The sequence below is a fragment of the Macaca nemestrina genome, chromosome 2 (assembly GCF_043159975.1).
Source record: "Macaca nemestrina isolate mMacNem1 chromosome 2, mMacNem.hap1, whole genome shotgun sequence".
Classification (NCBI taxonomy): domain Eukaryota; kingdom Metazoa; phylum Chordata; class Mammalia; order Primates; family Cercopithecidae; genus Macaca; species Macaca nemestrina.
In genome coordinates, this window is record NC_092126.1 from 201026638 (window position 1) to 201097825 (window position 71188).

Genomic DNA, 71188 nt, shown 5'->3' on the forward strand with positions numbered 1-71188 from the left:
TGTTACCACATCTTTTTGAGAGTTACCCATTTCTGTGTGATATCATTTACATATTTCATACATATTACCATCAGAAACGCTCTAAAATTCTTTATGCTTTTGATTTACATGTTGTCCAAGAGAACTTTCTCCCTCACAGAAATGCACTCACAATACAGTAGCCACTAGGCACATGTGGCTATTGAATATTTAAAATGTGGTTAGTGTAAATGAGGAATTGAAGTTTTAATTCTCTTTAATTTAAATTTGTTTAAATGTTAATTTAAGGAGCCACCTGTGGTTATTTAAATGTGGCTACTACATTGAACAATGCAGTGGCACAGGTTGAAGCTTCTCTCAAATTATTGAACCTTTACCGCTGGAAAAAAACTAAGTCAACGTGAAAAAAAAATCATATGTAGAAATAAGAAAAAGTAAAATACGACTAAGCATAAAGTCTTTGCCATTCACAACTCATATAATGAGAAAAAAAGTCACTTTTGTAATTTCCAATATACACCTAGAATAAACAATTAGGGCATTTAAATTGCAATGAAGTATCTCTGAGCAACGGGTTGCCTCTCACATTCTTCATGAGTGCTGCTGCACTTACATTTGTATTAGAGCAATAAAATCATCCTGAAATATAGGGGATGAGTGGTCAATTCCGTTTATGTGCATTATAAGGTCTACAACTTAGAAAAAGCACAAATTACAGTGTGTCACGGCCCTTCAAGTTCTTTACAATTAGTCCAAACAGACGAGGTTCAATTCATCAAGTAAAATTTCCTTATTAAAAGAACTGCAGTGTAGATCTTTTTTGAGAACAAAATGAGGAATTATCACCCTCTGCTCCTGACTATGTTTGCTGAGTTATCTAATTTTAGTTTCTATTCCCCTGATAGCAGCTACCTTTTTCGTAGTGTGGCCACAAAACCCAATGTTAAACATTATAGTCTCAAAATCCCTCCCCAGTTCCCGTTAGAATGGCTCCTTGTGGGTAGTTCATGATGCATGTTGTCATTTTCTAGGTTGTTAGGGGCACTTCGGGTAGGTAGGAAGAACCATAGCATCCATGTGAAGCCCTAAAGCTTGGCTGGTCACCCTTCGAGCCATAATCAGGCTACTTGCTGGGATGAGGCATGAGCTGGGGAAATTAATGTACTCCAGGAAGTTTATGATGGCACACATCCATAGATTCTGGAAGACAGACAAGGAAAAACCTGAAATGCAAACATGCAAACAAGGAGCTGGTTCTTGGTGAGGGTTACTGTGAAGTAATGGAGATGGCATAAGAGAGAAGGATTTCAGAGGAATCATGTCTGTGCAGACATGGTGACAAGTATTTGGCATCTGGGGGGCCTATCATTTAAAAATAGGTGACAGTGCAAGAGGAAGGAAGCACTGTAGTGCTAAAAGGACAGAAGAACTAAAATGGTAACCTAGAGAAGTTTGGTAGAACAAGGCAGACACTTTCCTCCTGGAACTAGGGTACAAGATCAGGACTGAACTAGCAATACCATTCACACGTGGCTGAAACTGATTGTGCCGATTAGAGTTCTGTACCACCTTCTTGTCTAAAATAAGATTTGGTTCTAAAGACATGGTCTGTGGGGATCTTGTAGAGGATGAATTGGTCTCAGCTGTGTTAGGGAGAATCAGCAAAACCGGGGAGTAGGCAGGGCATGGGATGCTCCAGGTGAATAAGATAGCTCCTTTCTCTAAATTCCTGTCTAGGTTTTACGTATGGTGTTCCTGTGGCGCTCTGGATTAACCTAATTAAAAATTTACAAAATCTTTCACAAGTCGTTTTAAGTATTTTATTTTCAATTTGCAGTTGACTAAAAAAAAGTTGCAGCAAGAGTACAGTGAATTCCTGTGTACCTATGATATTATGATATGTATATTGGTTTTCATCCACGATTCCTAGCTAACAACTCCCATGGGGCAATTTAGACCTGAGAAAGCAGAATCTCTCTCTATTCTTCTCCTTCTCTCCTTTCACCTGCTATTTTTTCTTCCCAAGGCAAGACTCCTCCCCTTCTTTTCTGTCTTGGAGCTGGCCATAAGGACGTTCTCTGACCTATCTTGTCTGATTGCAGGTCATAAGGCTTTCATTTCAAAAGGGGTCCTGCTTCATATCCTGGAGGAAGGAATGTTGCACACAAGCCAACAAGAATCTGAACAGATAGGCCTTGCTGGGTTTCCCCATTCAGTCTACTAGTATTAGATTATTCCTTGTTTGTCCAATCACAGTTCTACACAGTTCACACTTCAATCCTGCTTATCCAATGAAGTCTCCATAAAGGCCCAAGAGGATTGGGTATGGAGAGCTTAGGAACAGGACGCATGGAGGTTCCTGGAAGGTGGTATGAGAGGAGCAAGCATGGAAGCTCTCCCGTGTGTGTGTGTGAAGTCTGTGGTCTTTCTCCCATACTTCGCCCTATCCATCTCTTCACTTGTGTCCTTTGTAATATTCTTTATAATAAACCGGAACACCTAATTAAGTGTTTCCCTGAGTTCTGTGAGCCACTCTAGCAGATTAATCAAACAAAAGAAAGAGTCATGAAATCCATAATTAATATCCAGTTAATCCAAAGCACAGGTAAAACAACCAGGGTATTGCAATTGGTATTGGAAGTGCAGGACTAAGCCCTCCGCTGGTGGGATCTGATGCTATACCCAGGTAGAGGGTATCAAAATGGAATTGAATTAGAGGACATCTGCCTGATGTCTATTGCAAAATCGATTAATTGCTTGTTTGTTGGGAGAAATCCCCACACATTTGGTCATAGAAGTATTTTATGTTGATTATTGTTCAATGAGAGAATAGAAAAATCGCACTGTGAGTGTGTTTTCCACTGGCAGTACCCTTACCCAGCATCTCCAGATGTTAACATCTTATGTCACTACACTACAGCTATCAAACCAAGCAATTAATATTGATATGATACTATTAACTAATCTACAAACTTTCTTCAAATGTTGCCAATTGTGCAAAAAATGTCCGATTTCTGGTTCAGAGTCTAGTCTAGGTCACATATTGCATGTAACTGTCATCACCTTAGTTCCCTCTCATCTATGACATTTCTTCAATCTGTCTTTGAGACTCTTTCATATTTGAAGAGTACTGAAAAAGATATTTAGTTTAACATCCCTCAATTTTCACTTGTGTGAGGTTTCCTTATGATGAAAATCACAGTGGGCATTTTTTGGCAATAATATAATGGAAGTGATGTTTAGTCCTTGTTGTTTCATATCTCAGTGGTTCTTAATATTAGCACGTTCCATTACTTGTAGTTAAACTTGACTCCTTGGTAAAGGTGGTGTCTGCCAGATTTCTCTACTATAAAGTTATTTTTCCTGTTGCAATAAATCAGTGTTTTGTGAAGAGATACTTTGGGACTATGCAAATACTTGTTCCTCATTTTGCTTTTACTCAGTAATTTTTGCATTTATTGGGAATTCTAAATATTCTAAATCATAAATTCAAAATCATCACTATTTGGTAACAAGTGTTTTCCAAATAGTGATTTTCTGTTTATATCATTTTTTTCTACATCTGTTAATCAAAATTCTTCTGTAACGAAGCACCATCCCTTATTTATTTATTTTATTTACTTATTTCAGCTGGATTCAAGGATATTTATATTATCCTAAGGATTGCAATCCATTACAATCAGCATTTTATTTTCAGTTGTTATCATGCTCTAATTGTTCCAAATTTGGCTAATGGGAGCATCTTCAGTCTATCTCTTCTGACATACCTCATTATATATATATTTTTGAGTACTTATTTATCTTCTTGCACTACAAAGTGTCAAAAATAAATTTTAAAATGCACTTTTTAATTTGTATTGTAAAAGCACCAAACATTACAAATACAATGTATGTAAGTTATGTCTACTTAAATCAAACGTATCTGGCTAAGAAAAAAATTGATTTATTTTATTTTTTCTTATACATGTTTAGATATCATCTATATAGAATGTTTTGGATTGTCACTATTGGTTTTGATAATTAAAAGCAAAATTATATTTTATCTTAAAGTGTATTTAATATATTTTTATGTTCACTTTTCAAATTCTCAAATCATTCTTATAAATATTTGTAAATCAAATACCAGTATATGTAGTAACAAGATAATATTTATAAAAAGAGAGCTTTCAACATGGCCTATACATTTATGCCAAAAGTAGTATACAGAGAAGTTGCTTCTTACCAACTGGATTAACTCGATATACATCATTTTTTTCACAACTTTATGTACATCATTTTTTCAATGAGTTATTGATGAGCTTATAACTGAGGAGTGGTAGAGCAAAACAAAGTTAGAAAATCGTGATGAAAGGTTATCAATAACTTTCTGAATGGATTCACAACCTGCCAATTTAATATATTGTTTATGCAACATCAGTTTCAATATACATTATGTCATGATGTGGGGATTGGGGCAGATTTATTTCACTTGATTTGGAGAAATCTGTTTCAAACAATTGTTTCTGACCTTCTAGGTGACTGTCAATTGTACTTCAAAATATTATCAATAACTTCATGTAGAATAATTCAAATCCCTAATTTTGAACCTTTTTTCCCCTTTGATACCATTGAGTTCTCCTGAATATATTTGGATTTTGCTTTGTATATAGTTGTGTTGTGTTGTATGTGTGTAAAAGTTGGAAATCAGTACAGTGTAATCAGCTTTTATTTTACAGAGAAAAAACTATTATGGCAACAACTACAATTTTTATCACTATTATTACACAAAAGAAAATAACTTTTAACACTGAAATGTAGGAATAACATAATCTCAGAATCCTGCACTCTCTTTTAAATTCAATACACAGTTTTTTGACAGCCTGGTTGCTATTACTTTTCTTCATTTCACCATGGACTGCTGAACAGATGACATGAATGAAGTATTTCTGATAGCAATCACAACATTAGCAAATGAAGAATATATAGTAGCAATGGGGATGCTACTGTTAAATATTAACCTTCAGAAACTAGCTGAGTGGCTCGTTTTGTAAGAGCACATCTCATACGCTTCTTTTCTATGAGTATACTTATTAAAAATATATAGCGAAGCTGTGAATTAAAATAATTACGTGATTTTAATTCTAACCAAAGAAGAGTGATCTAGAGATCAGGGTAGTTGCATAAGCTTACTGTTTGTTTCCAGAACATGGATGCAGTTACAGATTCTCCTTCAAATATTATTTGCATCCATATTTAAGAACCTTAAGGATCTGTCTTTCACTAGCCCGCACCAGCTTTCCACATCTTAGTGGTTTGAATTGGTTTTTCTTTTGTATGGTTTTGTTCTTGAAATTGACTTTTACCAAATTCTATCTTTCAGTAACACCTGGCTTCAAGACGTAAAATCTGTAAGTTAGTCCCCGCTCCTCCTTCATATCCCATTTCGTTTATCACAACGTACCTATCAGACTGTGCCTGGCAGTCTCTGCCACTGGCTGAAATGTACTGCTGTGTAACTGGACTGCTCACTGACTGTCTCCAATTTTTATCCCTGGCCTCAAAAAAAAAAAAAAAAAAAAAAAAAAAAAAGGAAAAAAGAAAAGAAAAAAAAAGGTATTTCTGAGTGGAACTCTCTGTATGGGGCAGGAGGTAGGGATTTGATTTTCAGCTGATGAATGGATAAACTTGCGGATTTCTGGAAGCACTGAGGACAAAGTTTGAATTTGGCATGTCTTGCATCACCACTTGACCTAACAATGGATATGAATCAATGTTCCCTGTTTAGTTTACACATGATCTATGGTCATGGGGCGTTCTGTTAAGAGGCGATGTTGACTGTCACTTTCTCTAGATCTTCTCCTGTGAATTTTGTCTCCCCTGGCGGAATGATCTTGAGGTTTCTCTTTTGGAAATCCTAAAACCTTCAGCCAGCTTTTGTTTGGGACCACCACCAATTCACTCACTGCTTACTAACCTTGCTAAATATAATAGACTGATTTGTCACCTGTGGAGGAGTGTTATTAACATTGAAGCAAGGGAGCTGTTTCTCATCTAGATCTAACTTGTGGCAGATAGCAAAAGTTACATGCAGCCTCCTTGTCTTGAGACTCTGTCTGCAAGGGGAATGATGGTACTTGATTCTGGGAGACCCTTCACTCGGAAAACTATGGTCATCCAGCCATATGTGGAGATGACATAGGTTGTTGGCATTGGTTAGAAACAGACAACTACATGCCATGTTGTCTTCGAGCAAGACAGTGTCAGGACAATTTCAGGTGCAATTGATAGAAAATCCAACGCAGCTTTGACTGAGAAATAAAAGAAAATTTGTGGTTCATAAAACTGGAAAAGGTTAGAGTAGCTCAAATTTCAGGCCCAGTTGGAATCAGCGTTCAAATGATGTTATCAGAACTTTGTTTTTCTTGGTTGTGAGTTGTCTAGTGTCAGCAGTATTGGTTGACTGTGGGTTCAGCCTGTGATTATTTCAAACTATTTCCAAAACCATGTTCCAGTGGCTTGGATTTGATTACATCCTTGACCCAAAAATTGAAGACTTTGGAATGCAATGGGCTGACTGGCCAGGCTTGACTCGCATTCTCTACTTTTTGAGCTAGGAGCAAAGTCCCATCTAAACTCACTGGTTAAAAGTGAGAAGAGTTATTAATTCAAGGAATGGGAATTAATCTAAGTGGGAATTAGTCTAAATCATAAGACTTTAATAAGAGTCTTTTTTTCTGAAGAGAGTCAGGTAATTTTCAGGGAACAAACTTGCTGACATTGAACTTCAGTTCTTTATGACATACACCATTTCATAGCATCTACCCATGCTTGTGGTATAAACAGCAGATTATAATAGAATGAGCAAAAACAAATAGAATAATCAGATAGTCTGAAAAATGAGAGTCACTGGTTATTAGCTATGAAATGATGTATGCCATAAATAACTGAAGTTCAATGTCAGCAAATTTGTTCCCTGAAAATTACCTGACTCTCACTAGAAAAAAGACTTACCAACATGTCACTACTTCCCTGCCTTTTTGGTTGTTGTTTTTCAGTATGTATTATTTCTAGAGAAAAATTACATTTGACATCCTATGTTCTTATTCGTTTGCATCAGTGGAAAATGATTCTTATGGAAGCATAAATAGTTTTATGGATGTAATAGTAACTGTCCTTGGCAAATTAAAATAAATAAAACAAACTTATTTTGAAATTATTTAAACTCTATTTTCTAAAGTCCATGCTCAGATATCCTCACTCTATCCTTTCTTAAATCTTCTTCCAAAAACTCCATGATCTTACTTGTTACTCATTATTATATTCATTGTAAAGCTATTATTGGTGAAACACAAAGCTAGATGCTATCTGAGGTACAGTATATACAATATGATCCTTGCTCTCCAGATATTTACAATTTAATTAAATTTTCAGTGCTATCAAAGGACCAACCAAGAAGAAAGTCAGCAGATGCTTGGAAGTGTTCTTTGTCACTTAGGGCTTCTTCATATGAGCTAATTTGATGCCTACAAAAGATTGGTATAAAATTAACTGACTTGTGGGTGCTATTTAGAATTTCCAGTCTATGTGAGTAGCCATCCACACAACCTCAATACCAGAGAAAATTGCACAGTCCATGAAAATATACAAAGAACTTAGGCATGAAATAGAATAAAATTGTAGGGGTATGAATAATTAGCCTTCCAAGTCACAAATGCTTTCAACACAGGATATGCCTTTAGTCTCCATAGTAAAGAGGCTAATGATTAAATTATGTTCTTCCATTTCAAACGTACTTTTTAGATCTTTATTCTCTTTCAAAATTTCCATAATGATCATGTTGTGCCTGTCAGAAGTTGACTTCATCACTAAAACTTTCATGTTCATATCGTTCACTTTTATCCCCAAAGTCTTAAACTTCCCGTCACTCCCCGTAATTACTTCTCCCAGTCACACCTGTCATTAATCATCTCAGGAAAGCCCATGCAAAGTCACAACATTTGAAGGGCAGAAAAAGAATTGAGGCTTCTGATGGCGCTGGTTTTCTAACTTACTTGACTTCAAATGGGAAAATATTGAGCATTCCTCAAAACGACCATTATTGACCCAGCTGGGAACTCAAATAACAAGAAGGCAATAATCTGAGCTAAAAGAATTCTGTTTTCTGTGTGGAATAATTCTTATATGTTGGTATCTGCTTTTTAAAATTCTTGGCTAATGCCCGAGGAAAAGAAATAAACAGGAAAAGAGGCTTAAAATTTTAAAATTTCTCAAAATACCATGTATTATTCTCCAGCCGCTGACCACTTTTGATGAGTACAATAGAATTTGGGATGTATTTATAAAACAAAAAACCCAACATTTTCACGCAAATGGTTTACAGTAATCAAATAGTAAACTATCAGTTTACTGATCAAATAGTTTACAGTAATTTCCACCTCAATGACATAACTATAATTCCAATTGACTAAGCAACTTACTAAATACAAAAACTTGCTGGAAATGAAGTTGGCAGTAGTTGCCAGGTTGAGTGGTACTTGGTGAAGATTCTCTGCCTTTGTGAAATTATGGGACTTAGAGGGGGAGTAGCTGTGACATGACTATCAACTGATTTTCATACATTTACCAGATCTACAGACTACTTCCCAGGATAATACAGTACTTTCAGTCAGTATCCAGACTTTCAAGCTAGACTGGACCCCTGATAAGATGTTAATTAGATGGTCAAGTTTGTGTTGAAACCTTAGAAATCAGATAAAATGTGGAATTAAAAAAATATATTTAGAGATTGATTAACTCTTTCAAGTCTCTTTAGAACATGCTTTTTCACTACTCTCCTATACTATTATCTTAGTTGTATTTATGTAACTATTAATTGTTATGACACAAAAAATCACTGGTTATATGTGGAAGTTACAAAATCTAGACCATTTTGGATAATAATGTCCAAAAAGTTAGGGTGATAGAATTGTTTTAATGAACACTGAGTCAGACAAAAAAAAACTGGCGTAGTTAGATTAAGATACCTTTCTCTATGAGGTTTCTGATTAAATCACATAACACTTTACAATAAGGAATTTTAGTAATTATGTTCCTATCCCTTGGGAGGTAAAGCAAATGTTTCTAGAAGTTCTTAGACCATTCTCCTGAATGTAGTTAAATGTTAGTAAATGTTTTAGCTTGAAATACTAAGACCCTATCTCTATTTGTTATTATTTTGGAGATGTGCAGGATTCATTAGATTCCTATTGAACTAAATTTCTTCTGAGAAAAGATGCATCTATTCTTCTCATTTTTTGTGTTCGGCAATCATTTTACACTTCCCCTTAAGTCATGTGCTACAATTATTTTTACATAATTGAAATTAAAAATTTGTTTGTGTTTTCTTTTGATTTGTTTTATTAAATGCTTAATTCATGTGTTTTCTAATATCTTTTGGATCATGTGATATACTAATGCAGAAAAGTACACATATGTATTAGTTGCTGCAGTACTGAAAAAAAAAACTCATATCATGATTCTTCTAAAACTTAACATAATTCAGAGTGCTACAGTCCTCAGCTATCAGTCTCTTGGCCTCATGTGACTATTCATCTGGCACATATTAGGAGTATGTATACTGTTATATGACGGTATATTGGTTTCACAAGTGAACCATCTCTTTCCCAGCCTTCTTCACTGCATTCAGTGCAACCCCTGTGCACCCAATTGCTTCTGCCTGAAATGTGAAAGTTGACCTTGACGCTTCACTTTTCGTCACTTTTCCACATCTGCCACATCAGCAAGCATTGGCTCTTCATTTATTCAGAGTCACTGGAGAAAAAAAATTCAACAGAAACGGTTCAAATAAAAATACTGCAATGAAAGGACTACTCATAGTGATGTGAGCAGAATTATGGATCAAATAAGGAGTGGTGAGGCAACAAGACTAGCAATAGTAGAAAGCCGTGAATGTCCCAGGGACTGAAGAGATAATGAGTATCTGAGTCAGTCTTCGTTGGGCTGCTATAACAAATTAACATAGACTTGTGGCTTATAAACAACAGAAATTTATTTTTCATAGTTCTGGAGGCTGGAGGTCTGAGATCAGGGCGTCAGCATGGTTGGGGTCTGGTGAAGGCCCTCTTCCAGGTTTCTGACTGCCATCTTTTCATATCCTAACAAGGTGGAAAGGGCAAAGAGGTCTCTAGAGTCCGTTGTATAAGGGCACTAGTCCTATTCATGAGAATACCTCATGACTTAATCACCTCCCAGTGGCCCCATCTCCTAATACTATCACATTGGTTTAAGATTTCACCATAAGAATTTTGTGAGGATAGAAACATTCATACCATTGCAAAGGGAAAAAGGAGTGTTGCAAGAGTCAGAAATACCCAAGGAAGTGAAGAAGAGCCCATGTAAGAGGAATTATACTCATGAAAAGATGCAGAAACTCTGAGAAGTTCTGGCCTGAAGTAGGAAGTGTGTGGAAAAAGAAATACGTTTGAACCTTCCAATTTACTGCTAGCATGTCCTGTTGGCCAAATCCAACTAGAAGTCACCTGGAAAGGGAGCATACATGACAGTCTGGATGATCAACCTCCTAACTGCTGAGTGCTGTGGAGAAGGATGAACAAGTTTGGAGGATAAAGAGGACAAATTGAGAATAAACCTAATGTTGTACCTTAAATATTTATCCAAAATTCGTCCTTTTTTTTTCATCTCACGGAAACTACCCTACTCTAAGCCTACTCTTCACCCTACTTTTCACCTCGCTGCTCATTCTTTAACCAGGCATGGCTACCTTCCAACATCAGGGTGACTTTTAAAACCAACTAAATTATAAACTTCTCCTACTTATAACTTCAATGGTATTCTACCACACTTGAATAAAACCAAATTTTTTTACCAAGTGGTGGGCAGAAGAAGTAAGGTTGAAATGAACAAAGTGACAGAGGATATGAAATTCTTTGCCCCGAGTTGTCTATGGCATTGATTGTAGCTGTACTACATTTTCCCTTCCAGGCCCATCAATCACAGCCACAAGTTCTTGACTAGGCTATCTGTTTATTCACACTGAAATAAAATCAGTGCAGATCAACTCTTCCCATAATCCAATGTGGGGATGCAAAAGACCTTTGATTATTTAAATGCTTTATCAAACAGGTTAATAATGACAGTCTACCTTTTCTTTATCTCTCCATCTATATTTCCCTAATTCCCATGTGGAGAAAATATTACGGAGTCCAGTGAGAAGGCAGTAAGCAACTTTTTACAGGTTTTTCTTGAAATTTATGGAATGTGGTACTTGAAATACAATTGGGAAAGCCATTGGTTCAACTATTTATGTACAAGGAAAAAAAATGAGGCTCAGAAATATAAATGGATTTGTTCCATGTCAATAGAGTTAAATAATGGTAGATTCTGTTTTAGAATATGGTTCCTCCAGCTCCCAAGTTAGTTTTCCAGTAATCAGTTTGGATTTCTTTACAGTTAATAACTGATTTCTGTCTCTAACACCATTTAGAGCATATAATGTGGTACCTTTTCAACACTAGATCCTTACCTATTTGTTTGGATCCTTTAGTACTTGCTCAAAAAGCAACACAATAAATAAAATGCTGCTTCTTCTCTGCTGTTATCAAATACATCCCAGATTAAAATAAATTGTTTGTCCATCAGAAATACAGTCCTCACCGTCACTGGCGACTCTTTGCAGAAGTTAAGGAAAATCAGTGCCTTGCTATTGTTTGTCAGTGTTGTGGCAGCTAACAACGCACGTCTAGGTTTCAAAATCCTTGCCGCCGTGTGCACGGAAGCTTCGCACGGCAACCAGCTTGTAAGAGTCTACTGTCGCCACAATGAGCTTTTATCAAGGTTCGTGCAAATTTGGTCTTCAGCTTTATTATTGTTTGTCATGGTGGATGCATATGTGTTGATGGTAGTGAACAGATTTGGTTTAGACATTATAGAAGTTGCTAGGGTTGTCTTAAAGAAAACCAAACATGTAACGGGCATCAATCTATCTAAAAATAATCCCCTAAAAGAACAACTTTATAATTAGGTTTTGTTTTGAGTGAAGATTTCCTCATGCTCTATTTAAGCTCTCTTTAGTATAATCAGGACAATAGAGTTGTTTTTAGAATATAATATTGGCTTCTTATTTTATTTTACTTATTTATTTTCTTTTGGAGAGACAGGGTTTCACCAGATTGTCCAGGCTGTTGCCAAACTTCTGGGCTCGAGCAATTCACCAGCCTCAACCTCCCAAAGTGTGGGAATTACAGGCGTGAGCTACCACCCCCAGCCTAAAATGCTGACTTCTAACAATTAATATCAGGTAAAATGATTTGCTTTTGTCAACATTTTTCTTTAAGACTTCATTTATTACAGAAGTTTCAAGTTCACAGAAAAATTGTTCACGGGGTAGAGAGATTTCCCACACAGCCCCTGCCCCACCATGTGCATAGCCTCTTTGTTATATGATCCATGTTGCCCGGCAGGTTGGTATACTTGTTAACAATTTTTTATTGATTTTTTTTTCTTTTTTTTTCACAGGTAACACTTCTTTTCCATTGTATATCATGTCATATCCCGAGTTACCATGCATTGCCTTCAATTCTAATCCACAACTTTTCACAGAATGAACATTTCCTTAGAATCTATTATGTGCCAAGCACTTGTTAAGAAGTAGAAGTATTAAGATAAATAGGCTATAGTTCATGCACTCAAGGAACTAAGATAACCGAGAATCAAGATAATATTATAAAAGGTGAGTGGCATTCATTTACTCCTCTCTCTAACCATTATTAAACACTATCTGCTAAACACTGTCAGCTTCTAGGGATAAAAAGCTGAACAGAACATAGTCTCTGTCCTCAATCACCTCAACGCCTGTTGTGGAGACAGACATACACAAAGATCAATATAATATATTATGTTTATGTATAAGTATGGAGATAAGCAAAGAATATTATGTGAACACAAAGAAAGAGGAGCGAGTTTCAGGCTTGATGGGTCAGGAAGGTTTTTCCGGAGGAGCTGTTAGCTGTGCAGAAGAACACAGGTTATAAAGATACAAAAGTGAGAAAAAATAGTTTGCACATGGGGATATACTGGCAGTTGTGGTTGACACAGTGTAAAATTCAGTGCAGAAAGGGGTGAGATATATGGTCAGAGAATCAAACAGGATCAGATTTTCAAGGATTTTGACTGACATATCAGATTGACATTTGCCCTTTGGTCCAAAAAGAATAGTAAAAATGGTTTCGGATAGAAGAGCAGCATAACTGTGTTTGTATTTTGACACACCATTTTATCGGGTGGAATTTGCTTGGTACAAGATATAAAGCAGGGAGCTGAATTACAGGGTGGGTGTATTAGAGCAGCCCTGTAATGATCAGAGATGAAAGAGGAGAGTGGTAGGCAGTATGAACAAAAGGTTAGGAAATCATTAAGCAGTCATGCAGATGTGCAAGAATTTGTGATTGATTACATGGGAAGAGGTGAATAAGAGAAAGGAAGCAGTTTCATACCTCAATCTTTAGGGAAAAGAAAATTTTAAAGCAATAGATGTTGATTTAAAATTTTGGATGGAGACTGTAACTTCCAGGAGGGCAGTGCAAAGTCAGTTTTGTTAATAACCATATGCCTGATGGCTAGCACAATTCATGTTGCATTGTAGGCAATCATGTACAGTGGAATCAAAGTGGAAGCCAGATTAAATAATAAGTGCCAAACAGTAAATAGAGGGTCAGGAAGTAGAGTCAATGAGTTTATATAGCTCTTTGTAGAGAAAAAAATGGAGTGAGCTAGGTGGTAATTTCATGTCAAGGGAAGTAATTTTTTGAAATGATAGTTTTAAGGATGCAAATAGGATGAAAAAAATGCATATGGAAAGAGATTAAGAAAGGGGGAAGGAAAAAAGACAGAGAGAAGAACACATAAAAAATATAATTCTCATAAAAAATCAAGGCATTGCAGAAAGCTGAAGATAAAACAGATTTGTATTAAAATGTTAGAGGGAAATCTCATTCTCAAAAACCAGAAGCGAGATGAGGAGGGGTGAAAATATCAATAAATGTGTAAATAATAGAGTGGAGATTGAGTGTGGTGGAATCCTGACATAAGGGGCACATTTGCCTGCTGAGAGTTCTGAGATCAGGGACTGAAGAAAGAGGTTGGGAAGAAATGTGAACATTTGTTATTGGAGAATATCTGAAAGAGAGATAAGTGAGGATAAATGAAAGGACTGACAGTACTATGCAAAATAACTGTGGTTGAAGGCTAGACATTTGGAGTGATGTCTATGTAAATTTTCTGTGGATAGGACTCAGCCCTTTAGGCTTTGAACCAGTGAAAATGAGTAGTAATTTTTGCCAATGTGATCATTTTACTGGGTGAATACCTTTAAGGATAAAAGGGAAAGAAATTTAGGATGTGGTGAAAAAGTAGTTTAATATTCATAGAATTTAGGCTAAATCAGAAAAGAACAGATGTTTTGAGGAAAGAAAATTGAGAGATTAAGGAATTATAAGTATAAAGTTAAGGAGCAGATGAAATGTGATTATAAAATAAAGCTTACAAAGTGCAGGAGGTTTTGATCAGTGCACAGTTCAGTTCAGAATTTCAGAAGTCACACAGTTACAGGCAAAATATTTTTACATGTTATGGCCCTGGGAGTGGATGGCTCGAATATGGGTGAGAACCTCACTAAACCATGGGGCAAAAGTTTGGGATAAAATTATCTCCATGGATTTTGCAGACACCTAGCTGATAGCTGGACTTGAGGTATGAAAGAAGACTGGTATAGAGATTAAAGAATTCAGTTAATATGGTGATGTGAATAGATCTTGAGTAAATGACAAAGACAAGTACAGATAGAGCAGAAAAGAAGGAATTTTTTTTTTTGCATAGATATGGGGAAGCAGTCCTGGAAAGCTGAAAGCATGTTCATATATCTCCCACCTAAAGGCATACGGTATGTGAGATAATGAATAGACTACCTTTGGAAGCATGAATGAAGCTATGTGATATGGGGAACAGCTACAGTTCAGTAAAACTCTAGTGTATAAACCATTTAAAAGTAGATTAAGAATAGACATTATTTTGTTTGCTATTTCATGGGAGTAGTGGAAACATTTGAAAGGCAACAGTAAGAGATTTCGTGAAAAGAAAGGAAGTACAGAAAATAATAAACATGAGAATATAGTATTGTAAGATAAATAATTGAGGAAGCAAGTAAAGAAGCTAAGGGAGAGAGGAAATACTTCTCCCACTATTATTTAAAGGAGAAGTAGCAATTATTCAAAAGGTTGTTATAATTCTGCAAGAAGGAGCACGTACAAAGAAGACAGAAGAGACGAGAGTAAGAATAGTAAGGTGGCTGTCATAGCTTGTGAGGGTGCGGAGTACAGTACAAAGTGGGTGGATATGTGTGTGTGCATATGCTTGTGGATGCATGTGCACCAGTTGGCATGGTAATAATGTCAAAGCGATTTGAAATGAAATTGGGAAAGTATAATGAGGAGTGTTGTGAAGCATCTGGGCTGTCATTCCATGACCATTTCTATTTGACCTAAAAGCAAAAGAGAGATTTACAGTAATGTATTCAAATCTGTGTTTAAGAAACAAACTTGAGCTTGGAGTGTCAAATATATAGGAGAGTGAAGAAATGAGGAAGCTTGATCAGGGGTTAATATTATCACACATCATGTCAGGTGAGAGAGGAATGGCTGTGAAAGAAAATATGAAGCTTAAGACATTCAGCTATGTGATTGATAAAATATTCAGGGAGGTTGAAGATGACTACAATATTTTCCACTGAAGAACATGAGTTAATCGAGGTTACATTAAATGAAATTAAGTTTGATAGGTCTAGAGCATATTATACTAAAAGTATATATTAAGAAGTTGAAAAAAGTCTGAAGCTCAAGAAAGAGATTAATTTGCTGGAATATATGCTTAAAAACATTTGGGTACTAATATTAGAATAGAAATGATAGATAAAAGGAAGATTGTCAAAGTGAGCATATTAAACGAAAGTAAAGCAGGACCATGGACAGAGCCCTGAGTAGCATCAAATTTTTAGAGATGGCTGAGGAGATGATTAGATGAAAGAAGGAGGGGGGAGGAGCAGTCAGAGAGATAAATTAAAACTAAGAGTATATTTCCACAAAAATATATTGAAAGAGTGGCAAGAATTGCGAAGGGCCTGACATTTTTACCTTCCTTGGAAGGTAACAAGTTAGCCTTTCGCTGTTCTCTGGAGGCTGACAGAAGCCACAAGCCTCCTAGGTCAGAGATGAAAGACTTTATCACTCACATCAAAGCAGTAGCCCGATTGTCTGCATGGTCCTGTTGGTTCTCTGATCTTCAGTTCCCACCGGGGTGATGCAAGGGAGCATAGACTGATGTCTGCATACACAGCAGGCTGCATTACAGGAGAGGGACACTAGCCCTGGGAAACTTACCAGTTCATTGCACCCTATAAATAATCCTGGTTTTTGTCCCAGAGGGAGACATTACCTCATCCCCTTGAGGTTGCAAACAGAACCCTGAGGAATGGCACTGGTAGAGTGGTCAGGTCGTTGCATTTTTGGGCAAACTGTACCGAAAGAATAACGAGCCAATGGAAGGCTCTTCCAATAGAAACTTTCAGGGAAGATATGGCCAGCATATCACCTGATGCAAGAAGGTAGGGTGGCTCTGGAAAGCAGCTCGTGGACTTGGGCATTAGAGAGAGGCTCCTGGTAATCCTTCAAAGTGAACATTTTTCCTGTTTGGTGTCATTTAAGTAAATGTTCCACAAACTGGGGTTCACTGACTTCTCATGTTTTGGGATATGTCCTAGGAATGTCATGAGTATCTATAAAATTTTAATATTGTAGTTCAATTTGATGTATTCTGGAAAAGATAAGGTAAGCATATGCTGAATTACTTGTATGACCATCTTATATAGTCATTTGATTTCTGTATTTGCATGTTTGATTATCATGGATGTCTCAGATGCTATTACTTTAGTTGCTCCATGTCAAAGAGAAAAGAACAGAGCCAATGTGGATATGAAAACAAATGTCTACCCCAAATTAAAGACAAATAGTATTATCGTAGGTTCTAAGAAAAAAAGTTTTGTCAGAGTTTAAATATGGAAAAGTTGAAGATCTGTGCCATAACACATAATATTGATTAATAAATGATACCAAACTTGAAAGACACTGAGCTATGTCTCTCAGTATCATATCCATGTTGCCAGTGTGAACTTGTAATCAGCAAAATGAAATGTTTTAAATATGATTTTATTAGTTTCGGGATGCTTTAAAAAAATCTAATATGTTTGATTACGTTGCTACATGGTTCAACTATGATTTTAAAAATTAAACTTCTTTTCTAGCCTTTCATTTGCATATTATCCCCTTCTCTTTACTACTATACACATATACACCCAGGTAGCCAGTATTATTATATTCTCACATATTTTTTCAGAATTTTCTTTCTCACAATAAAGCACATAAGAATATATTTGGTGTGGGTTGAATTCTGAAGGTGTCCTACCAAGATTCTTCTTCCCTAATTATTCAATCCAATACTTATCTAGATGCTACTGTGGGTACTTTGCACATGTAATTAAAGTAACTAATCAGCTAACCTGAAAATAAGGAGATTATTTTAATTATCCTGGACTCAAGGTCAAAAATCCCTTTAAAGATTAAAAAGAAAGGCAGAAAAGTCTAATAAGAGAAAAAGAGGCAGGAATATGAGGCAGAAGAGGAAACCAGAGAGATGTGGAAAGTACGAAGGATGCAACTTGCCATTTCTGGTTAGAAGAAAGAGGGTCCCATAGGCTAAAAACAATCTGTGTAGCCTCTACAGTTTAGAACAATGTCCAGCCAAAAGACAGCAAGGAAACGGAGGCCTCGGTGCTGTAAGCACATGGAACTGAATTCTGCCAACCACCTAAATGACCTTGGAAGTATATTTTTCCTCTGGAATCTCCAGGTAAGAGACCAGGTCAGCCAACCCTTTGATTTCATTCTTGAGGGACCTTAACAAGAATAACCAGCCATGGCAACACAGATTTCTGACCTACAGAAGCCATGGGATAATAAATTTATGTTCTTAGGTGGGCAGTGCACTTGAAGTCAGAAGTCGAGACCAGCCTAGTCAACATGATGAAACCCCATCTCTACTAAAAGTACAGTAATTAGCTGTGCTAGATGACATGCGCCTGTAGTCCCAACTACTTGGGAGGCTGAGGCAGGAGAATAGTTTGAACCTGGTAGGCGGAGGTTGCAGTGAGCGAAGATCGTACCATTGCACTCCAGCCTGGGTGACAGAACAAGATTCTGTCTCAAAAAATAAACATTAATTAATTAATGTTTTACATTACTCACATTACATTACATTAATTAATGTTTATTTTTACAAATTAATTAATTTATGTTTATTTTTACATTGCTGAGTTAGTGGTAACTTGTATGGCAGAAATGGAAAATAAATGCAATCTTATTTTGCTTTCAGCACAAAGAGAATCATGCTATTACACTGTTTGCATTAACTTGTTGCCACTCAAACTCAGGGCTTGGAGAGTTTTACATACCAGTACACAGAGACTTTTGTATTCTTATTTACAGCTGCATAATACTTCACTGAATGACATATCTGAATTTATTTGACCAGGCCCCTATTGACAGATATTAAGTTGTTTATCATCATTTGCTAATATACTGCAATAAATAACCTCATTCACACATAATTGACACACGTGCTAGTATATCTTAGAGATAGATATTGCTAGAACAAAACTTATATAAATGTATTTTGATTAACATTGCTACAGTGGTTATTTCCCCTTTCCCTACCCAGCTTTCAGACTGTGTAATTCCTCTGAACCTCTTACTATTGACTACAAGGACTGTGTAGTCTCTGTCTTCTTATCACATAAGAAGTCTTATGCTTCTACTGCACTTGCTTGGCTTCTGTTTTTCAAACATGCTAACTCTGTCCTGCCTTAAGGCTCTGGCACCAGATGTTTGCTTTGCCTACTATAGTCTCCACCTCACTTCAAGTCTCAACATAGCTGAATCCCGTTGCTCTTCAGGTCTCAGTTCATGTATTACCTCCTCAGAGAACAACGTGAAGCATATAGTGCTTGGCCCATGCCTTATTGGCTGGATGAATAAATTATTAAATAACGCAGGAGATCAGAGAGCAATATGGTCATAAACTCTGCTTTGGAGTTGAGTATCTTGCACTGGGCTAGGACTTGCCAAGAATGAGGGCAGTGTAGACTCAGATTACGGACAGCCCTGATTACAACATTATGTAACTTGAAGTTCACCCTGTAAACAAGGAGAATTATTGACAGTTTTTTAAACATGGCAATAATGTAATGAAATAATCTTTAAGATTTCTACCTTTAAAGTGAGGGGGTAGGGGGAATAAATGACTATAGCATCAGGTATCACATATATCAAGAATGTAATTACCTATTATAGAAAAGTAAGAAATTATCTCATTGTTTATCACCAGGTCTTTTGTGTTAGATTGTGGTATCATTATATGAAGACATTATATCAATTCCTGATGTGTTATGTATTAGTGTATTGATGGTATCTGTCTGTTAATCATTGTAATTTTTATAGCATAAATTTTGTTTTATTGGCAGAGTCTGAAAACGTATTCTAAAGGTAATATTCATGCCATATTTCTTTCAATTAACTCATATTAAAAAAGAAAGGCAAGTCTGAAAAGAGGTTTATGCAGCACAAGAGAGCTCATTGCCATATTTATTTTTCAGCTGCAGAAAAAAATTCTTTTGGATTATCTCAATTTAGGATTTAAAAAGATTGATAATACATAGTAGAGTAAGATAATATGGCATAAAATTTTTGAAAAGAAAGATGGAATACACTGGATATTAGATGGTTTTTTAAAGGAAGTCTAAGTTTTTCTAAAAATGGTATGAACACTTTCAGTGGTGGCACTTGCTTATTGAGGTCATTTGATGTTTTCAGAAAATCCAGTGGAAGGTTTTTCTGGAAGGGTCATTGATGACATGACACATAACTACTTTCAGCCTCCACAGAAATGACAGCAGCTGAGGACAATTTCCAATGTCTCAAGTTCAGGATGGATTTGACAAAGGAACTGCTCTGGAGAAATATAAGTTTTAAAGTACTGACCTTATACTAAAAAGAAAATACTTGAGAGACAAGTGGAAGAGAATAAAATATTAGGGTTTGGCACTTCTGTAAGTGAGGCTATGTGTGTGGAAAGTGAAGAGATTAAATATAAGACGTGAATTCTCCGTATTTCGACTTGGAGTTGTTTAAATGTTTTCAAACATGATTTTACATTTAAAACAAAAACACCATAATAATTAGAGATAATGAGAGAGAGTTTTTCAGTTGGTGTGATCCTGCCCAACAAGCGTCAGTCTTCACAATCAATTTGACCAGCAAAGTGCTCCACTCCATTTCCAAATGCCTCTCTGGGCCAGTGCCACCCTCAGTTGAGAAATGCTAGACTAGAAGAACCAAATTTATTCCCCTTCTTCAATTCCAAGTGAAAAGCAGAGTAACAGGATAGGAACTTGGCAGAGGCAGATAATGATGAAGAGGAGAAATAATAAATGAGGTTTATTTATGCACACAGAAATAAATACCATTATAGCAAAAGGCATAGTGTATCAGACTTGCAGAATTAAAATTAAATTGACAAACACAAAATATTGTATTTTCAAAAAAATGTTAAATCTTACAGGTCATGTTTTTCTTAAAGTTAAGTAGTATGTGGCTAATCTGATGAAAGGACTAAAGGATTAAGCACATTTTGGGGTGTTATATTTGATTATGACTTAGTAAAGCTATGTTTTGGGCAAATAGCCAATTGAGAAGCAATTATTAGACATGCATTAGAAGCCTAAAATAATGCTGGTGTGATAAAGTTAAGCTAATGCCTATGTTGCAAAGAGCTTTAAAGTGGAGTTTAACATTCCCTAGAATTTGTGGGAATCAAAAATTTCTAGTAATATAGCATTGAACTATATACAAAGCCAAGTGGGAAATAGAGGCAGTCATTCATCTAATTTAAACCAGAACATCGGTTGTCTCGATTGCCTGTGTTTTTAGCTGACATGCTTTTGACTTGAGTTATTCATATTAATTGCAGCAATTCTCCATGTCTCTGCATTTATATACAGTTTTGGATTCATAGAAATAGTTTTGCTTGCTTCTTGACGTTCTGTCAGAGAGCTATACTCTGAGCACCCTAAAACTTTAAAACTCTAGAGTATAATGGTATTAGCAAGTTGTATATCAACTGCACTCAGGGGAGAGCAAAAGGATTAGGAGACAGTATGGAAAATTGCTTAACTGGTGCTTTCGATTATTGATGAGAAGGCAGAATAATCCAGAAAGGGACTATCTACCTCCCACAGCAATGTATTCTCTGATTAACTCAAGGATGCTGATATTAGAATGTACTTGGGTTCAATGGATTGTACCAGAAAAATCTGCAAAGGGATTACTTTATTAGCAGAGGGAGAACACATAAAACAAATTGATATACATGATAGCTAAGAGTGCATGACAAGTCCTCAAACAGTGTAGACTTAATGAAAATATTAAAATAAAATGTATGTATATCTATGATAAAAGGAGGAATATTGAAGTTGTTAAGACAGGTACTTTAAAAAAATGGGAGTATATGAAATAGAGAAACATAAGGTGGGAAAAACTGGAAACTGATAGGATGTATTTTCCAAGCAGAAATTTGTTGACATATATTTGGAAACAAGAACTATAAAGAGCATAAGCAGATTTTTGGATATTGCTTTAGTGTAAGTCACCAGGGCCTTAACAAAGGAGGTGGGGAAATGTTTTTATAGATTGGCAAATGCACGTTCTTTGATCCTGGCAGGATTTTAATTGCTTTGCCGTTGATTGGCATGCAACTATGTTGAAACGAAGGAAGGGAACATATTTCGAAAGCTATTTCAAGGATTGCTTTCCGATATACTTCAGTGAACAACTTAGGTGGTTAGAGGCTATTTTGGATGATAGCCTAGAAATGGCTCTGAGTAAGATAAATAAGGCTGAAATAGAAGAAAGTTGCTGTCTCACACTGTAATCACAATAACCTTCACTTAAAAATACTCTTGAGAGGTCAGGAAAGAAACAAGATCATTACAGAAAGAAATACACAAAATCTTAATTGGAAGAATGTCTGAAATGCTTGGGTAAATTTTGACTGTGCTCTTAATAGAAATGAATAGCAACAGTAGAGGTGTATTCCCCTTTGAGGTTTGAAGTGCCTCTGTGAGTGTGTGTGTGGGTGTGTTGTGTGTACCTGCTCACACAAAGCTCTCAACAAATGAAATGAACAAAGAGCTTCTGTGGGTTGCTCTGTCTTTCTGAACTTGCTTCCTGAAAGATAAGCTAAAATGTGATATGACAAGACAGGACAGGAGCAATGACCAGACCATGAAGAGTTCTTGACAAAGCATCTTGTGTGCTGTTATTCTGCCTGGGGATTCATGATCTTACGCTATGGGTCTGGAAGAGGGGAGTGTTTAAGACCCAAAATCCTCCACAAAAATGCTGTTTTCTTTCTATGATTATCTCCCAGCTGAGGGTACATTGAGAAACCAAATCAGGTGAAGCTATTCTGAGTACCCAACTATGGGATTATTTGTGTGTGCACACAGTTTTGTTGTTGTTGTTGTTTTTTTTGTTTTTCTTGAGACAGAGTCTTGCTCTGTAGCCCAGGCTGGAGTGCAGTGGTGTGATCACAGCTCACTGCAACATTGACCTCCTGGGCACAAGCAATCCTCCCACCTCAGGCTCCCAATTAGCTAGGACTGTAGATGTGCGTCATCACATTCAGCTAATTTTTAAATCTTTTGTAGAGATGGGATTTCGCTATGCTGCCCAGACTGGTCTTTAACTCCTAGGTTCAAGCAGTCCTCCCAAAGTGCTGGGATTCCAGGCATGAGCCACCATGCCTAGCCTAAAGTGTGGCTCTATGTAGGTTTGCTTCATAACATCTGCTTCTATTTGTGTTCAAATTAACCATGGTGTGCCCTGTGTTTTGAAGTACAGGATTGTGGATTAATTTTTGAAAATTATCCACTGGAGTAGCACTTTTAATGTCCTTTGAGAGCTTTACCTTTGCAAGCTATAGCTTGGCTATTTGGTGCAAGATGCCCAACTTTCAGACTATCTTGGCTTTTGGCATGTCTTTCTCACTAAGATAAATCATTTCTAGCTTTTGATTTAAGTGAGAAACATGGGACTCTTCCTTTTACTTGAATGCCACAGGTCACCATAGGGCTATTCATTGACCTAATTTCCATACTGTAAGAGGGAGAGAGAGTGGGTATGACTAGTGGGTGGAGCAGTCAGAACACACATAACATTTACAGATTAAGTCTAACCTTTAATATGGGTGCAGTTAGTGGTGCTCCCAGAAAATTACAATGGTAGCATCAAGGATCACAAATCACAAATTTCTATAACAGGTAAAATAATGATGAAAAGTGTGAAATATGGCAACACTTACCATAATGTGACACAGAGACACAAAGTGAGCACAGGCTGTTGGAAAAATGGTACGAATAGACTTGTTCAATGCAGGCTTGCCACAACCATTCAATTTGTGAAAAACAAGAAAGCAATGCACAACAAAGGAGGGATGCCTGTAAACAAATCTAGTATAAGTGTAGTGTAAGTGTCAATAACTAATCAGCACCCACATTTCTTCTATGCAGCTCTTCACTCTCTCTAGATTGGGTTAGCTTTATAATTTCCAGGTTATTACCTAGGGCAATTTGTAAATTAGCCACAAATAGAAAGGAAAATCTTTTTCTCCTTTCACACATATCAGTGGAAGCAGTGTCCCCAAACCTAAAGCAAGCCCTCTACCTGGGCTTTGGGTCCAATCCCCTCCTGCCTACTTTTGGTCCCTTTCTCCGTCAAATACTACCTCTCTTTTCTGGATCTTCATTCTTCTCATTTTTAACAGTTCTATTTGAATCACCAAAGCTCTCTTTAATATTAAATCTAAAGAAAATTTGTTTTGATTGCAAATCTTACTTTTCTAATTTGCTTCCTTGCCTTCTATTTTTTCTTGCTATTTCCTCTAAAATTTCTTTCACAAGATCTTTATCTCCACCAATACTTTATTAGTTAATGTTCCCTTAATGTTGATCTTGTTTTTGTTTTTCCTTCTAAGTGTTCTCTTCTTGCTCATGTCCTTAGCTACTGTTTATATTCTTATGGCTCATAGATCTGGGTCTCAAATGCATAGATTTGCCTAAGGAACATCTATGTGGAAGTTTTACAAGCACTTCAAATGTATTTCCAAATCTGGACTCATATTTCCCCTCAAACATAGTCGTGTATTCTCTGCTTAACTTCTCAGAGGGCCAGCTAGATATATGGCAATCATTCTAGATACCCACTTTCTTTCACTGAACCCACCAAACCACTCAATCCTCCAGCACTGTAGATTCAGCATCTTAATTCCCTCCCTTAACCAATCTTGTCCTCGATAGGCACCCCACAGTCTTAGCACTGATTTGAGGATAATGTACTTTTCTTAATGGTCTACCACCTCCATGACAGTCCTTCTGCTTAATTCATTTTTCATATTGCAGCTAAAATGTCAATTTAATCATACAATTCTCTTTTTTAAAACTGCTAAATTCCTGCTGAAAACTTTCAGGATAAAGGTAAACATCTTAGCCTAGAGTGTTAAGTCCTTTCTTTTCCTAGTGCCTGTCTACCTGCTTTATTTCTTCTCCTCCCCTAGTATCTCATAAACTTATAAAAATGGTTCCCTTAAATTCACCTCTACTCTCTTTCTGGAATGTTCTATGTCATCACTGCCCATGCAATATAGCTACTGCCGCTGTTTTCCCCCAGAGAGTTATCTATTTCCTATTTGCTTTCAAATATCACCTCCAGGAATCCATTTCTGATCTCACAGTCTGAATTAGGCATCATCCACTCTTCTGACTTGTTCATTCATTAACTTGATATTCTATAATCAGTGATCTCCTTGTCTATATCACATATCAGACTATGGGCTTCTTGAGGACAGAGACTGTGGCTTGATAAACTTCATATCCTTATGAAGTTTTGAGTAAAAGTTGGTGTGACGTGGATTTGTCCCATCACTCCTCATTCCTAGGGTGAAGTGTGTAACCCCATTCTCGGTCCCTATTCCACATTTAACCAGGCTAATAGAAGAGGGCCTTTGCAAAAAAGTAAAAATGATACTGTTATTATAATAATGAAAGCAGGTGCCTTATATGATGTAATAAAGGACTTAAAGGTCAAAGTAAACAATTCTTTGGTATGCTGTCTTGTGTAAGCATTTATATTTGATGGTCTGATGGTAAAATCTCGCTATCAGATGGTCAAACATAAACATAAATCATTATTTATGGTAATCTTGTCTTCCTATTGACAAGAGGTTAAAAATAATGATGAAAAAGTGCAACATGATAGTCATGAGAGTTCTGAGAATGTGGTTTAACTGTTACTTTATGTTTTCATAGATCTGATTTGAGAAAGAGATTACAGAGAAAAGGGTTGAGAGTTTGTATTGATGCAATGAAAGTTTGTCAATCGTAGTTGTTTGTTGTCAAAGTAAAATGGCAAGTGATGCATTTTACCAGTAAAAAGAAGAGATACCAAAAATGTTAACTGTGACTATGTCATTTTAACTAGATGAACTATTTGTGAGAATTGTAAGATAAACTTAGTTCTTTTATTTATTTATTTATTTATTTATTTATTTATTTATTTTGAGACAGAGTCTCGCTCTGTGGCCCAGGCTGGAGTGAGCGGCGCCATCTTGGCTCACTGCAAGCTCCGCCCCCCGGGTTCCCGCCATTCTCCTGCCTCAGCCTCCCGAGGAGCTGGGACCACAGGCGCCGCCACCGCGCCCGGCTGGTTTTTGTATTTTTAGTAGAGACGGGGTTTCACCGTGTTAGCCAGGATGGTCTCGATCTCCTGACCTTGTGATCCGCCCGCCTCGGCCTCCCAAAGTGCTGGGATTACAGGCGTGAGCCACCGCGCCTGGCAAACTTAGTTCTAAATTATATATTGGCTGTGCTTTTAAGTAATACATCCAAATTATTTTTCTTTAGCCTCCAGACACTTTTCAGATGACGCATCTCCAAATTTTAAGTGGTATGTACAAGTGTTAATATGAAGAGAGTGCAATAAATACACCCTATTTTTTCTATGTAGACACTTTTGACATTCTGTGTTATATTTATTATACTCCTTTCACATTACCAATTGGTTCCATTGCGGTAAATTTAGAGGCACTTCACCTGAAAACATGTTGAGCATTATTTGAAAATGTAACTTACGCGGCCGGGCGCGGTGGCTCACGCCTGTAATCCCAGCACTTTGGGAGGCCGAGGCGGGCGGATCACGAGGTCAGGAGATCGAGACCATCCTGGCTAACACGGTGAAACCCCGTCTCTACTAAGAAATACAAAAAATAGCCGGGCGAGGTGGCAGCGCCTGTAGTCCCAGCTACTCGGGAGGCTGAGGCAGGAGAATGGCGGGAACCCGGGGGCAGAGCTTGCAGTGAGCTGAGATCCGGCCACTGCACTCCAGCCTGGGCTACAGAGCGAGACTCCGTCTCAAAAAAAAAAAAAGAAAATGTAACTTACATATTGTTTTAAAGTAAGTTTATTCTATGTTTCTCAACTTTGTGGATATCCTTCATTATAAACATATTATGTATTACACATTTTTAAGGATATAAAAAAGCTCATGGAATATAATGTTAAGAAAAAATAATCAGGATATAAACATACAATTTTATGTCTCAAATTTATGAATATATTTGGAAGGAAATATGATATGTTAATAGTGGTTATTGCTACCAGTGTGATTTCTTGAATTTTATAAAGTTTTTAAAAGCACTATTTCTTATTCTTTATAGTTACAAATATATTTGTAAATTCTTTACTATTTTCTTGATGCTTTCCACAGAAATATTCTTCATAAAATGAATCCTTCAGAACACATTAGCAAGTTTGAGAGGGTGGTTTGGATGTTTGGGTGTTGGGTGATTTTTAGAACTCCTCTGGCTATCAGACTGAATTAATGATATTTACTTAATCCTGACTTTGAATGGTTACTTTTAATCATAGTCAAGAGCATCTATTTCACAGTGACAATGCCAAACCTGTTTGATAATGTTTACTGACAATTACAGGCTTAGCTAAGAAGCAACAACAGGGAGTAAAGCAGTCTTTGAATAAAGTCAGCTTCAAAATGAACAACGGTAGGGGACTGATTGGCTCAGTTTTATTTAACATTTTTAAAGCTGATCTTTGACATTTTCATTAGTGAGCAGAAATAGCACATTGATGCAATTCTCAGGTGGCTCAAAGAGGAAAGTGCTAAACATACTGGAAACAACTAAATAATTCAGAAGAATCTGCTATGTATAAAAATGGAGCTATATGTGGAGAAATTTTAGGATGCAGCAATAGAGAAAGCTAGGGAACATTTCCTTCACTTTTTTCCTATTATTTGGGAGACAACAATGTATGTATGGAAATCAACCATTCTGTTGGCAAAATTTTGGAGATTTATTAGAATTATAGCTGTATTGTACAAAGAACAGTGGAAGTTTGGTAATGTATTGGGACAAATTTATTATTGTTTTCTTACAAATGTTTATGGAGGTAATAAGAAATTCTTATAAGATCTTCCCCATCAACTACAAAAAATAAAAGGGAAAACTAGAAGTAACTGGATAAGCCATGTTCAAGCAACTACATAATGCTAATACATATTACCACGTAAAGATTGGAGAGGCCTGGCTTGGTGGCTCATGCCTGTAATCCCAGCATTTTGGGAGGCTGAGGGGGGCGGGTTGCCGGAGATAGGGAGTTCACAACCAGCCTGGGCAACACGGTGAAACCCCGTCTCTGCTAAAATACAAAAAATTTTGCCGGGTTTGGCAGTGTGTGCCTGTAGTCCCAGCTACTTGGGAGGCTGAGGCAGGAGATTTGCTTGAACCTGGGAGGTGGAGGTTGCAGTGAGCTGAGATGCGTCACTGCACTGCAGCCTGGGCATGACAGAGCAAGACTCCGTCTCAAAAAAAAAAAGAAAAGAAAAAAAAGAAAAAAAATAAAGATTGGAGAAAGAAGGGACTTTACTGAGATTTCGTCATGTTACATTCTTGCTTCTTTGGCTGCCCATTGCCTAGCCTTTGATTGTCAAATGAAAATAAGTATATCACCAAGATTATGTGAGGTATGCAGGGAGTACATAATATAAGGTCAAAGGGTGAATACAGAACATTCTAAAATATGAATTATTAAGTTAAGTAGAGAACTCTCTCTCAATGTCGTTGAAGTCAATGTTTAAATGACACATTGAGAACTATCTCCCAATGTCACTGAAACCATACTCCAGCCCCCCTCACCCACAGATAAAGCCTCTAAATGCAAATTAATTTGAAGTTCAAATAACAGTGTTATTACTGAACAGTAGAATTGACTGTGTTCCTAAAATGGGAATTGCTTGGGCAGATCTTGTTTCTTTCTTCAATTATTTATTGCTTCAACAAATTGTATTTAGCCAAGCTATTTGCAAGTTACTGTAGAAACTAAGAATGGTGACTTACTGGAGGTCTTAAAGACAGGGTGTCATGTCATTCTTTTTTACAGCTTTTTCTTCAGCTCTGTATTGGGCAGAGAATGTCCTTGTTAAATAACTAACACATGGTAGCATAATGAAAGATTGTGGAATCAAACTTCCCCAATTTAGATCCTGGACTGAAAACTTATTCTCCCAGGAGACCCTGGCAACTTCTTCAACATCTCTGAGCCTTAGCTCTTCCTCTTTAAATTAAAAGATTACATTTAAACTTTTAACACAGTGTCCCGATGTGATAAAGATACCGGAATATTAGCTATTGTTTTCAAGGAGTTTCGTGTCTCTTTTTATTTTTCTTTCATTTAACATTTTTTAGGATAATATGAAAAAAAAAAACCTACAGTGCAAGTAAGCTCAGTCTCTGCCTGTAATTTTTATAAATCTCATATTGTGTGTGCATGTGTGTGTGTGTGTCTGTGTGCATATATGTGGAGGAAGAAAAATTAAATGTGTTTATGGAAAATGGGACAATCATGTTACAATGACAAGAAAACAGATTTAAAGGTTAGAGAGCAAAAGTCCCTGAAGCCATCAGTCCTCTATATTGCAGGATAGAAAAGACAGACAGATTAGAGACTTCATCAACTGAGAAATTGAAATACAATATAAATCTGGTGAAATGCTCTGTCACTAAACTCCAGAAACACCTCGACTAGAACACTCTATTCAATATCAGAGAAATTTTGCATGCTTGTTCATTGTTATAGATTGGGAATGTATTCTGATAGACATCTAAACAGCAGAAAGAGATAATACTGGTAATGCAGTGTGGAGTAATTATTTAAAACAAATCCAATATTTTCTTGTGTTAATGTTTATAAATTAAGATAATGATGCTGCTGCATGACTAAAATTTTTTTCAATTTATTTGAAAACTCAATAATGTGTGCTCAGCATTTCAGACCAAAGGATAATTGGTTTTAGGGTCAATCCTATCAACTTTTAATTAATTCTTTGGAAGTCTTGAAACAGAAGAGAGAGCATAAAGTAATGCTATAAATGGGTTTGATGACCCTCCTTTCACTCAAAGCCATGCTTCAAAAGAAAATCCATACTTGCAACATTTTTAAACTTAAACTAAAAATAATATTAATGATCAAAAATTCTGAAAGTTGGGTTTTTAAAATGCTTATTTCTTGCCATTGAACTAGAAGAAAATGTAAAAAATCAAAGTGAATTAATCAAGCCCCTATTATATATACCAAGATAATTCAGGAAGGAAAGAAAATATGATCTCAAATTCTCTTGAGAATGAATAATGAAGAAAGATTTAACTCAAGTTCATAATTGCACCTAATGCATTCATCTTCTTCACAAAGATGAGAGACTTTCCCTCACAAAAAGGTGCTCATATATTCACACGACCATGCCCACCTGGGTTAATGCCACTCGTTATACAATAAGAAGTAGTGAAACTAATTTATGACATCTCAATTTGAAATACTGAATTTGGGAGATGATATTGACTTGACCCACATAAGCTGAAAGGACAAATTACATATTCAGTGTTTGCTTTAAGCTTAAGAAAGTCACACACCCACAAACACATGCACTCCTCCAACTTTTCTCTTTTTCTTATTATATTTTAGCATAGAATCATGAAACATGAAGAGGCACAGAGTCTCTGTATCCCAGACTGGAGTGCAGTGGTGCAATCTCTGCTCACTGCAAACTCTTCCTCCTGGGTTCAGGTGATTCTCTTGCTTCAGCCTCCCGAGTAGCTGGAATTACAGGCACCCACCACCACGTCCAGCTAATTTTTGTATTTTTAGTAGAGACAGGGTTTCACCATGTTGGCCAGGCTGGTCTCGAACTCCCAACCTCAGGTGATTCACCTGCCTCGGCCTCCCAAAGTGCTGGAATTACAAGCGTGAGCCACCGTGTCCAGTGGGGCATGCTTTTTTTAAAAAAAATTACAAACAAATTTATTGGACTTTTTTCATATGAAAGACTTTACTTATATACACTAACTTCTTTGAAGAAGAAGAATTCTGGTTGTGACTTGGGAGTGTGATGTGTTTCAGCTGTATTGTTCTTGATATATTCATCTTAAATTCTCTTGAGCTCCTTGACATGGGGTAGGATTTGAGAGGAAGAAGACTATCCTTTCCTACTGATGCTGGGTTCAAGCATGCTCTACCCAGATTATAGAAAGAATTAAAATACTTTGCCATAGGCATTCATGTTACCAGAGAGAAGAGGACAGAAGGATCAGGTGGCTAATCTATATTGTTTATATTTAGTATTGGTTAAAAACAACAACAAAACTGCACTCTGTCTTGCTCCAAAAGAATATTTAGTAGCTTTTGGTCTTCATTAAGTAGTATATTAGTCAATTCTCACACTGCTAATAAAGGCATACCTGAGACTAGGTAATTTATAAAGCAAAAAGATTTTATTGACTCACAGTTCAGCATGGCTAGGAGGGGCCTCAGGAAACATACAATCATGGTGGAAGGGGAAGCAAACACACCCTTCTTCCCATTATGGCAGAAAGAAGTGCCAAGCAAACAGGGAAAAGTGCCTTATAAAACCATCAGATCTCATGAGAACTCACTCACTATCACAAAAACAGCATGGAAGTAGCTGCCCTATAATTCAGTTACCTGCTACTGGGTCCGTCCTATGACACATGGAGATTATGGGAACTACAATTCAAGATGAGATTATGGTGGCGACACAGCCAAAGCATATCATGCTGCCCCTGGCCCTTCCCAAATCTCATATCCTAACATTTCAAAATACAATCATGCCTTTCCAACAGTTCACCAAAGTCTTAGCTAATTCTATTATTAACCCCAAAGTCCAAGTCCAAAGTCTCATCTGAGACAAGTCCCTTCTGCTTATGAGCCTATAAAATTAAAAGCAAGTTAGCTACTTCCTAGATAGAATGGGGGTATGGGGATTGGATAAATACACCCATTCCAAATGGGAGAAATTTGCCAAAACAAAGTGGCTACAGGCCCCATACAAGCCAGAAATCTGGCAGAGCAGTCAAATCTTAAAACTCTGAAAATATCTCAACTTACTCCATGTTTCACATCCAGGTGATGGTGATGCAAGATGTGAACTCCCACAGCCTTGAGCAGCACTGCTCCTGTGGCTTTGCAGGATACAGCCCCACTCCCAGCTGCCTTCATGGCCTGGTGTTGAGTGTCTGTGCCTTTTCCAGGTGCACAATGCAAGCTGTCAGTTTCCATTCTGGGGTCTGGAAGATGGTGGCCCTCTCCTCACAGCTTCACTAGGCAGTGCACCAGAGGGGACTCTGTGTGGAGGTGCTGACCCCACATTTCCCTTCTGCATTGCCCTAGCAGAGGTTCACCATGAGGGCTCCACCTCTGCAGTGAACTTCTGCCTGGACATTCAGGCATGTCCATACATCCTCTGAAATGTAGGCAGAGGTTCCCAAACCTCAGTTCTTGACTTCTGCACACCCATAGACCTAACACCATGGGGAAGCTGCCAAGGCTTGGGGCTTGCACCCTCTGAAGTAACAGCCTGAGCTGTACACTATCCCTTTTTATCCATGGCTGAAGTTGAAGCAGCTAGGATGCAGGGCACCTTGTCCTGAGGCTGCATAGAGTAGGGGAGCCCTAGGCGTGGCCCACAAAACCATTTTCCCTCCTAGGTCTCTAGGCCTGTGGTGAAGGGATTGCTGTGAAGGTCTCTGACGTGACCTGGAGACATTTTCCCTATTGTCTTGTTGATTAACATTTGGCTCCTCATTGCATACACAAATTTCTGCAGCCAGGTTGAATTTCTCCCCAGAAAATGTGATGATTTTCTTTTCTATCACATCTTCAGGTTGCAAATTTTTGAAACTTTTATGCTCTGCTTCCTCTTGAACACTTTGCTTCTTAGAAATTTCTTCCACCAGATACCCTAAATCATCTCTCTCAAGTTCAAAGTTTCACAAATTTCTAGGACAAAAGCAAAATACTGCCATTCTCTTTGCATAGCAAGAGTGACCTTTATTTCAGCTCCCAACAAGTTCCTCATCTCCATCTGAGACCACCTCAGCCTGGACTTTATTGTCCATATGACTATCAGCATTTTGGTCAAAGCCATTCAACAAGCCTCTCGAAAGTTCCAAAGTTTCCCACATCTTCCCGTCTTCTGAGCTTTCCAAGTCTCTAGGAAGTTCTGAACTTTCCCATCTTTTCCTCTCTTCTTCTGAGCCCTCCAAACTGTTCCAACTTCTGCCTGTTACCCACTTCCAATGTTGCTTCCACATTTGCAGATATCTTTACAGCAGCACCCCACTACCCAGTACCAATTTACTGTATTAGTTCATTCTCATGCTGCTAATAAAGAGATACCCAAGACTGGGTAATTTATAAAGAAAAGAGGTTTAATTGACTCACAGTTCAGCATGGCTAGGGAAGTCTCAGGAAACTTACAATCATGGCAGAAGGGGAAGCAAACATGTCATTGTTCACATGAAGGCAGCAATGAGAAGTGCCAAGCAAAAGGGGAAAAGCTCCTTATAAAACCATCAGATCGCATGAGAACTCACTCATTATCATGAAAACGGCATGAGGGTAATCATTCCCATGATTCAATTACCTCCCACTGTGTCCCTCCCACTGCACATGGGAATTATAGAAACTACAATTCAAGATGAGATTTGGGTGGGGACACAGCTAAACCATATCAAGTAGCATGGCTTACTTGATCATATTAACACTTGTTACCTTTAGAAAGTGAGGAAACCTAAAGAACATGGAAACCTAAAGAACATGGAATGATTTAATTGCACTATGGGAGTCAGGAGACACTTGACTTTTTTTTCTTTCTGTATAAAATTCCAAAACATTGATGACATGGTTTGGCTGTATCTCCACCCAAATCTCATCATGAATTCCTACATGTTGTGGGAGGGATCCAAAGGGAGGTAATTCACTCACGGGGGCAGGTCTTTCCTGTGCTGTTCTTGTGATAGTGAATAAGTAGCATGAGATCTGGTGGCTTTATAAGATGAAGTTTCCCCACACAAGCACTCTTGTTGCTTGCCACCATCTACATAAGATGTAACTTGCTTCTCTTTGCCTTCTGCCATGATTGTGAGGCTTCCCCAGCCATGTGGAACTGTGAGTTCTCCATTAAACCTCATTCTTTTGTAAACTGTCCAGTCTTGGGTATGTCTTTATCAGCAGGGTGAAAATGGACTAACACAGTAAATTGGTACCAGTAGAGTGGGGCATTGGTGAAAAGATACCTGAAAATGTGGAAAAGACTTTGGAACTGGGTAACAGGCAGATGGTGGAACAATCTGGAGGGCTCAGAAAAAGACAAAAAAATATGGGAAAGTTTGGAACTTCCTAGAGACTTGTTGAATGGCTTTGCCCAAAATGCTGATAGTGATATGTATAATAAGGTCCAGGCTGAGGTGGTACCAGATGGAGATGAGGAACTTGTCGGGAACTAGAGCAAAAGTGACATTTGGTATATTTTAGCAAAGAGACTGGCAGAATTTTGCCCCTGCCCTAGAGATTTGTGGAACTTTAAATTTGAGAGAGATGATTTAGGGTATCTGGCAGAATGCATTTTTAAGCAGCAAAGGATTCAAGAGGTGACTTGGATGCTGCTAAAAGCATTCAATTTTAAAAGAGAAATCGAGCATAAAAGTTTGACAAACTTGCAGCCTGACAAAGTGATAGAAAAGAAAAATCCATTTTCTGAGGAAAAATTCAAGCCAGCTGCAGAAATTTGCATAAGTAATGAGGAGACAAATATTAATTCCTAGGACAATGGGGAAAATGTCTCCAGGGCATGTCAGAGGTCTTCATGGAAGCCCCTCCCATCACAAGCATGGAGGCCTATGAGGAAAAACTGGTTTTGTGGGCCAGGTCCAGGGTCCCATGCTGTGTGTTGCCTACGGACTTGGTGTTCTGCATCTTAGCCACTCCAATCATGGCCAAAAATGGCCAACATTGAGCTCAGGCCGTGGCTTCAGATGGTGCAAGCCCCAAACCTTGGCAGTCTCCATGTGGTGTTGAGCCTGTGGGTGCACAGAAGTCAAGAATTGAGGTTTGGGAATCTCTGCCTAGATGTATTCCATACATACAGAAGATGTATGGAAACACCTAAATGTCCAGGCAAAAGTTTGCTGCAGGGACAGAGCTCTCATGGAGAACCTCTGCTAGGGCAGTGCAGAAGGGAAATGTGGGGTCGGAGCCCCCACACAAAGTCCCTACTGGTGCAGAGCCCAGTGGAGCTGTGAGAAAAGGGCCACTGTACAGCAGACTCAGGAATTGTGGATCTACTGACAGCTTGCACCATGCACCTGGAAAAGCTGCAGACACTCAATGCCAGCCCATGAAAGCAGCTGAGAGGGAGGCTGTACCCTGCAAAGCCAGAGGGGTGGAGCTGCCCAAGATCATGGCAACACATTACTTGCATCATTGTGACCTGGATGTGAGACAAGGAGTCAAAGCAGATCACTTCGGAGTTTTAAGATTTGACTGCTCTGCTGGATTTCAGAATTGCATGAGGCCTGTAGTCCCTTTGTTTTGGCCAATTTCTCCTATTTGGAATGGTTGTACTTATCCAAAGACTGTACCCCCATTGCATCTAGGAAATAACTAGCTTGCTTTTGATTTTACAGGCTCATAGGTGGAAGGGACTTGCCTTGTCTCAGATGAGACTTTGGACTGCGGACTTTTGACTTACTGCTAGAATGAGAAAAGACTTTGGGGGACTGTGGAGGGCATGATTGATACTGAAACGTGAGGACAAGGGATTTGTCGGGGCCAGGGGTGAAATTATATGATTTGGCTGTGTCTCCACCCAAATCTCATCTTGACTTCCCACGTGCTGTGAGAGGGACCAGTGGGAGGTAATTGAATCATGGGGGCAGGTTTTTCCTGTGCTGTTCTTGTGCTAGTGAGTAAATCTCACTAGATCTGCTTTATAAGGTGGAAATTCCCTGCACAAGCTCTCCTTTTGCCTGCTGCCATCTACATAAGTTGTGACTTGCTTCTCCTTGCTTTCTGCCATGATTATGAAGCTTCCGCATGCATATGGAAATGTGAGTTCTCCATGAAACCTCATTCTTTTGTAAATTGCCTAGTCTTGTGTATGTCTATCAGCAGCATGAAAACAAACTAATATAACTGATGTACAAAACTTTTCTTCTCCATTTTTCTATTGATCATTCACCTTTTTCTTTTTTTGCTTTTGTACTTATCAATAACACTGCATTAAACACTATATTTATCGATATAGAGTGTGTATATATACACATATATAATATATATATGTATGTGTGTGTATATATGTTATTTATGTTTACTTAAATTTTAATGAGCTTGAATGTCTTTTCTTATTTGTTGACATTTGCATTTGGTCTTCAACATACTGCCAAGCTCCTTATATTTTACAGGTATTAATCTTATGTCATTGCATTATAAATCTTCCCCCTAATTTTTTTTATCTATTGACTTTATGATGTTTTTCAAAAAATATTTATGCCATCAATTTTGTCTGTCTGTTTTTTTAAAGCTTCTGGTTTGCCAATATTATTTAAGCAGGCAACCTGCATTATCAGAAATGAAAATAATCAGTGTTGGCTGAAAATATTGACAATGTCTCACAGAGGAGGTGAAACCCAACCCTGATCTTTGAAGGATGAAAATAATGTAAATGGGTATAGAAAAGTTACAACCGTTTTCTTTCTAACTTGGAGACATGCCTAAGAACATGCAACGCACATATATTATGTTGTCTTGCAGAGTCATCACTAAAATCCTATATTGTTATTATTTGAGTATTCAAACCACTCATTAAGCCAGAGAATTATTTGATTATTATGAAGTTACATATAAATAAGGTTTCAACCATTTTGTAACACGTATGAATAATTATGATAATAAGAAAAGTATAGCCATAGCTAAGTGTTGAATATCTTGAGATAGTGCATTATTTGAGATGCTACATTATTTTTCTAATTCTGATCAATAAAGGTAGTTATTCCCATCATCTCAATAAGCTGATTAATGTGGAAAGTTCTTCCATGTATATTACTGGTTATTCTTTCTAGTCTAGTTTAAAATGTTCTAGCGGTGTATTTTTCGAACTCTTCTCTGGACAGTTTAGGCTGAGCAGGTTAAAAGAATTTTTTGCATCTATCACAAAATAGATCTAAAATCGAAAGTTTTTTTGAAATCAGGAAATAAAGTTTATTTTTAAAACACATTCCTCTTTTTTCTTATTATTCCCTTAAACGTAAAGCTATTCTAAATATGACTCTAAATTTTTTTCCATTTATCTTTTTATTTCCAGATTAACTAGTTTTCTGAATGGATAACTCAAAGTGTTCCTAATGTCAAAAGTGGTATTATATAATTATCTTCAGATAGAAACAATAACAGATTTATTAGATTTCAATGAATTTTATATATTTTATCTGACCATACTGAGCTCATCATGGAATACTGTAATGGAGTTGCTGTGAATTATTTTGAATAAATTTCTACTTTATTTGCTTTATGTTTCATTTAAATTCTGGTGTATGGTTAAAATATGGCTTTCAATACTATTTATCTAAGTGGTATAGATACACATACATATGCACACACATGTATTTTAATTTTGTAGGATCAAGTTATTCAATCCTTATCACATTTTTATAGCTCTGTTATGAGTTCCCAGAAACTGGGAACTTCTCTGAGATAACTGTATACAAACCTAAATCTCACTGAATTTTATTTTCTGCCTTATTGCATGCAATTTGCTTCTTCTCCTGTATATTTTTTCACATCATTACTCCTTTTCAAGTTTAATCCATTAAGTGTTTTGTAGGATTTTCTTCCAATGTAATAGCTTTGTGCATTTAGAATACAAATTGTACACCACACCCATTTTCTTTACCACCTACTGTGCATTTAAAAGTTGTTTATATGTGCCACTAACTAACGTTTTTTTAGATGAATTAGGTATGTAACTGGATTGGCCACCTAAATGATTTCAGAGAGTCCCCTAAATATAAGATGCATATTTTTCTAGCTTATATAGAGTCATGACAGTTAGTTCCTATACAAGAGAAATTTCAAATTTTCACTACTAGACAAATTGATCCTAGACAATTGCATTATTAGATGTTATTAGAGGATAGAGTTTCTTAGATTAGAGGTACTTTTTATTAAGAGTAACATTCAGGTGACTTCTCCATACCTCTTAAGTTTCAGCTTATCAAGAAATAATCTGTAACCGTAGCTTTAAGTTAAGTCCTTCCATAATTCCTAAATTCATTTGAAAAGCTCATTTGCAGTCTCTGTTGGCCTACCTGGAACACTCCCTCTCCTTTGTAATTTTAGCAAAGTTTCATCCCTGGTAATGGATCCTCAAGGCTTCTTTCTTTTTCATTAGAAAATTTTAAGACATTATTTTGTAAAATTTTATAATTGCATTGCTACTGTAAGTTGAGTAACTCCAGTGTACAATGTGTTTCACACTTTACTGACCTTGAGAAGATTAGCACAAATTAAATTTCACGTTAACCAACCTGAAGCCATGAACAGGAAAGTAGGCTCAAGGGTATTTGGTTAATTGTGCTAAAAATATCTTCATCCTTTTTGTGGAGGGCATAAATGTAGCAAAAGTATTTTTTAAATAAAATGCGGGTAGTTTATAGTAGTTTGATTTCTTGGGCTTTCCCTTTCATTTTTAGATGTGAATAATAGTGAACTATTTCGATGTTTTGCAAACATGATAGGTGATTGTTTACAAACTATAATCCTTTTATTATTTTGTGTTTGAGAGATATTTATTTAGCAAAATTATCTTTATCTGTGTTTTTATTTAAGATCTTTATTGCTATTGTTTTACTTTGTAACCATTCATTATAGGCATAGACTTAGGAATAAAAGAAAATCAAAATTAAATCAATAATTTGTATATAAATTATATGACTGTTATTTACTAAAGACTTGAAGTGTAAAGTCATTTTACTTTTATTTGCTCCACCTCTTTAATTTAATGATGAAAAAAGAGTGTTAATAAGTTGCTGTATGAATAGATGTACATTTTCTAAGGAAAAGTACAAGAATTTCATTAGATTTGACAGGGGATCAATGTCTCAAAATATTATCACATTAAAAGTTAAATGTGTTCAGATACTATAATGGGCTTTGAGAAAACTGCAAAATTATTTTGATTCTCAAGCTTTATCTGGAATAAGTGCCAGCTCTTTATTAAGGTTACAGGTAATTTCCCCAATACCCTAAAATATCTATTAGCCAGGTATTTAATCATTTTTTGCCTAAATTTTGTCAATGACTATATTGAAACCATTTCAACCAGTGACTAAAGATATTAATGTTTTACACCTTAAAAGTGACGGACTTCATCATTTGGCATCTCTTTGGAGTTGTTTGTTTTATATATATGTACACACAGAGGGACAGGGCTCTCTACATAGCTGCTCACTTTTGCTAATAAACATTAGCCCTGATAGTTTGCCCTCTTCATTATTTTATTCCCTTTTGGTTTTTTAAGCAGTCCATGAGATGGATGATGCTTCCTTTTCGCACCTTGTCTCTTGGATGTTTAATTTAGGATTTGAATTGTTAATATATCTTGATTATTACAAGCTCTAACTCACTGGATTCCATTTCCAAGCTTGAAAATGTACAACCCACTTACTGAAAGGGAAATCGCTGGTCCATTTGAATGCTAATTACTACACAAGTCCTGTATACTGCATCAAAACTCAGCATAAATACGGTCATCAGGGGAGGTAAAGAAACTATTAAAATGCTCCCTAGGAGACTGAGCTCATTAGAACTGGCACTAATATCCAACAAGGAATGGAAAGAACTAGCTGAGCTAGTTCCATTTTTGGACATGCAATTCATAGACTTTCTAAGTGTGAGTCAGGTATGTGCTCTCTATTCCAACAAGGAAGGAGATTTTAAAATGTTAAAGTTTCTCAGGGTACAAAAAGAGAAGTAGGGCAAAGGATATCTGACTGAAAAGAAATACTGTGCAGAATGAAGATTGGTTACAATTGTCCAAAATACTTAGTTTTCTTTCATAGAAAAGGAAAACCACAATTCTACATTTTATATCAACAAATTTTCTAAATAACAGAAGGTAGTAGTTACTAAAAAAACTAGTCTTTCAACCTTCTTGCATCTATTATGTACCTAAAACATAAATATCAATCTTATCTCATCTGGGTTGCATCACGCAATTTTGACGAAGAGTTGACTTTAACGTTTTGACTGGTGTTATCTCTAGAAAGTGATTAAAGTCATAAAAAGTTTTAGCTAGTATATAAAGTAAAATCTTGACACTAGGCAGAAGCAGGTACAAATGCAACAATATCATCAAGCAAAATTCTTCTTGACTCTCACTTATGCTTTTTATTTTATTTAATGCTAGTTTAAATATATGATACTTCTTCCAATATAAATTAATTAGATATGTACCAGTTTCACCAGCATACAAGCTATGTTGTTCTTATAAATTCCTTCAATCAGTAGCTTTTAACCTATGTGTGCATCAGATTACCTGGAGGATTGGTAAAATCTAGATTCCTGGGCTCCAGTGCCCCAGGGGATCTGCATGTTTAACATGCACTCCAGGTAATTGTTGTGTAGATAGGACATATTACCTTAAATAAATGGCATTAATTAAATAGTGGTATATATGTTCATGCCCAGTGAATTTAATTTATCTGTGATTCATTGTGACATCTGGATGATCTATTGTTGGAACTCCATGTCTTTTTTAGAAAGAAAAAAAGAGAGAGGAAGAGAATTTTTTAAATGTTTGTGGCATTTCTGACTCAAATGATGCATTTTCTCACATTAACTAGATCTTACCTGGTTTTAGGATTATTTTGTAGGTAATCCTTAGCATATCATATGACTCTCAAATTATTTTCTCTCAAGCCCATTGAAGAAACACAATAAAGTGAAAACCATCACATGTTCCAGCCCCACTAGAAAGATGGAGACCTGGTGTCTTAGTCTGTTTGTGCTGTTATAACAAAAGACCCCAGACTATATAATGAATAAACAATACAAATTTATTTCTTATAGTTCTGGAGGCTGAGAAAGTCAAGATCGAGGCAATGGCAGGTTCAGTGTCTGGTGAGGGCCCGGACTCGGCCTTCAATATAATGCCCTGAATGCTGTGTCCTCACATGGCAGAAGGGACAGAAGGAAAAAGCAGTGAAAACACTCTCGATCCCAATACTCACCTCATGAAGGCCCTACTTCTTACTGCTATCACATTGGCGATTAAGTTTTAACACATGAATTTTGGGGAACATTCAGACCACAGCACATTGCTTCCTTGTCCAAGTGATTGTAGGCTGTGAGAAGTCAAGCTTCAGGAACGTAACACTACTGTGATTTGAATGTCCCTCCACAAAACTCATGGGGAAACCTAATTGCCAGTGTGGCAGTGTTGGGAGGTGGGGCCTTTGAGAGGTGACTAGGCCGTGAAGGTTCCACCCTCATTAATAGATTTTTATCACTGGGGGAGTGGGTTAGTTATTGTGGGAATTCAGCCCCCTTTTTCTTTGTCACATGTGCTCTTGCTTTTTTCTTTGGCCCTTCCACCAAGAAGTGACCCTTATCAGATGCGGTGCTGTGCTCTGAAGCCTCCCCACCTCTGGAGCTGCAAGCTACATGAAGGGGTTTCTTTGTAAATTACTCAGCATGTGGTATTTTGTTACAGCAGCAGAAAATGGACTAAGACACTCTTCCCTTCACAAATACATACTGAGGACCTAAAATAAAATATGCCAGGCAATGTGCTAAGCACTGAGTATACAAAGAGCTTGCCCTCAGGAGGACGGGCTATCTTATCTTTTACCTTTTATACGTTATTTAACAGGTTAGCTACAACATGGAAAAAGAAATCATATTTCTAAAAATTAATAGTATAGTATTTACCTATATTTTCAACTTGTGTGCAGTTGAAATGATAATTGTAATATCCATGTTCCTAGCTCTTTAAGAATGATCCTTCAGAGCTCAGAAAAAAAGAAAACTTAATCCATTAGGAACATGATTAGTATTTTAGAAAAAGGAAATCAAATGAGAATAAAGGTCTAACAAAAAACCCTCCTAAACTTAACATAAATATAAAGTGAATAACATTCACTTATGCTTTCAACAACAATTCACTAACTAACAAATACTTGTTCTGTATGGCAGTGGTAATTGCATGAGCCTAAGTTTTGTTTACTGTCAGATTCATGCGTGTTCAGGCATAATTTGTAGAACTGGTGAATAGCTTCCAGGGGTGTGTTTACATGGAGAATCAAAAAACCTCCCAGAAAAATAAAAAATTCATCCTAGGGGAAAAGAGGGTCAAGATGGGTAGGTTTTGTTGAAGGATGGTTGGCACATATTGTACACAGAAAGAAGGGATGATTCTGAGCAGGGTTTGTGTTTCTGAGATTGTTACATAGCCCAGATCTCATTATCTCACACACAAATCCTTGGACAAGAGGACTGAAACACAAACTAAGAAGCTCCAGTTAAAAAGAGCTATTGCTCTGTAATTGCTGTGGGACATGAAGAGTGTGAGGCCTTGGCAGCATTGGTGCTGATGGTGTCAGCAGCACTACTGGGGCATGGCATTGGCAGAAATCTCTACGTAAATGTCAGCAACAGTGTTGGCAGCAGCATTGGTGACCATGGCATTGGGAAAGATGTAAACCTTAGCAATGCCAGCATGATGGCTGGAGTATCTTCAAGGTTCTGCATATTGGATAACACTCGTCATAAAGGTGAAGGAAGGGTCAAGGAAGATTTCCATTAATTTTTTTTCCTTAAATAATGGAGTTGTGCAATTTTCTGAAGCAGAGATCTTGGATAAGAAGCAATTCAAGGGGGAATAAAATTTTATTTTTGTCCATATTGAACTTGAACTGTCTGTTTTATATATAAATTGCAACTGAATATATGTGTGTAAAATTCAGAAAGTGGGGTCATATCCCGACTTTGGGAGCCATCAATAATTGAAGATATGGGAAGTGGTTGAGATAATCCAAGGAGAAAGTGTGTTAATGCTAAAGAACAGGAATAAAAGTAAAACAGAGAATTATAGAGCAATAATATTTGATACCCATCTTCCTGGATTACGTAAATCTGGACTGAGTTTGAAAGATGAAAGTGCTTAATAGATAGATTGGGGGTAAGTGGTAAAAAACAGCCTAGGTCAGAGGCATAACATGTAAAAAAAGCAGAGGTGAGTGAAGTGCCACAATGCACTTAAAGAACAAAAGAAAGTTTAGTATCGTGGAAGGGTAAAGTGCAGTATTGCTAGGGAAAGTAGTAGGAGATGAGGCTGGAGATTTAGGGACCTGATCATAAAATGCTTTATATAGCACATTCAGTAACATGTGAAAGTGGAGACCATTATAAAGGTTTTAAGCACTGAACAGATATAATCAGATCTGCATGCTTAGAAATGACTTTGTTAGCTAAGTTAAGGACAAATTGAAGGGCTTTTAGGCTAGGTGAGGAGAACAGTTAGAAAGCTATTTTAATAGCCAGGAAAAATACTGATAATAGCTTTAAAAAGATAAGTATAGGTGAAAAGAGAGAGGAGATAAAGTGGGGCTCAAAAAAAAAAAAAAAAAAAAAAAGGATGACTCCATACAGCATACTAGTAATCTTGTCTGTCTATAAATGTGGTATTTTATTCATCATGGATATTTTTGCATTAGTTTTGATTTTTAAAATTGTAATAAATGTTTTTTATCTCAGAAAGAAAAAAAAGAAAAGGAGCTATTGAGGAAGTTTCTGATTCTGGCTGAGGAGAATGGGCAAACTGTATTGTTCTAAAATTGTAGTACAGGAAAAGAGAATTTTTGAGGGAGCAGAAGGAATATGGTACGAAGCTGTTCAGTAGCATTTGGCTTGAAATGTGGTTCCTCCAGACGACTTAAAGTAATAGAGCAAAACAGATTGCTTAGGAGAAAGGTGTGTAGACAGAAAGGCATGTAAGAAGCATGTTTCTTGCTTCTGCTACACAAGTGTCTGTTACACAAGACAGGAATCTGATTCAAATTAGACTATGCAAGAAAATGATCTTGGGGGGTAAGCATATGGGGTATTCTTAAGAGATTCAGAAATTTGGGGAATAAATCTGAACCACAGGAATAATAGGATACAATGAATCAAACACCATCAGGACCATCTATCTGTTAGCTATTCCTCTAGGCCTATTATCTCCTTTCTTTCTCTTCCCTCCTGCCCCACAAATTCTACTATTTTGTTGTTCCATAGATATGATGATTCTGGGGCACTTTTATTGCTTGGTTCCAGTTCTAAAAATTTAAGAGAAGACTTATATTTTAAAGGAAGGCCTGATCTCATTAAACACTTTTCGCTAAAATATTTTTGAGCAGCATGACAGAATAACATAGAAAATGTCTAAGTCATACAATGAAGGGGTTCACTGAGGTTTTTTACCAGCATTAAAGACAGCTTATGTGGCTTCTACCATGTTTTCCCACATGATTGTCCTTAAAGCCAAATATACACTTGTAAGATATCTAGACATATTACAAAATAGTTTGTGATCATGAAGCAATAATTATAGTAAAAGAGCTAACACTTGGTCAACATGTCTTCAACAATATGCCCTGTAATTTAATAACCAGAACTCTTATTTCTTAATGGCACACAGGCTCCTGATTGTGAAGTGTGTGTGGCAGGGCTCGTGGCCTTCTTTCTCTCCATTATACAATTCTCCATATTTATGTACTTTTGCTAACATTAGTAACAGATGACTTGTTACTTATCCTACTAGTGATCACCATATACCTTATTGAATGACACTACTCTTAACCTACACCCTCCAAGATTACCCAAGCTTTATCAGAAACTTAAAAATGTCTGCATTTATTGCTGGGCCTGGTGGCTCACACCTGTAATCCCAACATTTTGGTAGGCCAAGGTGAGTGGATCGCTTGAGCCCAGAAGTTTAATACCAGCCTGAGCCACATGGAGAAAACCTGTCTCTACAAAAAAACAAAAAGCAAAACAGCTGGGCATGTTGGTGAGTATCTGTGGTTCCAGCTACTTGGGAGGCTGAGGTGGGAGGATTGCTTAAGCCCAGAAGGCAGAGGTTGCAGTGAGCCAAGGTCATACCTTTGCACTCCAGCCTGGGTGACAGAGACAGACATTGTCTCAAAAAGAAAAAAAAAAAAAATCTGCATTTATGAACTTCCATTAAGTGCCTAGTGATTTACATATAGGCTAACTTATTTCATCTTTACGATAACCTTCTGAGATAAGTTTTAATATCCCGATTTAATAGATGAAGAATCTGCAGCCTAGAGTGCTTATGGAATCAGGCTAAGATGGCGCTAAGTGCAAATTCTAGATCTGATTGGATGTCAAACTCAACCTGCCTCCAAATGTGTGCCCTTCTTCACCCTGCTGTCTTGCTAATGCTAAGCAGCAAGAGAAGTGTGATGGCTTATTAACTCTTTAACCTACATACGCATGTCTGTACAATTAACTTCTTTTTGTATTATATGACATATCGACACAGTTTAATTAAACCGTCCTTAAATCTTCAATATGGATATAACTTACAAAATAACTTAAAATACCAGATTATCCATCTTGAAATTGGAAGATGACATCGTGGTTCCACAGATGCATAACATGAAATTATAGCAAAAACAGTTGTGACATATCCACATGCATGCAAAAAATGTGGTTGTCTATAAGCGTCAGCCCATATAACACTTCCAGGTGAATACTCTCAATTATATATTTCAGTGAGATTTCTAAATGCCTTTTTAGCCTTCTTTCTCCCCTTTATATCACTTCTCAAATTTTTAAACTTCAGAACTTTTGCTAACGTTAACATCAAATAACTTATTACCCATCTTACTAACAACGTATTATTATTGAGTGACAACATTCGAACAAACTCTCTTTACTAATATCTAATTGTATGTCTATAGATGCTTCTATGTATATAATTGACCCTTGAAAAGTGTGGGAGTTGGGTCACCAACTTCTTGCACAGCTGAAAATTAGTGTATAACTTTTGACTCCAAAAAAGACTTAACTACTAAGAGCTGACTGTTGACTGGAAGCCCTATGGGTAACATAAGCAGTCAAAACATATTTTGTATGTTATTTGCGTTTTATACTGTATTCTCACAGTAAAGAAAGCTAGAGAAAGGAAAATGTTATTAGAAAAACATAAGGAAGAGAAAATATATTTACTACTCATTAAGTGTGATGACTAAACTCTGATTTTTTTCTTATTCTCCCCAAATTCCTATCTAAGGGATCTGAGGAGTCTTGTCCTACAAACCATAAATTCTTGTCAGGTGGGTTTTGTTTAACCCTATATATTGTGACTAACTTTTCAACCTGACTCTGGCATAACATTACATGGCAGAGAAAGAAAAAAGTCCAAATATTTTACCCCAAAACATGTTTCTTTGCCATATTTTGAAACGGCCCTGCAAAGCCATCCTTTGTGTGTGGGGGGGCAGGGGTGGGCGAGGGGGTGGAATTTGCATCTGTAAAGAATCTTTATTAACATAGCGAGATCTTATTTCTTCCAGGCCTTCCCAATCATGAAGAGATTAACTGATAGTCCAGCACATTTTAAAGGTCTGAACAGGGAACATTTGTCATCTATTGTCTCTAAGAGCAGCCACTATGAGACTTAAGAAACTTGGTCTTCACAATATTTTATTTCAACCTAAACATTCCCTTTCTATTGATCCTAGATTTTTAGTGGCAGATTTTTAGATAAACTCAACCAATTGTCAACCAGAAAATTTTTAAATTTACCTATAGCCTGGAACCCACCTTCCCCTCAATCCTGCCCCTGCCCGCTTTCAGTTGTCACGAACCAATGTACATCTTATATGTATTTGATACTGAACCAATGTACATCTTATAGGTATTTGATTATTGTCTCATGTCTCCCAAAAATATATGAAACCAGGCTGTGTCCTAACCACTTTGGGAACATATTCTCAGGATCTCCCGAGGGGTGTGTCACAGGCCATGGTCATTCATGTTTTGCTCAGAATCAATCTCCTCAAGTATTTTGCAGTGTGACTCTTGTTGTTGACAAGTGGAAGTGGATCATTATAAAGGTCTTCATCTTCATCGTCTTCACATTGAGAAGGCTGAGGAGGAAGAAGAGGGGGAGTTGGTCTTGCTATCTCAGGGATGGCAGGGGTGAAAGAAAATCCATGTATAAGTGCACCTGTGCATTTCAAACTTGTGTTGTTCAAGTGTCAACTGAATATCCATAGATGTTTGTGTATCTATAGTGGTTTCTATGTCACATATGATATGTGACTTATGGGACTAAAAGCAACTTTCCACTGGAGGAAAACTTATCTTTTTGAGTAAAAATGTGATAAATGAATACTCCTTCAGAGTGTACTGTCAGAATGTTCACTGATACTAATATCTTTCCTGACATCCTCCCTAGAGGTGAATGAGTTGGGGAGAAACAAAATTTTATAAGAAGTGTATACCTGAAAGAAATATTGAAATCAGATCATAAGAGAAAACTGTGAATCAGACACTTTAAAAGTCATCCTGATTGTAAATGAGAATATAGTGTGTGACATGTCTAACTATTGCTCAGACTTTTCAAGAGCTGGCATTTCATCTTCAGGTTTTGTATTACCAAACAAACCTACACTGTTTATGATTGCAAAATCTCTTTGAGCCTCACTAAATTGTAAAGCCTTAAATCAAGATCCTGCCAGGATGAGATGATTCTTGCAAGAATGATAACCTGCAGCGAAGGCAAAATAAAATTTAGTTGGATCTTAAAATGACTTGAAGTAACTCTAGCAATGGAAATGTCAATCAAAGGGCCTCGAGTCAAGGTTAAATCCAAACTAGTATCTGACTCCTAAGACTGGATACATTGGTTATTATTGCTTCTATTATATTTATATATTTTTTAACTCCAAATGTAGAAATAAAAAACCGTCAGTCTGAGTGAACAAATATCAGGGTCAAGTACATTAGCAAGTTAATTTAAAGTAAGGAAAAAGAAGTTTGTTCTAAATCCAGAGCATTTGTACCTTGAAAATCAAGTCTAGACATTAAGGTTTCTAGTGATGCTGCTATGGTTTTTGTTGTTTTTGTTTTCTTGTGGAGCTGAAGATGGAGATGACGTGACTCTGGGTAGCTTTGCAAAGTCATGGAGGAGAAACAGCAAGCATGTTCTTTATGTAGTTATTCTGTAAGACAGAAATATTAGTTCTAGCCATTTGATTCTGACATATTTTAATCTGAAAATGTATCAACAAATACATTATACCTATTACTAATATAATCAATCAACAGATGTAGCTTTGGCCTTTTCCTTTTCCTATTTCTGTGTAGGAAATAGGGAATTTTCTAGCATTATAATACTACAATGATGCGAAATATTTTTGATATGTGCCATGGCCTCAATGAGAAATCTGACACTATTGATATAGCTTTTTAAATAAAATAAAGTCAGGGCCATGTTAATTTTGATTAATTTAATCATTATTTTCTAAACTGAAGACATCAGTTTCTTCTATTTAGCAGAATATTTATCAATCACCTCTGTTGCAGAAACAGCTGTCTTCTATTATTCATTCTCTCCTTCCTTCTGGTAATAAAATCTCCTGAATTTTCAGTTGATGCCAAGATTAGTAAAACAAGGGTTTTTTAACTCACAGAAACTTGTAACACAAGAGTAATCTAAATACATATTACATTTTTTTCTCTGATGTTTATCCCAAAGAAGTTGTAACAAAATCTACAATAATTGATTCATGGGAAGATGAAGTGACTCTTCTTTTTGAGGAGATCTGCAATAGCAGCTTGGGTGTATTTTGTTGTGGACATTTTAAGTTCATGATTTCTATTATATTTGCAAATGGAGATATCACTTAAGTGATTGCATGATTTCAGTATGAATCTGGCTGCTTCTAGAGAAGTCTGAACTGCTGTCAGAACCAAAATTATAAATTCAATCTTCATATAAAGATGCTATTTAAAGTCACAAAGTTTAACGAGATTACCTGGAATAAGGTAGTATATGTGAAAAGAATCTACAATCCATTAATAGCTCTGTGGCATTCAAATGTTTATTTATTGTAAAGGAGGAATTAGAAGTGGCAGGAACGAGTCACTGAATAACATGGATACCAGGAAAATGTGATCTCCTGGAAGCCAAGGAAACAAAATGTTTTAATCAGAAAGCAGTGCTTAAAAATATTGAATGTCACTGAGATATTAAGTAATATAAAGAACAACAAATGACTTTTGAATTGAAAACATGAATATCACTGATGATCTTTAAAAAAGCAATTCCAGTGGCTTGGTAGTCATTGAAAACAAATTGAAGTCGGTTGAAGATAGAAAGGAGGAAAGAAAATGAAGACGACTATTATTGATCACTCTTTCAAGAAGTTCTTCTTTGAGTGGGGACAATCACATCCTTAGCTAAAGCTTACAGAGCTCATGCATATGTAGGTACTGTTCTAATTCTGCTTACATATATTAACTCATTTTATCTTTACTTCAATCCTATGAGGTAAATATATTTATCATTCCCATTTTAGAGCTAAGGAAGCTGAGGCATGGAGTATTCAAATAATTTGTCCAAGATCAGGTGCTAAAAACTGGCAGAGCTAAGATTCAAATCCAGGCAGTTTATAAGAGTAGACACTGTACTCGTACCTAATTTCGTTGGTTTTGACAGACTCTCAGGACTCTTTCACTCCCACTTGTTTTCCATTGCCTTGTAGTTGACAAGGACCCAGCTCCCAGACATTGGAATGCAGCTACGAAGTAGAATTTCAAAGCTGATGGTTTAAAATGAAGTGACGTTCAGATCTATATCAGATCTACAGTCCTTAATCTGGAAGACTGTGATTTTTTGTTTTCTTCGATAAGGTTTGTAGTTTTTATAAAAGCTATCTTTATTTTGGTTTGGTTTTGTAATTGTTAGAGAAAAATTGATACTCACGATGGTATTGGACTCTTATTCATTTGTCAGTCTGAGACTGTAATGCAATTATTCTTCCAATAACTAGCTGGAAAGAAAGGGATAGTGAACTCAACTGTTGAGGGGTCTTTAGGTAGCAAGGAGGTTCAGACATTGGCTTCTGACAAAATAATACTTGCAGCAAAAGGGAAACTGTGGCGAGCCTCAAATTAAGATTAAAACAGGGCAGCCCTAACAGCGTGCTTTTACATCTTATGTTAAAATATTCCTCTCCATTTTTGCCTGGTTGAAAGCAGAGACATACATCATGTCAGAATTTACAATGACAAAGAAAATATGTTCACCTATGCTTTCATATGTGAAATACTGTATATCTGAAGCATGACTAGCACACCAGTATAAAAGTCACCTTATTCATCTTTACTGAATTAACTGCACTGCTTTCTAGTTGTGTGGCATGGACATGTTCCTTAAACTCTCAGTCCCTCAATTTCCTCATCTATAAAATGAGAATAATTATGAATATCTATTTACTAAACGTGAAGCATAGTTAGCATTCCAAATTTGAACCAAATGAACAAAACATTGAAGTTTATATTTCTTTGAACCGCTAGGTAACGCATGATTTTTCTAGTGTCCTACAGAAAGGTCTTACCCTTTTGCAACATTCCCAGACAGATACAGCTGATTCCAACCAACTCCAAGTCTCTCCTTCAAATCATCCACAAACTTAGTAGTAGTTTTCCTAAAGCACTTTTCACATCTCGAGTCTTCTTCACTCAAAAGTGATAACAATTCCCTCTTATTGTCTACATCATATTCCATGTATAATACCTACATTTTAAGACCCTCCCAAGTTTGTGGATTATCCTGTTTTATTTTTCTTAACTTCGTTTTATTCAACTGGTTATTCTTACTTTTCTATAGACAAGCCCTTCTCACTATACCATCAATTTACCTGAACTCTTTTCTCAAATCCATCCTGGAAACTCCTCACATTATGTATGTATGTTATATATGTATGTATGTATGTATGTATGTATCTATCTATGTATCTATCTATCTATCTATCTATCTATCTATCTATCTATCTATCTATCTAATTTTTGAGAGAGTCTTGCTGTGTCTCCCAGGCTGGAGTGGAATGGCGCAATTGCAGCTCACTACAACCTCCACCTCTTGGATTCAAGCGATTCTTATGCCTCAGCCTCCTGAGTAGCTGGGATTACAGGTACGTGCCACCACGCCTGTCTAATTTTTGTATTTTTAGTACAAACTGGTTTTCGCCATGTTGCCAGGCTGGTCTCAAACTCCTGAGCTCAAAGCGATCAGCCTTCCATGGCACCTCGGCCTTCCACAGTGCTAGGATGACAGGCATGAGCCACAGTGCCTGGCCTCACATTTAAATCTTTGGTACTTCCTACAAAAAAAAAAGTTCAAACTTCATATTTATCATTGCAGCAGATCATTCCGTTCAATTTTGCAAGCCTTAAACCTGTTCATGATGGCTAGAGATTTTTTGTTGTTGTTGTTTTTTGTTTTGTGGAGCTCTTTTTCCCTTTCCTAGAAGTTACAGTTAATACAGATTCTTGACTGATTCAAATAGATATGCCCCTTCCAAACTCACTTTCCTGCCTTATCTTTTACAATTGTCACTTCTTTTTATTTCCTCTTTCGAAAGTGTATGCTCTAGACTACTGCCATTTCTCAAACATTCCAAGTACTCACATAGTTTTGTATATATCTATTTATTCTCTTCCCTAGGATTAACAGTCACTGTTGTACTTATCTAGGAAATTCCCACTCTCTTTTCCTGGCTTGTACATAATGCCTTTCCAGACTTTTGAAGCTAAATTAATTTCTTCCTCCACTGGATTTTAACAGCAACTCCGACACACATCTCTCGTAGGCTAGCACCAATCACACTGTGTTCTGATTATTAGTTTACATAACAGGCTCATCAGATGCTGAGCTCCCAGCAAGTGGGAAGGGAGTCACACCCATCTGTGTGTTATATACTAGGCCTTAGATCTGGAAAATTGTATCTAATATTGGTTGTTTTAAAAAGCCTATTTTATGTCACAGATCCTCTTGGAAGCTTTGTTACTTTGTTATTGAATTTAGCCATAATAATGCTATCATTTTGTAATGACTCAAATTGCAAAGCTGCTGATTCTTTTAGTTGAAAAGGAGTAAGATATCCATTGGCCCAACCCATGTATGCGCTACACATTTCAAAGTCATATAATGAGACAATAATAGATCACAGTTTTTTTTTTTTCAAATTAATTGCCAGAATGCTGCCTCATATCCAGTTTCTTAAAGTCTAGCTCATTCTTTTCACGAAAATAGTGTTATTACTAGAAAATTATAGCTTATTTTGATAGAGCTGTTTTAAATATTTTATACCCATTAACTTATTAATTCCTGGCAATAACCTTAGGATTCATTGGTAAGCCAATTTGTAGTATTTTTAAACACAGTACCATCTCCTATAGTCTTTTGTTTTTCAGTCAAAACTTTAACACCTGCAATGTGTCAGATAGACATTATGTACCAGATGACATAATACAAACTAGGATATCTGTCTCTATATAGCTTCATTCTAGATGGGTGGAAAAATATGAACATTTAAGAAAAGTAGTGCCAGGTTTGATAAGGGCTAGGAAAACAATTATAATAAGGTATATTTTAGATGGGATAGTTAAGGATGGCTAATTTTGTCAAAACTAGGGGAGATGAGATCCAGAGTAGTGGCAGAAAAGCTGGCCTTTGAGAGAGGAAAGGTCAATTCCGCTATTGTGACGATAGTGAGAAAGAAGAAAAGAAAGTAAACATAGGTATTTTTGTTGTTTGACTGTGGAAGAGTGAAGGATTTCCTATTAATGACTGACATTTCCAATGCAAAATTAAAGGGGCATAAATATATTAAGTAGTGCTTGAAATTTGTAAAAATATGGCCCCACTTTTGCTTTCGTGAAATAGCTATACACTTTCTCCTGTGACAAATGCCTCAATCACATCCTGTTTATCAGAATCTCATATCTAAATTATCATCCTGTTTAATTCTGAGCACATATTTGGCAAACAATAAAGAAGTGCTATCACGAGAGCTGCTAATCACATTCTTGCTACACAGATTTAACAACCATTAAAGTGGCTGGCATTGTGCTATGATAGAGATGGGTGGTCTTTGATGAATGTTTATACCTCTACAAATAACTCAATTGTGACTGTCCAAAACTGAAAGCTTTTTCAAGGCTTTGTACACTTCTACAGAAGCAGAGCCTTTGTTTGTTATAAGTTAATAGCTTTAGCAAACATGTAGCCAAGACGGCTTTTGAACGGAAGGTGACCCCTTAAGCTAAGTCACCTTGCTTGGCATATCAGAAAAGGAAACAACTAATTATGTGTGGGCACTAAGGAACAACACTTGTTATTTTGTGCACTGAAGATATAGTGTACTAGGAACATAATACTCCTTGATTAAGGTTTTGATAAGGATAACCACTTACCTTCTCCTGGTTAATTCTGAAGACACTCTTAACATTTTTTTTCTACATTATGCTCAGATACTTGCCTAACTCCAGTTGCTAATACATATAGTAAAAGATTAGCTCTCACAATAATTGCCATAAAATGAAAAACATGACACATTCTAAGAGCAATCAGAGGGTTAAGCAATGCTCTATGAAAATGCAGAGAAGGCGTGACTTTGCCTCTCTGTTGCATCATTCCTGCACTATTCTATATGCGATGAAAATTTGTTTTGTAATCTAGTTTATTATAGTAGTAGTGCTACCATTATTTGCATTTCTGTTAAAGAGGAAAAAAAATGCTCCATAAATTACTACACCTTTTTGGGGTTGGGGAGAAGGTAAGAGGTTTTATTGCTTTATCAAAAGTGAATTTTCTTTTCCATCTTCTTTTTTTTTTGAGACTGAGTCTTGCTCTGTTGTCCTGGCTGGAGTGCAGTGGCGGATCTCACCTCACTCCAACCTCTGCCTCCCAGGTTCAAGTGATTCTCCTGCCTCAGCCTCCCAAGTAGCTGGGACTACAGGCTTGTGCCACCACAACCAGCTAATTTTTGTATTTTTTTTATTTTTTATTTTGTCTTAGACGGAGTCTGGCTCTGTGGCCCAGGCTGGAGTGAGCGGCGCCATCTTGGCTCCCTGCAAGCTCCGCCCCCCGGGTTCCCGCCATTCTCCTGCCTCAGCCTCCCGAGGAGCTGGGACCACAGGCGCCGCCACCTCGCCCGGCTCATTTTTTGTATTTTTAGTAGAGACGGGGTTTCACCGTGTTAGCCAGGATGGTCTCCATCTCCTGACCTCGGGATCCGACTGCCTCGGCCTCCCAAAGTGCTGGGATTACAGGTGTGAGCCACCGCGCCCGGCCAATTTTTGTTTTTTTAATGGAGCCGCAGTTTCACCTTGTTGGCCAGGTTAGGGCCAGGCTGGTCTTGAACTCCTGATCTCAAGTGGTCTGCCTGCCTCAGCCCTTCAAAGTACTGGGATTACAGGCGTAAGCCACCACTCCCGGCCTGAATTTTCTATAAACATAAAATTTTCAAAATGACTTTTTACTACATTGCTCTCTGAAATTTTTCTCCATCCTACTGCTTTATTTAGAAAATGAATACTTCCAAATTAAAATTTTACACAGCAATCAGTTTTTATGACCAGTAATGATAATTTTCATTCATATACATTTTTCAGTTTACAAAGTGCTTTCATTACCCCACATTAAAATGGAAAAAGCCGGGTAATACAAGAAAATTGACTATGCTCGTCCAGCTGAAAAGGGTTTGTAATACAGATTGCCTAAATACTAGTGCTATGTTCGGTCACTGTCGGCTTTCTCCTTGTATAATTTTTGTAATTTATGCAAGATAGTTCATCCCATAAGATTCTGTAAACTACTTTTGAAATTTTTAGTGTTAGTGTATATATACAATTAAAAATAAAAGTGAAACTAGTTATTAGAGAATGAGAAGAATTTTATTGCTAGTCAATTAATGCTGTAGCATATTTGTTCCTAGATAACAGAAAAGCAAATATAAATGACAGTAGGATGGATGTGGTGGGTCACATCTCTAATCTCAGCACTTTGGGAGGCTGAGGCAGGAGGAGTGCTTGAGCTGAAGAGTTCAAGACCACCCTGGCCAACACAGAAAGACCCCATCTCTAGAATTTTTTTTCTTTTTTAATTGGCTGGGCATGGTGGCACAGGCCTGTAGTCCCAGCTGCTCAGGAGCCTACAGTGGGAACATTGCTTGGGCCCGGGGGGTCAAAGCTTCAGTGAGTCCTGTTCATACCACAGCACTCCAGCCTGGGTGACAGAGTGAGAAGCTGTCTCAAAACACAAACAAACATGGTGGTAGCTCTACACCGTGTTCAGTTAGATTATAAAACAAGTCGCTCCTTAGAACTTGGAAAATAATCATAATGAAAGTTTGGAGACATAGTTCGAATCTATTAACTCTGTCCTTTGCATGTTTGTGTCTTTTGATTGCTCTGCTCTTGTCTTCACATCTTTTATGATGTTCATTTATGTGTGAAACCTACCCATAGAATTTTCAGTCGGTTTGGGACCTACAGAACAAGGGGCAAACCAGACTAAATTCTACATCAAAAGGTTTTGAGCCTGCCCTTTATTTTTCTTTTCTTTTCTTTTTTTTTTTCTTGTTGAGATGGAGTCTCACTCTGTCGCCCTGGCTGGACGTGCAGTGGTGTAATCTCGGCCTGCCCTTTATTTTTCTAAATGGTGAAAAAGAATTACAGTTAAATGTGCCGCAATTGGCCTACAATTTTTTCTCTTGGGGAGAAAATAGAAGAACTAGAAAATGCATAATTCATCTTTATTCATTCGGTCATTCAACAAATTTTTGCAGAGTTCCTTTTTCCTGCCAGCGACAGTGCCAGGTGCCTGATATATGATAATGAACAAAAGAAACAGCATCCCTGTCCCCATGAAGTTCAGAAGGATATTCAGCCAATAAACACACACACACACACACACACACACACACACACACACACACAGCCCTTCAAGTCATGTCTTGCAGAGAGAAGTTCTATGAAATGAATTAATACAACACAGTGTATGTTCCAGTGTTTAGTCTAGGAATGAAGTCTGGAATTTTACCAGGCACGTGCCACCCACTGTGTGCTCCTAGCAACCTTTACCTCGTATGGCCACATTTGAGTTTCTTTCATTGTTTAGAATGTGTAAAAAGATGATATTTGGAAATGTTCATAGAAACTCAAGCAGTAAACAAATACGTAATATTGTACAGAGATTTTCATCAACTTTAGTCAGAATTTAGATATTTAAAATACTTAAAAATAAATATTTATTTAAGATACTTAAAGATCAATTCGATATAATTAGTATTTCAGCATATTAATATTAAAGCAAAACTACTAATAGGGATTTCTCAAAATCTACTAATAGAGATTTCTCAAAAATGAGATTAATTCATCTTGGGTAAAGTTTCAAGTAGCTAAATTATTATTAAGTGGGTTTTTTTTTTCAAATTTTAGAGTATTTTGTTAATTTACTTTATTTTTTGTTTTTCCTTTATTATTCTTCAGCTCCGCTCTAAAAATAACTGTGATAATTAATCGTATGTGTCATCTGGACTGGGCCAGGGAGTTTCACCAAACATTTGGCCACAAATTATTCTGGGTTTGTCTGTGAGAGTGTTTCTAGATGAGGTGAATGTTTGAATTGATAGACAGTAAGGCAGATTGTCCTCCATAATGTGGATGGCCTTCATCCTATCAATTGAAGACCTGAATAAAACCAAAGGCTGAGCAAGAGGGAACGTTTTCTGCCTGACTGTATGACTTGGGACATTGCTGTTTCTGGTCTTTGGACTCAGACTGAAACATTAGTTCTTTTTAGGTCTACAGCCTACCAGGTTTTGAACTGAAATTTACATCATCTGCTCTCCTGGTTCTCTGATATTTGGACTCAGACTGGAACTATACATCAGTTCTCCTGGATCTCCAGCTTGCCAACTGCAGATTTCAACACTTCTCATCCTCGATAATAACGTGTGCTAATTGCCAATAGATTTTGGTACCATGAGTGAAGCTAGCGGAACAACATTTTAAGGATAAGTTTTTTGAATTGGTTCTGTGGTTCTTTGAACTGGTTCTTTAATCTGATTAGATTTAAATAATCTAGTTCTAGTAGTAAAGCACCGAAAGTCCATGGCATGATCTGGCAGGAGAGACTTGCAAAATGTCACCACTGGATATTCCTAATCAAACACATATAAGAAGCAAACACCTGGGTGACTATATATATGATATCCTCAATACTTTTGTGAAACTAATGAGTAGAATGGGTTGGCTGGTTGTTCTAATGTCATTGAACAAAGCAGGGAAAGAAAAAGATAAGGTCAGGGCTCTGATCCCAGCTCAGGTACCATGTAAAAGAACTGAAAGCTTTTTTGTGTGCCCTGAGACTTATTTCCTTATAGCCACAGGACTGAGATTGCTGAAAACACACTTAGAGTCTCATCCTCTGAGTGGCTGAATTATAGTACAAGTTGAGTTCTCAGCCTCACAGGGTGCTCACTGTTCAAATGAGGGCATTGACTGGAAAAAAAATAGGATGGTAAAGTTGAAATGGGGATGTGTGGGCAGTCACTGATGAAGATGGGGATATTGAAGCCCTAAATTTTGATGAGTTGATTTTGCCAGTGAAAGCAGCCTCTATAGGCTCAGTGGAAATGGTTTCTCCACTCGTTTGAGGGAGATTAACCTTACATTGCCTGAAGAAATTGGAATGGCCTCTCCTGAAGCCGTTGCCTTTCAAGACAGTGCTCATTCTACTCAGGACCTATCTGACCAGCCCCCTTTGCATCTAGACCTATGATAGATTCAAGTCCCAGCAGGATCCTAAAGGTGAGGTACTAAGTGTGAACCAAGAGGAAGTGTGCTACGTTACAAAGGAACTATAGGAAATTTTTAATTTATACAGACAGAAATCTTGGGAACATGGGCTGAGAAAGGACATTAGGCATATGGGAAAATGGTGGAAAAAACACAAAGTTGGATCAGGCTGAATTTGTTGACGTGGACGTATTAAGCAGATATTTTTCATTTAATGTTGCAGTGTGAAGAGTTAGAAAGGGCTATAATGTTTTGTTTGGTTTCCTGAAACGTGGATAAGAAGGTGGCCCATAAGAGGAAATTACAAATGTTGGACCTATCTTTTTTTTTTTAAGGTGGAGAAAGGAATTCAAAGTTTTAGAGAGACTGAAATGTTAGACCCATTTAAAACCTACTCACTCATCCTGAGAAAGTTCAGAAGACACTGAAAGTGAAGGGAATCCTAGCATCCTAGAAGATCTCTGTGATTACTCTTCTCTGTAGATCAGGCCTTACGCTGGGAACTGTGGCAATGGAATTAGGAAACCTAAATGCAATGGATGTGATTGGATCCTGTTATTTCTGAGGCAAAGTGATGTCACTTGGTTACCATAATTGTCAAACCAGTAATCAGAATCATCTGATTCTCAAAGGTCTGGCACTGGCTAGTTGATTACAGTGTTCCTGGCAGTAAAATCAACAGAAAGCCTACTAAATTCTCACTTGGTCTGTAAAAATAGAAAATGTCTAAGTCAGGCCAGGTGTGGTGGCTCACACCTGTAATCTCAGCACTTTGGGAGGCCGAGGCTGTTTGATCATTTGAGGTCAGGAGTTCAAGACCAGCCTGGCCAACATGGTGAAATCTTGTCTCTACTAAAAATATATAACTTAGCCAGGTGTGGTGGCGGGCACCTGTAGTCTCAGCTACCTGGGAGGCTGAGGCAGGAGAATTGCTAAACCTGGGAAGCGGAGGTTGTGGTGAGCTGAGACCATGCTACTGCACCCCAGCCTGGGTGACAGAGTCAGACTTCATCTCAAAAAAAAAAAAAAAAAATTAATTAAAAAAAAGAAAATGTCTAGGTCAAGTGAACGAAAGGCTAACTTGAATAACACAGATGGAGAATTACAGCCCTTCAATCAATTCTAACGCCTGAACCAGCTTACAGACCCAGAACCTCTTATATGAAAGGGAGGTGGCTGGGCATGGTGGCTCATGCCTGTAATCCCAGCACTTTGGGAGGCCAAGGTGCGTGGATCATGAGGTCAGGAGATCGAGACCATCTTGGCCAACATGGTAAAACTCCTTCTCTACTAAAAAAAAAAAAAAAAAATAGCTGGGCATGGTGGTGCATGCCTGTAATCCCAGCTACTTGGTAGGCTGAGGGAGGAGAATCACTTGAACCCGGCAGGTGGAGGTTGCAGTGAGCTGAGATGGCGCCACTGCACTCCAGCCTGCAAAGGGAGGCTGCATCTCTTTGAAGAGGATCCTAGAACCTACCAAAAATTTATACTGTTACTCTTTCTCCTAGCATCCCCCAAAGGGGGATAACTGCATCAGAGGAAATGGATAATCAGACTTTTCTCTGACTACTGGACACTTGCACTGAACTAACACTAATTGCAAGAGACACAAAATGTCATGGTGATCCATTAGTCAGAGCAGCAGCTGATAGAGGCCAGGTGATCAATAGAGTTTTAGTTCAGGTCCACGTCAGTGAGTCCAGTGGGTCCCTGCCCTATTCTATGGTTATTTTCTAAGTTCTGAAGTGCATAATTGGAATAGATATGGTCATCAGCTGGCAGAGTCTCCACATTCCTTTTCCCAGTCTATGGAATGATGTCTGTTCTGGTGGTAAAGGCCAAGTAGAAGCCAACAGAACTGTGGCTGTGTTGAAAAATGCTAAACCAAAAATAATACTGCACTCTCGGGAGGATTACAGAGATTAGTGCCACCAACAAAGACTTAAAAGATGCAGGGGTGGTGATTCCCACCACATTCCACTCAACCCATCTGTCTGGATTACACAGAAAACAGAGGGAGATTGGAGAATTACAAAATATTATTTTAAGCTTCACTGGGTGGTGATCCCAACTGCAGCTGCTGTACCAGATGGGATTTCATTGGTTGAGTAATTACCACACTCCCTGGTACCTGGTATGCAGCTATTAATCTGGAAAATGCCTTTCTTCCCCCACATCCGTCAATAAGGTTCACTAGAAACAGCTTACCCTTCAGCTGGCAAGGCCAGCAATGCACCTTCACTATCCTAACCCAGGACTGTATCAACTTTCCAGCCCTGTGTCCTGAGTTAGTTTTCATGGATCTTGATTGCTTGTCTTTCCTTTCCACCAGATATCACCTTATAAAATGTCCACTACACTGAAGGTATTATGCTTACCTGCCTAGTGGACCAAAAGTAGCAATCACTTTAGATTTACTAGTAAGATATGTGCGAGAGTGTAGAAAACTATATCCGACAAAAATTCAGGGGCTTCCTACCTCAGTGAAATTTCTAAGGGTCTAGTAATATGGGACATGTAGAGATGTTCTTATTAAGATAAAAAATAACCCGTTCTACAGTCAAATGGAACACAATGCCTATTGGGCCTCACTGATTTGGAAGGCAACATATTCCTCATTTGGGTGTGTTACTGTGGCCCATACTCCGAGTTACCTGAAAAGCTACTGGCTTTGAGTGGACCCCAGGACAAAAACCATCTGTTTACAGGTCCATGCTTTCATGTAAACTGCTCTGCAACTTGGGCTGGATGATCCATAAGATCTAAAGTGTCAGTGGCAGATAGAGATGCTCTTTGGAGCCCCCACAGATGAATCATAGCCTAATCTCTTGGGATTTTGGAACAAAACCTTGCCTTCTTCTACTGATAACTACTTCCCTTTTAAGAAACAACTCTTGGCCTGCTGCCGGGCCTTAGTAGAGACTAAACACTTGACCATGGGCCACCAAGTTCACATGTGACCTGAGTTGCCCATCATTAAATGGGCATTATCTGGCCCACCTAGTCATAAAGTTGGGTGTGCACAGCAGCATTTCATCATCAAATGGAAGATATTTCTGATTGGACTAGAGAGGCCCTAAAAGCACAAGTAAATTCCCTGAAGAAGTGACCCAAATAGCCATGGTTCCTGCTCCTACTGCGTTGCCTTCTTTCTCTCCCCCTGCAGCTATGGCCCCGTGAAGAATTACCTATAATCAGTTGACAAAGGAAGAGACAACTCAGGCCTGGCTTATAGAAAGTTCTGCACAATGTGCAGGCACCACCAAAAGTGGCCAGCTGCAGCACGATAGCTCATTTCTGGGATATATCTGAAGGACAGTGATAAACGGAAATCCTCCCAGTGGGCAGAACTTCAAGCAATGCACCTGGTTGTTCACATTGCTTGAAAGAAGAAATGGCTGGACATGTGATTATGTACAAATTCATGATCTGTGACCAATGATATGGCTAGATGGTCAGGGATTTGGAGAGACCATGATTAGAAAACTTGATGACAAGGTAATTTTGAGAATAGATATGTGAATGGACCTCTCTGAATAAACAGAAAAATACAGACACTTGTATGCCATGTGAATGCTTACAAAAGGGTGAACCTTGCAGAGGGGGATTTTCATAATCCACTGGATGGATAACCTCTTCTGTGGATGTCAGTCAACTCCTCTCCCATTCCTGTCACCTCCCAGTGAGCTCATGAACAAAGTGGTTGTGGTGGCAGGAATGGAAATTATGCTGGGCTCAGCAACACTGACTTCCTACCACCACTCCTGTGTACCCAATGTGCCAACAACAGAGACAAACACTAAATCTTCAATATGGTTCTATTCCCCAAGGGTAATCAGCCAGCTACCCTGGTTGCAGGCCAGTTACGTTGAACTGCTTCCATCTTGGAAGGTCCAGCTTTTTCTTTCTTTTCTTTTTTTTTTTTTTTTTTTTGAGACAGAGTAGTGCTCCATCATCCAGAGTTGAATGCAGTGGTGCAAACACAGCTCACTGCAGCCTGGACCTCTTGGGCTCAAGTTATCCTCCTGCCTTTCAGCCTCCTGAGTAGTGGGAACTACAGGTTCATGCCACTATGCCCTGCTAATTTTTGTAACTTTTATAGAGACAGAGTTTTGCCATGTTGCTGAGGCTGGTCTCAAATTTCTGGGCTCAAGGGATCTCCTGCCTCAGCCTCCCAAAGTGCTAGGATTACAGATGTGAACCACTGTGCCCAGCCAGGTCCACCGTTTTGTTTTTACTGGAATAGACATTTTCTCTGAATATGGATTTGCCTTCCTTGTATACAATGCTTCTATGAGAACCCCCATCCTTGGACTTACAGAATGCCTCATCCTCCACCATAGTATTCCATACAATAATGTTTCTGATCTAGGAACTCACAGCATGGCAAAACAAGTGAAGCAATGGGCTCAGGCTTATGGAATTCAACTGGTCTTACCATGTTTCCTACCATCCTGAAGCAACCATTTTGATAAGAATGACAGAATGGCCTTTTGAAGACTCACAATATCAGCTAGGGGTAAAATCTTACAGGGCTAATGCAAGATTTTTTAAAAAGCTGAATGTGCTCTGAATTAGCATCCAATATATTGTCCTGGATCCTCCCTAGCCAGGATTCATGGATCCAGAAACTGAAGAGTGGAAATAAAAGTAGCATCATTTACTATCACACCTGGTGATCCACCAGAAAAATTGTTGCTTCCTATTCCAGTGAACTTATGTTCTGCAGGCTTAGAAATCTTAGTTCCAGAGAGGCGAATGCTGCCACCAGAATATCCAACATTGATTCCATGTGACTGGAGGTTAAGATTGTCACCCAGCCATTTTAAGCTTCTCATGCCTCTGAATTATAAGACAGAAAAAGGAATTTTTGTGTTACCTTAGCTAGTTGATTCTAACTACCAAGAAGAAATTGGTTACCTCTCCACAGTGGAGATAAGGAAGAGAATGTTTGAAATACAGGAGACACCATAGGGTGTCCCTTAGTATTACCATGTCCTGTAATTAAGCTCAATGGACAACTACAATGAAACAACACATGTAGTTCTACTAATAGTTCACACTCCTCAGAAATGAGTGTTTGAGTCACCCTACCAGGTACAGAACCACAACCAACTGCAGTGCTTACTGAAAGCAAAGGGAATAACAAACAAGTAATGGAAGATGGTAGGTTTAAATGTTAGCTACAATCATGTGACCAGTTATGAAAATCAGAACCATAATTGTCAAGAGTATTTTCTACTTATTTTGTTTTTAATAGGTTTGTGTGTGTGAGTGTATATGTGTGTACGTATGAGGCAAATATATTGTTTCTTCCCTCTTTTATTCCCTTATCATGTGACGTAAGATGTGTCTTTATATTCTGGTATTTAAGTACTGTACATTTTACAAGATACTACTGAAGTTACAAGATATTAAGAAGAGTAAAGATCACTGAAGGACTTTACTTTCTTTTCTGGGTGGGGTGTTAGTGAGTTTTCAATTATATACAGCATTGGGTGTACCATGTTAAATGGAATAATTACCTTGTAATTTCCTTTATTTGGAGCTTAAGTATGGTTTAAAGAGAGGTATGTGTATGTCAACTTGACAAGGGGTAGACTTGTGATGATTATGTATCAACTTGACTGGGCCATGGGGTGCCCAGGCATTAGGCCAAACATGATTCTGGGTATGTCTGTGAGGGTGTTTCCAAATGGGATTGATGTTCGAATTGGTAGACTGAGTAGGGCAGATTGCCCTTCCTAATAAAGGTAAGCCTTACCCAATCAGTGGAAGACCTGAATGGAACAAAAAGCCAAGCAAGGGAACTTCTCCTGCCTGACAGGTTGAGCTTTTGGTCTGTTCTGGCCTCTGATCTCAGACTGAAACATCAGCTCTTTTGGAGGACTGAGCTTTCCTGCTTTTGGACTAGAATTTGCACCATCTGCTCTCTTCATTCTCAGGTCTTTAAACTTGGACTATCCGCATTGGCTCTCCTGGGTCTGCACATTTCGGGACTTCTCAGTCTCCATAATTGTTTAACCCTTTTTAATAAAAGAATAAGTCAATCTCCTAATGGCTCTGTTTCCTAATACAATGAGTGTTTTCAGTTTATACTTAATGTTTTCTAGAATAATAAGTTATTGGAAATAAAAGCCTATATTTTTGTTTTGTTAATATGCAGTTGGTTTCTTCTGCTGTTTGGATTTTGCCTATTTTGTCATAAACTAACAAAAGTTTATATACATATATATATTCATGTCCAATAAATTATGGTATAATTCATTTTTAAAAACTAAATACATATAATTTTTCAAGTTTGAATTGTGGTCAAATACTAATCAATATAATACATTAACTCAGCCAATACTTTAATTTAGTCAGTTAAAACTGTCATTACAAAGTACATTGACCATAGAGCTTATACACAACAGAAATTTATTTTTTTATAGCTCTGGAAGCTGGAAGTCTAAGATCAAGATGACAGCCTGGTCAGGTTCTAGTACAGGCTTTCTTCTGGATTGCAGACAGCTTATTTTCATTGTAACCTCATATGGCAGAAAGAAAGTGATAGAACTCTCTGGGGTCCCTTTCATAAAGGCACTAATCCCATGAGGGTTCCATTCTCCTAATTACCTCTCAAAGGCACTACCTCCTAATATCATCACATTGGGGGTTAAGATTTCAATAAATGAGTGTAGGGGGAACACAAACATTTAGTCTATTGCAACCACAGTTCATCAGATTTTCAATATTAGCTATCTGCTGTAAGCAACAGAAGTAATAGCAGAGTGGTGTGAAGAGACACAAACATAGACAGCTCACTGTATATCCAAACTAAACTCAAATAATCAGGATACTCAATAATAGAGAGAATGTCATGTGCCAAAAAAAAAAAAAAAATAGAGATGTGAGAGAATGGAAACTATGAGAAATCTAACTGTTCAGGAAGGCGAACAAAGAATGAAGAGTCTTTGGATTCCATATGGTAAGACAACAGTGTAAAACTGAGTTGAGCATGGAAGTATTTTAAAAATCATAACATACTGGAAGAAAACAGCGTATGGGACAATATTACGGTAAAAAGCAACAATGGCAAAATGGTCATTGGAACAAATTACTTGCCTTATAAATAATAAATATGCTTTTATGCACAATGAAACATATCAAAATGTTTGTAATATTAAGATATGTATTATAAGCATATAATCAAATAGGCAATTCTATGTAGACAATTAATGAAACGTTGTTGAATCTGCCATTAATCATAGAGTGGGCATATATATTTACACCTAAAACAATCTTCTATGCAATTCCCTAGGGTTCTCCATTTCCTAAAATTATATTTAGCATGATAATAGTAGTTGTCTAACAAATGTAATTTCCTAAATATCAGAATAAAATAACATTGTTGATACCAATCTTTGTAAAAAATTAAACACATTAACACCTCACACACACAAATGTGTTCCACCAAGAAACCTGGGAAAGGCACCTCAAGGCAATGGGAGATTGTAAGCCGGGAATTAATATTATCAAACCATTATTTTAAAGGGTTCAAAGTAGTGACAGTGCTTAGAAAGAATAAGTAGATGAGTATTAAGCCTAGGGAAATTAGTTAGAAAACAGTTGGGAAAATCCAAGAAAAGTATTGTGAACACCTGGATTTGTTTTTTTTTAATTGTGGAAATGAAAATAGGCAAAAATAAATAAATATGATTAGGGAGATTCCAGCAAGTGAGACTGAATTTGATTTAATAATTTAATGGATCTGGAACTAAGACAAAGAAAGAAACCAAGAAAAATTACTCCTATGTTTATGTCTTAGAAGGCAGACTGTTTTATGTTGCTTTATTTAAAAGTTATTTGCTTTGTGTTTTGGGGAGGTAAGTAGTAAAAGGGGGAAAAGAGAAGAAAACTAATTAATGTATGAATGCTTAGAGTCTAAGAAAGCTATGGGATATTGAGCAAATAGTAAATGCTAAGTAAATGTTCATTAAATAAATGAATATTTTATCTAATGCCCAAAGAATTGAGTTACAGCTGTACATTTTGGAATTACAAATACTCAAAGGGTAGCTGAAGTCTTGTGGATGGGCTGCTGAGAATTTCAAGAATGATTTACACTGTGTGTTTAATACACAGGATGCTTTCTGTGTTTGGCAATTTAAAAGTATAACTTTGAATAGAAAAGTTTCAGTGGAGTAATGAAGCCAGATTGCAGTTAAATGAGGAGTGCATAGATAGAAGTGAGGAGATAGTGACAAGAATGTAGAACTTTGTTTCTCAAGCTATTCTGCCAGGTTTTTACCTTGAGAGATTCTGATTTAATCAGCCTGGGATGGTGGCGAGATGAACAGGAGGCAGGGAAATACTGGGTAGAAGAGGGTGGTCCCCAGTGAGGGCCACACCCTCAAGCCTAGACCAGCGGCCCAAAGTGAGAACTTGCACTCCTGTTTTCCTGTCCAAATGTTGCTTTTTCCAAAACCACCCTGGCCCCGTAAAAACCCCAGACCCCACTAGTGGAGCGGCAGCACAGCAGAAAAGGAGAGAAGAGAAGAAACAGCTGGATATTGGAGAGAGGTGGCTTGACTTCAGAGGGAAGGCTTGATGTCACTACTTCAGAGGAGAGTTTGGCCGGGGATGGCTGAACTCCGGGGGAAGACCACCTTTGCATTCCATCCCCTTTTCAGCTCCTCATCCCACTGAGAGCCACTTCCACCACTCAATAAAATCCTCCATGTTCAACACCCTTCAATTCATTCACGCAACCTGATTTTTCCTGGACGCTGGACAAGGGCTCCAGTGCAGGTGCAAGAGGCTGTCACACTGACGCTCCAGTGAGCTGTTTAACACTTAAGCCATCCACGAATGGCAAAGCCAAAAGAGCAACTGTAACACACACCCTCTGGGGCTCCAGCGGTCACAGGCCACACCTAGATGCTGCTGCAGGGCCATGCAAAGTTCGGCTCCTGGCAGTCGCCCAGAAGCAGCTTGTCCTGGCCTCTGCACCCACTCATCTGCATACTCCCCCTCCCACAAGAGGTTGAAAGCTGCAAGCTGAGTAAATAAGCCAACCCCTTTGCGAGTTCTGCGAACTATCCCGTTTCATCGGCTTTAGTATCAGTATTTTCTGAAGGTTACCAGGTAATTTTAATATGCAGCCAGGTTTGTGAATAACTGGTAGACTTTTTTAAAGAGAGCTAAGACAATATACAGAGTGGGATATGGGATTTAAGAAGGTTTGCTATTGTTATTATTAATATTTAAGAAATTATTAAGATAAAAATGTTTAAGTTCGTGTGTATCAATAATCATATAAAGTATAAGCAGTGTGTAGGGGTCAAAGGTTCCTTGGCCCTGTAAATTTCACTGAAAAATCAATTCACGGCCGGTGCCGTGGCTCACACCTGTAATCCCAGCACTTTGGGAGGCCGAGGCAGGCGGATCACGAGGTCAGGAGATCGAGACCATACTGGTTAACATGGTGAAACCCCGTCTCTACTAAAAATGCAAAAAATTTAGCCGGGCGTGGTGGGGGGCGTCTGTAGTCCCAGATACTTGGGTGGCTGAGGCAGGAGGATGGTGTGGACCCAGGAGGCACAGCTTGCAGTGAGCTGAGATCGTGCCACTGCACTCCAGCCTGGGCGACAGAGCAAAATTCCGTCCTCCCCACCCCCGCAAAAAAAAGAAAGAAAAGAAAAATCAATCACAAAAGGCAGACCAATTGGAGAAAAATCATACAAATTTATTTAATACACATACATGAGAGCCTTCAGAATGAAGACCTGAGGATAAAGGGTCCATTTTTATGCTTAGATTCAGCAAAGTATGAACAGCTGTGTAGAAATATAAATGGACAAAAAGGGCACAATGAAATACTAGCAGATTTAGTGGGGAAACCCAGTAAGGCTGGTCTGCGCAGATTTTCCTTGCCCTCTCTAAGTATGGATTTCTTCCTTCTAGCTGGGGGGCAGGACCCTCTCTAGAATGCAGATCTTATGACCTACAGTCCAACAAGCGAGGCTGGATAATTTCTTTATGACTAGATTTTATATAAAAAGGTGGAAGGACAGTTAGAGTTACCTTTTCTCTATGATTGGCTCGGCATACTATAGAAAAAAATTGAGAGGAAGTAATTCAAAGAAAGAAGGAAGTGGGGAGGAAGGAAGGAAGGAGAAAAGAAGCAAAAGAAAGAGCAGAAGGAAGGAAGGAAGGAAGGGAAAGAAAAAGAAAAAAAATTAAAAAGAAATTAAAGAGCTTGAAACCTGTTAAGATGTGTCTAATGCATCACTATTTCCTAGTAAGTTTGTTATTATTATTATATTCTTATTCATTTTCATTTGTGAATTATCTATATATTTGTTTTTGAAAATTGGTTTATTAAGCTCTTACAAGCCCTTTAAAAGTGAAAAAATTATTTTCTAGTGCTATTAGGGCATTTGTTGAGCCTCTGTTTAAAATATTTTAAATACATTTTACTTTAAACATAGAAAATAAGACTTACAAATACAATGTTGTTGTGGTCCAGAACCATGCTACCCTGAAATATGACATTGAGAAAATAGCAGCAGCCCGAAGGCCACTCTGATATTCCCAGACCCTTTTCCCCTGAAACAGGCCGAAAATAATTCCCTGTTCTTCCTTTAAAGTAGGTTATAAGACCCTCATTTGAGAAATGCTCTCCCTACACCTGGAAGAAAAATATATCCTTCTCTCTGAAGTCAAAGAAAGATAGAAACGAGTCTGAGCAAACAGGCCTTACCAAGTTCCCTTGGTTTATTATTAATAGATTATACCCTCTTTTTCCAGTCATACTTGCCCACAGCTATCTACTTCTTTATCTAACTTTGCAAAAAAACAAACAAACAAACATAAAAAAAACACAGGTTTCCCTATTTCTTTGGGTCTTTATTTGTGAAGGCTCTGTGTCACATAAAACTTAATTTGTTCAAATAAAACTCATATTGAGTAAGTGTCCAGTCTTTTCTCTTGTTAGTCTGTCTTTTGTTATAGCTATGTTAGCCATGAACCTAGTGATGGGTGAGAAAAAAAAAAAATTCTCCCCTACAATGTCAAACAGAAGATCAATTAAAATTGTAATGAGTTCACTCCTTGGCAATGGTGACATTGTGTAATGGTATTTTTATTTTTTGGTTTTCCAATAGGATTGACCTAATAGATTCTTTTTTTTTTTTTTTTTTTTTTTTGAGATGGAGTCTCGCTCTGTGGCCCAGGCTGGAGTGCAGTGGTACGACCTTGGCTCACCACAAGCTCCGCCTCCTAGGTTCACGCCATTCTCCTGCCTCAGCCTCCCCAGTAGCTGGGACTGCAGGTGCCGCCACCACGCCTGGCTCATTTTTTTGTATTTTTTTTTTTTTTTAGTAGCAACGAGGTTTCACTGTGTTAGCCAGGATGGTCTCGATCTCCTGACCTCGTGATCCCCCTGCCTTGGCCTCCCAAAGTGCTGGGATTACAGGCATGAGCCACCACGCGCGGCCCAGCCTAATAGATTCTTAATGTGTTTCCAGATTTGTTTATTTGCAGCAAACCCAAGTTGAACCAAATGCTTCTTTTGTTTCTTTTCAGATACCCTGACATATACTTATAAAAGTGTTAGGCTGGCAAAACTCTGTACCATTTATTAGCCTTGGGGGAAGCAAAAAAAAAGCCCAATCAGTAAAACATTGTTTTACTCTCTGGTCTCCTACACTTTCATTTTGAGATGAGAAAAGGAGGGTGAAACCGTGTTGATGCTGTTTTGATTAAGTTAAAATCAGATAACCCCAAATACACCTCTTTAGGAGAAATGCATTACGTTGACAAGTTCCAGCTGTTATATATTCTAATCCAATAGTACCAGAAATAATCACAGCATAAAGTTGAGGTAAACGGACAAGGCACAGTGAGGTTTCATAAAAGAGCCAAGTCAGCAAAGAGTGGTTCAGAATTTGATGATTGCAAAGAAAGAATTAGAAAATGATGGAATCTCTAAAGCATCTGTATTGCTTTGGTTGAGTTACTGGAGAGAGATACAGAGAGAGAGTGTGTGCGTGTTGTATGTGTATGCGTATAAATTTGCATGTGTGGTTTTAATTTTGGATGACCATGTACTACAAAAAGATGTGTAACTAACAATTGTGTATCATTCAGTTCTTCGGAGCTTATAGTTTAATGTGTTTTAAACAGCTCAAGTGTATAAATTCAGTCATGTTTAGCGTTACTAATTATAAATGGGGATGGGGATACACAATAGGAAACAAAATCAAGCAAAATATTTCTTTTCCCCTTTGGAGAATGAAATAGTTGTGAGACCTGTGGGAAAATCAGCAAAAGATTAGAACCATTACTCTCTGTCATTGAGAAGCCTATATACACCTGTGGTTGGAAAAGGTCGGTTTCCCCAGAGGGAAGTCATTTGTCCACTTCTACACTAACTGGTCTTCTAGCAATGATGGAAGTCCTTTGAAATTAAGTACAATTTCAAAGAATTGGCAAAACCTGAAATCAATGCCTGACCATGAGCAATCAACAGTTCGAAAGCCTGGAGCCAGACTGAAGCTTTTCAGAAACCAAACCACTCAAGGGAAGAAGAGAAAGAAAAATAAACTTTCTGCGGATCATAAATGCACAGCCGAGAGTTTTATAGTTTTAAGGATTCTTCTTTGTGAAATGACCTCAAAATATTAAACAATTTGGGGTAGTTTGGGCAGGAGCATTTATTCTTTCCATAGCATGCTTGTGCCAGCTCACATGCCCAAGTGGCCAGATGTGACTGGAAGTGGTTCCATGTGTCTAAATGGCAGCACTTGCAGGCACAAGTCAATGATTGGATTAATGGCTCTTGGCATGATGTCATCTCATCCAATTGAATGGGTGTCCTTGTCCTGTTGTGAAAAGAAGTAAGACCTGTCTTATTATTTCACTTGTTGGGGTGTCTTTCCATGAATCCAAAACATAAATAGCCTGTTCTCATCAACTGTCATTTTCTAAAAAAATTTAGCTAATATTTAATCCAAGGTAAGTTGACCTACATATATATTTATTTTTCAGATTTCAGAACTATATTATGATATGTTATGTAATTTTTAATATTAGTATATTAAGAGTGTTTAACATTCTAAAAATTTTGCTGATCTTAGATACTATGTTGCCTCTTATAACAAAATTATTTTAGAGGAAACTAATCAAATATTACATTGCTATTCTTAGAAATAACTAACAAATTACTAATTTTCACCCCAATTTTCTGGGGCAGGGAAAGGAGTTTAATTTGGAAAAACAGTACAATTTTCAGGCTTGTTCGTGACAATAAATTTTTCACATAAAATACTTTGTATAGTACAATTAGGAAATCATACAAAAATATTTGGGCCACTTTTATCTTTTTTCTCTTTTAGCATATATATATAGCTACACTAAATATATATATTTATATATATAAATAGTCTTTAAGAATGTTATTAACTGAAAAAGAATTCTCATTACAAATGTTGTGCTTATATATGCTCATTTGATAATTAAAGAAAACATGACACAAGTTGTTCCTTGAAGGAATTTCCTAATAATGTCATTGACTGAATAATAATGAATATTGGAATCTCTGTCTTTTCATTTAGGAGCATATTATCTGTGGGAGACCACGTTCTAGTGACAGACTGTTAATTTGTTTTTTTCAGCTTGGCATTCAGTGACACATTCTAAAGA

General features: G+C 37.5%; 1 long non-coding RNA gene across 1 annotated transcript; it reads right to left on the reverse strand.

Moving 5' to 3' along the window:
• Nucleotides 1-46309: 46309 nt before the first annotated feature.
• On the reverse strand, nt 46310-57994 carry LOC139361814 (uncharacterized). Its single transcript, XR_011619475.1, has 3 exons — nt 57899-57994; nt 47692-47850; nt 46310-46773 (listed from the first exon to the last, which is right to left on the reverse strand). It is a non-coding gene; the product is annotated as an uncharacterized lncRNA (long non-coding RNA).
• Nucleotides 57995-71188: the final 13194 nt, after the last annotated feature.